At 40.8% G+C, this 72,089-nt stretch overlaps 2 protein-coding genes across 3 annotated transcripts; both read right to left on the bottom strand.

Annotated features, from left to right (window-relative positions):
• Nucleotides 1-45,477: 45,477 nt before the first annotated feature.
• BUB3 (BUB3 mitotic checkpoint protein) lies at nucleotides 45,478-64,674 on the bottom strand. Of its 2 annotated transcripts, XM_030570305.1 has the most exons (8): nucleotides 64,571-64,674; nucleotides 62,765-62,959; nucleotides 57,581-57,650; nucleotides 55,814-55,965; nucleotides 51,916-52,074; nucleotides 49,174-49,351; nucleotides 48,588-48,804; nucleotides 45,478-45,830 (listed from the first exon to the last, which is right to left on the bottom strand). In XM_030570305.1, exons 2-8 carry the CDS (start codon nucleotides 62,957-62,959, stop codon nucleotides 45,821-45,823), a joined length of 981 nt encoding a protein of 326 aa, XP_030426165.1. In that variant the 5' UTR covers nucleotides 64,571-64,674; the 3' UTR covers nucleotides 45,478-45,820. The 2 variants fall into 2 exon arrangements, with proteins under 2 accessions (XP_030426165.1, XP_030426166.1); XM_030570306.1 differs by lacking the exon at nucleotides 45,478-45,830 and having other exon boundaries at nucleotides 48,584-48,804.
• A 4,125-nt stretch (nucleotides 64,675-68,799) lies between these two features.
• On the bottom strand, nucleotides 68,800-70,556 carry HMX2 (H6 family homeobox 2). The gene is made up of 2 exons (XM_030570941.1): nucleotides 70,277-70,556; nucleotides 68,800-69,347 (listed from the first exon to the last, which is right to left on the bottom strand). The coding sequence occupies exons 1-2, from the start codon at nucleotides 70,554-70,556 to the stop codon at nucleotides 68,800-68,802; spliced, it is 828 nt and encodes a 275-aa protein (XP_030426801.1).
• Nucleotides 70,557-72,089: the final 1,533 nt, after the last annotated feature.

Here is a 72,089-nt window from a genome sequence, read left to right as displayed (position 1 = left end):
TAGGAAACCTAATATGAAGATTACGGGAACAAAAATATTTATTGGCCCATGGTATTTGAAGAAGAGTGAGACTGCGAGAATGACACATGAATTCTTTAAATGAACACTAATGTTCACGAAAATATCCATGAGAAAGGTTGCAAAATTAACTGACTCAAAATTCAATTCAGACTTTGCAAAAATGCCTGACGGTCCATTTTCTTACCGTTCACCTAGCACTAATATGTAGTACTTCTTATCTGAAGGTGCTAAATTAAGAAGAGAATCAAGAAAGTCCAACCTGAAATACAAAAGTGATAGATTTGAATATACAATTAAGCAATAGATATTCAAGAATATCTTCTTCATAAGGGAATCTTTCCTCAGGCCCCTCTGCAAACATGTAACATAACCTTCAAAGTAAAAAAGATTTGTTGCATTAGTTCTGCTTAGCTAACCATGAATACTAATTGCAGGAAGAATGAATTGCACCCAGTGCCCTAGGGTATGAGCTCACCAGAACACACAAAAGTTTCATAAGACCAGCACAAACAATGGACTACAGGCCCACTAAAATGAGTGCAAAACAACCTCAGTGAAATTCAATACCCCATGATCTTTACCAAACATCTAAATTTAAAAAAAAAATCAACATCTGTTCTGTACAGCAAGACAGCAGAAGGAAGAAGATTGTCAAGAACCAGGATTTTCATTATATTTTCAAAATAGTTTATCTTGTTCAGTTTGGGCTGCTTTCAGTTGCATCCTGGCCAAACTTGGCCCTGGTCATTCTGAGGATTGAGGTGCACAAAGATGACATAAATCCAGTTTTTGCTCCTCAGCCCCACCAAGGTGTGCTGGGAAGAGCTCCAGTGTGCTTATGCCACAGTTTTACTCTGAGTTTTACTCAGTTTGTTACCATTCTAAACCAGGGATGGATCAGGAGTTACAAAACAGGGTCAGTGTCAAGAATGTCACGAACAGACAAATATCAGAAATGGTTCCAAAACAGACCCTCAGTCAAGTCTCCCCAAACTTTGACTGGACCATCCGTTGCTTAGATTTTCATTTTTTGGTTTGCTATTTTTAACATTTCAGGTCAACTATTTACACTTTGCTACTAGCAGTAAATAGGGTTACCATACACCCAGGTTTTCCCAGACACTGCCTCTTTTTTGAGCCTCCGTTCTCTGTCTGGGTGGATTTTTCAAGTAACAGGACATGTCCTGGATTTTTGCAGAGCAGACAGGCTGCAGCTCAGAAAGACCTCTGATTGGTCCGCTTCCCTGCATCCACAGATGATTGGTCCATTTCCCAGCAACTACAGTTGCCAGGTCCAGCTTACACAGCCCCAGGCTCCCAGTCCTAGGGAGGGGGCGTCCCACAAGGAGGTGCTGACTGATGACTATTGCTGTGTCCTGGGCTTGCGCCAGCCATCCTACCACCGTGACATGGGGAGACACTGCCCCACAACCTCAAGTGATTACCCACACTGCAGGTACCCCATCCAGCACCCACAACTTTTTCCCCCAGCAGCTCTTCTGCCCCATCCCCCCCACAACTCCGCCCCACTTCAGCTGTGTCTTTTTGGGAACCTGACATATGGTAACCCTATGTACATATTCACCTAGTCCAAGTTCCTCTTTGCAGGTAAGCAATACTCTATGAATTTTATTTTTTTCCAGGACTTGCTTTACAATGGCAATATTATCACCAGAACATTTTCACATTTCAATAATTATACTGAAGATTTATACTTCTGAATCAACATTTCTCCTAACAAATGATAAATCTATAAACACTGATTTATATACAGCAAATTAATTCTTGGAATAATTTCACTAAAGTTAGCAGAATTACACCAGGAATGATTTCTGGCATGTTGTGTTTAATCCATTACTTTTGTAACTATTAAATTCTTTTTTTTATTCTCATCAACATTCTCACCTACTCCCTATGGAACAAGGACAAAGCCTTCAACAGAAATCATAAATAAAGGACTTCACTGTTTAATTTTTACCTGTTCAGCTCATTATAAATCCTGTGAAATGGTTATTTTTTAAAAGGTAAATAGTTTAATATTGAGCTCATTAGTATGTTTGACAGAGACCAAGATACACTTGCAAAATTCACATGCTATCAGCTTTTCAGTGGTTGAATATGCTGACTTCATACTTGTGTGAGGTAAATATCAATATCTCCATTTTACAGATGGAGAAGTTGAAGCAAAGAAATTACAGGTCAAATTTTCCAAAACCCATGCAGCTGAGTTCAGGTTGTGCACGCTTCTGTATGCACAGAATGCTGTTTCTTTTCAAATATATATACAGCAGAACCTTAATTTTATGTACACCAATCTTACAGACAATCAGTTATACAAACCATTTTTCTCAACAGGAGAAAAAATAACATAATGAAAGTGAAGTCCATGACAACATCCCTTCACATTCTAATGCCTTCAATGTATTGGAAATCACTTGGCAGTGATTTGAAGTGCACAAATAGAGTCATAGAGTCATGCAGTGCACCATCCTGTAACTTATGCACTATACCTGCTGTAATTTTGAGATTTCAATTTTAGGAACTCAATTTCCAATTAGTTCATAAAGTAGGGGGTTGACTGTATACATGTTATGATCGATGTCACCAGGTGGCACTGTTACACAGTCTTGCAAGGTCTCTCTCTTTTTTTGGCAAGCGAGCTAGGTTTTACTCTTTGGACTATATGATGTGCTTTTGTTAGTTTTGGTTGTGCAAGGTTCTCTGTAGATTGGAAGTAACTTCAGAAAAGAGTGAGTTGTGCAAGAAGCAAGAAGGTTTGCTCTCTCCCCCTTGGGCTCGCAGAGTCAGTTACTGAGGTAGGTTGCTCCCTACCAGACATTGGTGTTGAGCTCAGCTCCCTAAAAGAAGAGATTGCCCTGCATGTTGTTTGCCCATCTTATTTCAGGACTGGAATGTGTGTGTAAATAAAGCAAGTTGCACTTAGAATATACTCAGACTCATGTTATCGATTTCTCCTCTACTAGGAGAGATTAGATTTAGATATAGAATATTTACAAACACACAAACACAGAGTATATCCATAGCTAGACATATTGAAAATTAGGCCAGCATTGTGCACAGTGATACACTAATGTGAATCATGGCTGATCATCAAAGTTACTTGCAGTGCTGCCAGTCCACTGACCCCTATTGGATATATTCAGTAGTGCTGTAGGATCAGTATACTGGATGTACTTGGAATGGTTAATAACACTCAAAGGGTCAAACAATTTTCCTTGCTGAATAAAGGGCCAGACCTTGTGGATCCAGCTGAGCTGTGCTCAATACAAGATCTGCACTGATGGGGGGAAAGGAATTCTATGCTACTTTTCTGCTCCTGTGGCTGAGCAAAGGCTGGACCTGACACTATCACAAATTAGAGCAGTTTGGCCTGTCCAAGAATGCCCTAGAGGAAAACAGCTGCTGTAGAGCTGGCTACACACCACCCAGAAATTCTCCTATGTCTTGGGAATCTCCATTTGCCCTTGGGGGTTGGTTTCCATCCACTTTCAGCTGCTGGAGCAACAACAAGGGGATGGACACAGGGACTAGGATCTAGCCTATGATGCTTAGTTCAACTCATGACTGTGGAAATGTTCTGAGGAAGAGATGGTAGGAAGCTCAGGAGCATCACCAATATAAGAGCTAAGAAGAAATTAAACCATAGCAACAAGAAGCAAGCAGTCTAAGCTCACTGCTGCTATATTCAGCAGAGGTAACAGGACAAGCAGGAAGAAAGCATGAGCCTTCAGACCCCATGAATCACTCTCTCACACTCAGAATAATAAATGGGTAGAATGCTCCAACAGGCAAATGTGCTAATGGTAAAAAAACTCAGGAGTGATTTTCAGATCTGTCCTTCTCTGTGGGATCATTTTACCATGAATTCACCTACCTTTGGTTGCGAGATAAAAATGTGATGACATAATTTGGTTAATGCACTTGCTGTAATGTCAGATTAGGCACTCTCTGTTGGAATTTTTGGGGAGGATGCTCTTTCTACAGCTCTCCTAGGCTGAGTGCACATATTGATGCTCTTACTTAGCCTGACAATCTCATGTAAAAATGTTTTCTCCTACCATTTTAGAGCTTTCCTGGGTTTCCACTGTACTACATCTATTAGCATCTGTGGTAATCACTGGGCAAATCCTGCACAACTCTTTCAGAACTCTACATGCTCCATAATATCTGTTGCACAATGAGGTGCCTGGGGTAGCCCTCACTGAAAATGCCAAGGTCAGGGCAGGCAGCAAAAGGGAGAGCAGATACTCCCAAGACTGGTAGGAAGTTAAACTCCCCAACCAGTCACAAGCTCTGCTTCTGATCCTCCACACTGGTTATCAAGAAGATAAAAAAAGAAATCACAGACCCCCCTTTATTCCATTCCGGTTCTCTGGCTCTCCAATCAGCACCGGGGTCCTGTACAGTGAGAAGTTATTTAAAAAACTCTGCTCGCATATACAGAATGTTCTTCTGACCCCAAAGAGTCAGCCGTGTTACCAGGTCAGTAGAGATTCAGGATGTACCCAAAACACCACGCTGCCAGCCAATCCTTTAGTGGCTAAAACTAAAAGTTTTATAAAGGAAAAAAAGAACAAGAAGAGAGTTGTTAAATGATAAAGCAATCAAATACATACAGGCACTTTAAAGCCCATATATCAGGTTCTTAGCAGTATTAATGAGTTTGCTGGCTTGAAAGTCCCGCTGGAAAACATCCACAGGTTGGATGGGTCATTCAGTCCTTTCTTCAGAGCTTCGTTTGTAGAAAAGTTCCTCCAGAGGTAAGAAGCAGGAATTAAGACAAAATGGAGAAGATGCAGCTGCCTTTTATAGTCATTTGCCATGTGTCTTGTACTTCCTTTGCCCCAAACACAAGCTGCCCAGCACATGGCATGGAAGCCTTAGAGTTCTCTGTTCCCAGGCATATCACATGCCTTGCTGAATCATAAGGTGTATCCCCTGGTTTCTTTCAATGGGTTCATTGTACAGTTGATGACCCTTGATGGGCCATCGCACAGGCTAGGCAGTGCTGATGCCAATCTGTCTGGGGCTGTCACCCAGAAACACAGCACAAGTTTGGAAAGATAGATATACCATACGTATCTATAATTCATAATACAAAGGTGATACAAACATATCAACAAAATTATCACATTGGCAACTTATAACATTTTCACAGATACCTTACATGGCATATCTGGCACAATTCATTGCAATTTTATAATTATGATATTATTGATACCAGTAAATGTCTCCCATATTCCAAACAGCATCACAATATCAATGCAGGGTATGTGTAAAGAACGCTTTGTATGGTCATGTGTACGGTTGTGACTTTGCCTGAGGCATAAATGGTGAATTAAATGCTGGCAAATTTTCAAAAAGACTTCTTAATACACATAGCAAATTTTGTTGGATGTCTCTGGAGCCCTCATTATTCTTTACCAATAGAGCGAAATTTTGACCATGAAGAGTCCATAAGGAAGGAATTTGCATTTATCAGGTCTCAGTGTATTGTGAAATAGCATGATACCTGGAAAGGTGAACTTTTAATAACAGATGAGGCCAAGATTTTCAAAAGTGTCTATTGATTTTTAGAGCCCTGGATTTTGGACGACCAACTTGAGACAACTGACAATTTTCAGTGTGGGTGCTCAGCACTTTCTGAAAATGAGACCCTTTGAAGGCATCCCAGCTTGGGCACCCACAAACTGACACATCCCAACTCACTTTTGAAAATCTTGGCTGAACATGCATTTCCTTTTCTCCATGGTCTAATGAATAATTATGCTAATCCTACAAATGCCAGCTCTGTGATCGTTATCAACCGTTAGAGGAAAGCGGTTGGCAAACTTCTAATACATTATGGGAAAGAGGGAGAGGTTGCACTTCAGAATCAAAGGAAAAGGAACTAAATGTCATGTTACTGTTATCCTCTGTGTGGAAAGGGAAAGACACGAGGATTTATTCTTTAAGCAAATGTTGGTACTCTCTGTCTCGTAATTTTTCCCTGGAAGTACATTGCCTTGCATGGAAATACTATAGTGTTTAGGTAGTTTTTAGAATTTTCTGATGTGGGGACAGGACTTGCAAAAGTCCTCTGTGCTGCCTGGACTCTGCTCCCCATTCAAGTCAATGATAAAACTGGCATTGCTATCTAGGTCAATGCTGTGTTGCTTTTGAAAATTCTGTTCATTTGTTATAACTTTTCTCTCACCTTGACACTCGTACAGTGGGACTCACGGTAACTAAGACAAGTAGGAAAAAAACACCTGCCTACAACGTTTCTAATATAATGTTTCTGTAAAATTGTTGCTTCTACAGAATACATGGTGGTTTGGTGTGGCAAACAGGTTAGATGGTAGCTGTTCCAATTTCAACAGACTCATGGGAGTTTTACCAGGAGGACAGAGTAGGAAAAAAATCGGTCTGTAACCACCGTATAGACAGAGCGGAAGATCAACATTTGCCTTGAGGTTGGAAAGAAATAATTTGTCTTCCAGCTTTGCTAAGGGAACCGACAAGCTAAGAACCAGAAACAGTAGTTACTGCCTGATCTAGAGAGAATGGATGATCCAAATGAAAGAAGAAGAAGAAATATGCCAGGATAGTAAATTGCATTGATAAAAGATAGAACTGCCTTTAGAAATGCATATGCATGTAGGTTAGTAAAATAATATTGGTACCTGACGGTGACCATGCCTGAACAAATTTTTATAGAACTTTGGATTTTTTAAACGTTTTATTAAGAAAAATTGCCGCTGAGTTTTTCCACTTTCCTTGCAGTACTTGGATCAGTACAATTGCAGTGCTTAAAATGACATTTATATGACTGCTTTAATGGCTGATCAATTAATGAGATAGGGTGCAGATAAAAGGTCCCATTAGGCTTTAACTGTTTGCTTAATAGAAAGACCTGTTAGTAAAAAAGGATTGGCCAGTGAGCAGGATAACAGAACTTTTTCAGGTGGCAGATTATAAATATTCTTTAGATTCACACATAAACAAGACTGAAAGGTAATTACATATTCCACAAGGACCAAAATGCTTTTAACCTTTTCAAGGTAAAAATAGATAAATAAATAAAATAAAGATCCTGACACTGATGTTGAAACAGGTCCAAATGGATTTTTTTTTCGCTGAGGTTTTCTTTTTTTCATTTTAATAATGATGTAGTCTGTTTCACAGTCTGTGGCCTCTTCTGGTCTTAAAGATACTGAGACAGCAGATGCTTCCTAAATGGAAAGGAAATTGTAATGATGTAAATCCCCATTCACATTATTTTTCAAATAGGTTTGAGCACTACAAGTTGTAAAGGGCAGGTGGGATAGTGCTGCTGACTGCTTAAAAAGGTAAACTTGAATACAAATAGACAAATCGAGCACACATGTTGATTTGAAAGTTTATCATCGGTTCCTCAACACACTGCAGTTAAAATAAAGCCATTACCATCACTGAGTGTCCTTCTCAGCAGCAGAAAGCTAGAAATTAACTTAATTGCCGAACTGCACCTAAAAACATCTGCTATAAACATTACAATTTGGCTTTTAGTCTCATCAAAATTCCAAATATGTTAAAAAACTAATTTGCAAAAGTGCTTAAATTAACACTTTGAAACCTCAATATTTAACCAGATGTCTAATCTGATGTCAAGTGAAAACAAGCCAAACAACATGGAAATTGTATATAGTACAAAAAATCTGAGCAATTTAAAAGAAAATCTTAATTATAGAGGTGCCATCAGAAATGCTGTCATTCCATTGATGTTTCATTACAGGTCCTAATTTTTTTCCACATACTAAAACTCAGATGAATTAATCTGAATCAAGATGAGATTTAAGTGTTTGGAAATGTTGTTTCATTTTTGTTTGCTTTGGAAAAATATAATGAATTTTACAAATACTCATAGCTTCACGTAAACAGTTGACGTTTGCTTCAAGAGGCTAATTGGTGCAATGTGTTACCATACTGATCTTTCCTCATGTGGAAAGTATTCTTGTATCTTTATCCTGTCTTAGATCAGAAGTGAAAATGTGCTTGATATCTCCATGCCAGTCCTTGCTTGTCATCTGTAGGGCTCATCAACAAACCAGGAAAAATACTTCAGAAGAATGTTTAGGGGTTTGTTTAATTTAAAATTTTCACAAGAAAGTAAAATATCTTGATCATTGAATATTTCAACTAGCTCTATACATGATCAAAAAACCTGAAAAAAATTAAATGAAAAAAAAATGTGGGGACATTGACAATCAATTTTTAGACATAAAATTAATCAAAAACTTACAAATTGTAACATTTTAATCAACTAGCCATTTGTACACATCACATAATCACTTGTCAAGAAAGGCCCAGGACTACTATTACAGGCCTCTCAAACACAAAGCGGACACTCATTTGCATGGGTGCAAATATGCAACTGCCTAGGGACAGAATGCCAGGGCTGCAAACTTTCCTTCACATGTTTTACAAATGGGGACCTGCCTGTGCAAGATTTGTACAAATCTGCACTTCAGAAACACATAGTTAGCATCCAGGTACAGACTATCCCGTTACCTGAGATAGACGTAATCATTTGTCAGGCCTCCTTCTGACTTCAAAACTTACGAGATGAAGTGGGAATTTTCTATAATATTTTTATGAATGATATGCATAGTAGTGACTTACTTGACCGGGGATTCCTACTCCGCGGGTGCAAGGGGTTAAAAGCTGTTCTTAGGGCAGAGCTGGAGACCTGAGGTGTTTGTTTCATGGAACTGTCTCACATGACCTGTATCAATAGAGGACTCCAAAAGACAATGGGAGCCCCAGGCAATGAACAATCGATACTTGTTCATGGGAACCTCCAACAGGCAGAACTCAGCATAGGTCTGCAGGAAGAGAACAATGGACTCAGAGGTAAAAAGAGGCTATGACATGAGCTGGCCTTTGGAGAGGCCCAACGGCTGACTTGGGACTGACAGACTAGGGACAGAGACAGACAGAAGAAACCAAGATGTTTCAGAGAGAGGTCTGGCTTGGCCAGCATGGACTATATTGTCTTAACTCTATGCTAACCTAAGGACTTCCCAGTGCTGTGTTCCAGTTAACTAATAAATCCTACTTTGTTTTGAAATGGCTGCCTGGTGTCACTGGAAGTACTTGTGGAGGTGCGCTGATCAATGAGTAGGGCAAATATTTTATGAACAGGAATATATCTCAGTTGGACTTGCTGGGCAGAACTCAAAGTATGAAGGAGGAATGCTGGAGCCAGAGGCTCAGTCTCATGGCATTATGACCAGTTGGTCTAGCCTTAGGGAAGAATGGGACAACATGGCGGGTCTAGCACCCTGAAAGGGCTCCACCAAAGGACTGTTTAAAAGCAGAGGCATAGCACAGATCCTGTGGATGCATGACAGGACTTTCTCCTAATTATCTTCCCTGAAAGTGCACTGATTTTTTTCCCTAACTGGAAATAAAATTATCTGTTTCTGCCAAAGATCAGGATCCCAAATGTAATTGAAAAGGTTGGAGTTCCTGAGAGTATTTACCAGAATTGCCACATATCACAAATATAAACCATCCATACTAATTACATAACTGATTATTATTTATATACATAAAATAGACACATGGATAAAGAAGAACCAAATTATACCCTTCATTTGGACTCACAGAAAGCCTTTGACAAAGTCACATGAGCCTATTAAGGAAACTAAGGAGTCATGGGGCAAAGTATTATCATGGATTAGAAATTGGCTGAGACTGAAATCAAAAAGGGGAAATAAATGGTCAATTTTTAACATGGCAAAAGGTTATCAGCGGAGTGTTCCAAGGTTCCACACGGAGAGACATGATGCTTAGTGTATTAATTAATGATCCAAAGAAGGGGGTGAACAGAGACGTGGCAAAATTTGCAGATACTACAGAATTATTAAATTAGTCAAGATCGGAATAGATTATTGAGGGACTTCAGAGAGTTAGACAGAGGTAGATAAACTGGCAACATGATGGCAGGTAACAGATAATGTTGACAAATGCAAGGTAATGCACATTGGAAGGAATAATCTGAACTCATGCAACATGCTGGGTTTCAAGTTAATTGTAATCACATATTAAAAAAAGACCTGACGCCACTGTGGCAGCCCAGTTGTTTTTTTTTAATCTACTCTATATATAGTAAGCAGTGGTGGTAAATATGTACAAAAGAGCTAAAAGGAATAGTATAGAAAATACTGGACATATTATAAAGACTTTATACAAATTGATGGCATGACCATACCTGGAGTACTGTATACAGTTCTGGTTACCAAATCTCAAAATAGATATAGCAGAAATAGAGAGGGGTGATGGAAACGATGAGTGGGCAGGAAAGACTGTCATATGAATAGAGATTGAAATGATTGGAAATATTTAGCTTTGAGAGGAGATGAATAAAAGAGGAAATGATTGAAAAAATACAAAATGATGGCATACAGAAGAAGATAAATTGGATGCTCTATTTACCCCTTTCCATAAAATGAGAACAAAGGGGAATTCAATTAAATAACTATATAACAAATTTAAGCTTGAAAAAAAGACTTTTTAGCAAAAGGGAACTTGGTTTACGATGCAAAAGCTGTATCGAAAATCTCCCTAAAATTATCAGCCAGCACCATGCAGAGCTTTGATTTAGCTGAGAAAAGTGTAAAATCAGATATAGCCAGCAAATTCCCTTGTGACACATCTGAGCTGATCAAGCATATAACATATTCCTACAGGTCTCATAACATTTCAGGGCAATTACTACATGTCTATACTGAGATTTGTTTCATGACTAATTGACTAATTATACAGCATAGGATCATTGGGTCTGATACGTCTTCATCTGATGTGTCTCACATAAGGTATGTCTCAAAAGTACTTTTGTAACAATATTTTGTTTTCAAAGGCCTCAGGCCCCTCGTCATTCTGTGCAATTTCAGCTTTGCAAGTGCAACTCAGCTTCATGTATAATTCTTTGTGCTATCACTTGTGCACCCAAATGATGGAATTTATAAAGCTAAAACCAGTTTGTGCTTGATTTGCTCTTTACTTGCACATGAAACTGGATTATTGGTGTGCACAAGTGACAGCATTCAGAAATTTTGCATGGAAAGTTGTGCAAACACACAGGACATGTTGAAAATTCAATCCATCGGATCAGAATGAGGTGTACGTTTCATACAGTGACCATGATTTAATGCAGGGGTCGACAACCTTTCAGAAGTGGTGTACCGAGTCTTCATTCATTCACTCTAATTGAAGGTTTTGTGTGCCAGTAATACATTTTAATGTTTTTAGAAGGTCTCTTTCTATAAGTCTATAATATATAACTAAACTATTGTTGTATGTAATATAAATAAGATTTTTAAAATGTTTAAAAAGCTTCATTTAAAATTAAATTAAAATGCAGAGTCCTCCAGACCACTGTGGCCAGGACCGGGCAGTGAGAGTGCCACTGAAAATCAGCCTGCCTACCCCTGATTTAATGGTTATCTTGTCCATTTACTTTATCATCAATGAGAGAGTCCTTGTTTAACTTGAGATATAACTGGTTTTTAACTTGAGATATAACTTGTTTTTAGCATTTTTTATTTTTATTATGGACAAAAATGGCAGTTATATGTATGGACACGATACTAAAATAAATGTAAGTATTTGACTGAAATTATAGCAACAAAATGCAATCCCGTGTGGCTATGAAGCTCACCAAATTATGTCTGGGTAAAGTAGTCCATATTTTTACGTGAAATCTTATTCTCATTTCTGAGATGCCTGAAACAAAAGAAGCTGGAAGCATAAGAGTAAACTCAGACCTTAATCCTACAAACCCTCATGCATATAAATAACTTTACTCACTTAAGTAAGTCTACTAAGAGCAATGAGGCTAGTTCATTATCACATACATAACTGTTTGCAGAATCAAACTCTTAATAAGCAGCTGAGACTACAAAAAATTCTGTGTCCATAAGTGGATGATCCCTCTGGAACTGAAAATACTCGTGGATTTTTTTACTTTATAATCTTGCCTTGACATGATTGACATGAAATGAACAAGACTTCCTAGTAAAACTTTTCTTGCTTTTATTTGTGTGATTTTATGAGACTCTGATTCTTTACCAAATCAGATTCGTAATTCTGAAAATCAGAAATTATTCTTGTTCACTCCCAAAAATCTTTATAATTTTTCATTCTGAGGCAAATTATTAAGTAGGTACTTATAGCACATAAAATATAGATACAGTATTTGGAAAATGTACTAAACTTTCCCATTTCATGAGTTTTATAGAAATTGTGTTGACAAGATACGTGAATTGTATTCACTCATCTCCTTTCAGAATATTTATTTTAATATGTGCACGTGGGCTAGTTGGGTCTCATGGCATATCTTTTTTTTATAACAAATGATCACAGGTGAAGACATTGTTAACCTATTGTGTAATGGTATTTCAACGTTTGAGAGATGAATTGCCTTCAGTGTAAAATATGGCAGTGGATCTATACTCCTAAGCACTGCTAATTAGTTTCTAAGGTAACTACAATTTTTTTTGAAGAGAGGTTTTTCAATTTCAAATCTCTCTAAAAGCATCCCTTCGGCTGAAATTAAGTTGCAAAGGGTGTCACTGAAGTCTGTGCTGAGGTACTGGGACAAGTTCAGGTTACTCTCCAACCTCACATGACTGGGACTGAAAATTCACTAGCCAAGCCTCCCCCAGCCATGACTATACTATGTGTGCAGCAGCTACTGAGGCAAAGGGTAAAAATACCCTTGATTACAAAACATGACACCAAACTAATGGTTACAAATGTGTTTTCGGGGAGGGGGGGAGCTTTCGAATATTCTGCTGTATGTAAGAGCTTTTGTCTATGCAAGACAGGGTTTTTTTAAACAGCTCTAAAGATTTTCGGGTTCAATGTTGCTATGTTTAGAACTGGTGGTGAAGCTGATAGGGATTTATTTTCTATGCCAAAATTGACAGCAAGACAGTAAGTGATAGCCAATACAGAACAAGGAAAGAAAATGTAAACACTAACAAAGTCAATTTACCACACAGCTGGTTTTACGACAACAGTTCCTAGAGATGGGTTTAGTTTGGTTTTTCCTGTTTCTTTCATTGCTTATTCCTTTGAGGTCCCATTTCAGTTTCTCAGCACTACAGCTCACCTTTTGAATACTCAGCATCGTTTAGTAGTGGTGAGAAGTGACAAGAATGAGCAAAAATTTTCCATAAGCCTGATCAAACAGAAATAGGAGACCAGATAAATATACATGGCCCATTTCTGGCTGAGTTGGTTCAGACATATGTGCTGGATAAACTGTAGTAAAAGCACAGGGCAGAAACAGGATGCCCATATTCTGCTTTCTATCCCAAAGACTGCAGGTTCTCTCAGGTGTAGGGTATTGCAAGGCATGACATTAGATTTAGGAGGAATATTTATGGGTAAATGTATATGTGGCCACTCTGCCCAGGGAATAATGCCTATTAACAGTCCTCTCCTTCCACTCTCCAATTATTCATGCCATCAGCAGAAAGGTAAAAGAATGAGGATGGTCTTTGCAAGGTCTCAGCCAACTAATTAGCACACGTTAACACAGGGTTAGCAGCATATTATCATAGCAGTTAGTACCATTTTAAGAATCTGGCCTGGGACTAATATTTGTAAATCTGTTAGGCTCAAAATCATAGGCCTAGTAGTATGAAAGTAATTGTTCTTATTAATCACCAGCTAATGTCCCAGAATACTGCGCTCAAACTCCATGAGTTTTGGGGGAGTCAGGATCAGATTGCAATAAACGAACTCTGTCATGGTTCTCCTCCTGGCCACCTCTTCCTCTGTTTTTGCACAAGTAGATAAGCTAGCCAAAATTTGGTTTCAAAGTTATAAACACCACCAATATCTTTTTTCTAAATTCCCAGGCACCAGATGATGTAATGTAACTTGCCAATATTCCATTGATAGCTATAGAGGGTCAGATCACTGGCCACGTTAAAGCTGCTTCATGCCATTCCAGTGATGCAATGCTGATTTAAGTGGAAAGAGGAGGATTTGCTCTTCATAAGCAAATGAATACTCATGTGAGGTGGGCCATTGCCTTACGATCAGCCTCTTTCCCCCTTTTGCAAACCCTTAATTCAGTTTAAAAAATAAAAGATTTTTATTAGTATTTAGAAAATCATTACCCAAAACTTTGATGTTTCCTTCTTCATTGATGTTTGATGTGTTATATACAAAAATTGTACCCAACATTTGCAAAAGGGAAGTTAGATCACAAGGGCAGAAGTTATCAACCATGCTTGCTAGGGGTGAAATCTTAGCCACATTGAAGTAATGGGAAAACCCCTATTGACTTCACTTGGTGGTTAATGACCTTCTAAAAGACAAGAAAGCAGAGGGAAAAATTCCAGTGGTGATGATGTAAACTCTCATAGTTCAGATGAAGTCAAAGGAACTATGACCACTGACACCAGCTGATGATCTGACCCCTTGAACTTGAACCTACATGTCACAAGGTTCTCTTGAGTTCATCATATTATTTGGGAGTCACTCCAGTCTTCAGACAGAATGACACAGCACATCTACTAGCTGCTGCTGCTTCTTCTTCTCTGATACAAACATGTGCTTGTGAGGGCTGTCCCAGACCAACTACATCTGGTTTCCCCTAACCATAATATTGAGTTCTTGGGGAAGGATATAGAGGGGCTTTTTGGTGAAGACAGGTTGGCTGCACAATGAAAAGCTAGAAGAATCCAGCACAGGAAGTGCTTTTTCTCTCCCCCACCCACTACCCCAACTAGATCAAATCACCCTAGAGGCAGGAAGCCACTGCCTTGAAAGCAATGTCATGAGCAACTCATTCTTTGGGTAGTAGTGCATTTACAATGAGGTGTAAAGTGACATCCATCTTGATTTAAAGCTGCTCATGAGCCATCAGGATGCTGAGCAGATCTTGGAAACAATCCAAAAGTGATGATTGTGCACTGACAGGCCTTAGAAACATGTCCCAAGATCACAGCTCTCTCCTGTCTGCCAATAAGTAAAATGTGTCCCAGGGGCTTCTTTTGTTATACAGCAATCAGGTTCTCCAAATCCATTTGCTGAATTCAGTGCATCTCATTTTCCTGTTCTTTCTTTCCTAAGGAGCTTACAGATCCCCTCCAATCCCTATAGCTGCATCCCAGCCAAAATTAAACTTTCTGCAGTAACATTAAACTAGAGAAAGGTGAAGGCCTACGAAACATTAAAGACAAGTCCTCTACAATTCCACCCTATCTTTAACATAGCAATTGGATGTTATTTTTGATGCTTGCGCTTACCTCTTTTCACAGGTACTATTGAGAGCTATTTTGTTTAAGCTAACTCATATTTCTGCTCATTATTTTTTCTGTTGAACTTTTAGTCTGGCTTCAAGATCCTTTGTAAATAAGTCATAGAATTTACCCAGGACATGCTAGGCAACCAGCTACTCCGGAAGTGTATGCATTACATCGAAATTGAACTCTGTGTTTATTTATTTTTAAATACATCTCATCATTTTTTTAGTGCGTGCATGTTGCACTTCCATATTATCTCAGTTTAGAACTGCTGGGGAAAATCTTCAGAATGGGCAACACTGGCAATGCAATAAGACAGACAGACTGTCTGCAGTAAAACTATTTAATCTGCGCTGGTTGCCCTTTCTGAAAAATGATGTCGACAGAAGATAAGGAGCCAGGCAGTTTAAAATTGTTCTATCAGAACCAGTTGCCTGTTACGAAGCTTTTTCGAGGCAATTCAAAACTGTTCACTTTTTATAAGGCAATTGTCCATCATGAAGACTGTTTGTAACTAAAGTACAGGCTAAAATGGTTTATATAGCACAAGCAGCTACTGGGGAATTGTATATATTCTGTGCAACTAGATTGTATGTGCATATTCCTCCTATTTTGACTCCTTTTTAGTTTGCTGTTGAACTGTTTGTCCATCTGGGAAATTGTTTAGCACTAAAGAACAGATTTTTGTGTTAATATTATTTTCAAGGACAACTCATACAAATAACTTTAGGAAAGTCCTTGCCTATTCAGTTAGGCTGTGAGATAATGCAGGGCCTAATCCTGCCAGAGCATTAATGAGGTAAACATCCCAATGATATCAGTGAGTTTTATATTCTGAGATAGGAGTGTTGCTTTGGGCACCTCCTCTTCATTTCTAAATTTCAGTTTATTGTTCTATCCTGTTTAACCTGCTTTACGGTAAAAGGTGGTTGCATTTATTTGAGAGATATCTGTACATATGGGACTGATTTTCCAGTATATTATTCGAGTGTTACTCTGGTGTAAGTACACTGAAATAAATGGAATTACACCAGCATAAAACTGGAGACTGATGCATCCAATCCAACTTGTTCTGGAGACTGTATGCCTCAGAGCAGCATTTCTCAAATTGGGGTCCGAGAAGGTACTCCAGGGGGCGCATGGGCCCCGCTGATTAGTCCTCCCCCTCTCTCCCTTAACTCTACCCTTCCCTCCTAGTGCCTCCTGCATGCTGTGAAACAGCTGTTCCCCAGCATGAAAGAGGCTCTGGTAGAGAGGGGTAGGAGCAGGGATGGAGTGTGCTTGGGGCAGAGAGCGGAATCATGTCCAGTGCCACTGGCCCCGCTGATCAACTCCTCCCCCTCCCTCCTTCAACTCCTCCCACTCTCTCCCAGCGCCTCCTGCACACCAGGGAACAGCTGTTCCCCAGCGTGCTTGTGCAGGAGGCACTGGGAGGGAGGGGAGATGGGGGGATGGGACACTCTGGATAGGGGGAGGAAAGAGGTGGGGAAGAGGAGGGGCAGGGGTGGAGCAGAGGCGGGAAGAGGTGGGGTGGGGGTGGGGCCCTGGGGGCAGGGGTGCAGTGGGAGTGGGGCCTGGGGCTGAGCGGAGGGTTGGGGGGTCTGTGGCAAAATTTTAAATCAAAATGGGGGTCCTCAGGTTACTAAAGTTTGAGAACCGCTGGCTCAGAGGATTGACAATGGGCTTTAGCTCTACATCACCAGTTCAAATGTGGTCCCAAGAGGTAGTGACCAGGGATCTGCTACCCAGGGGGCATTCAACAGTTTGAATTTTGGGTTCACAAAATGACAGCAGTTCAAGTCTGCAGACCCTTTTTTCCTGTAATTGAAGATTTTCTAGCCAATAGCAGACAAACAACCTCCCCAAAAGCTAGACCGACACTGACACATTGGGGTTGCCTATATAAGGTATATATGTTCTGGGTTAAATTCTGGGTCTGGCTGAGCTGCAGTCAGATACAGGACCTGGGGAGAGGGATAAAGGTGTCTGAGTCCCCTGCATATATCAGAGCAGCCTAAGGACAGCTCTAAATTACACCAGGTAGCACAGCACCTGAGAAACCCTCTGCCTGAGGATCGCCACAGCAGTGCAAAGCGGAATGGAGCTGGGGACCAGGAACTGGCCTACTGTTTTTAACATTTTTCCCTTGAGTTTCTTCCCTCCCCTATGCTTTTCTCCCAGTCTGTTTATTTTTCATTCTGTCCATTTTTCCTCCCATTTTTTTTCATCCTTTTTTTTCTTTCTACTCCATCTCTGCTTCTTTGTTAGTCTTCTCCTCTGAGGAACATTAACCTGTCACTATTTTCTGTTTGCAGGAAAATCTTTCAAACCCATAGTGTTCAAGTAGGATCCGACTGAGGCAAAACAAATTCACTTGGTCCTAGCACTGGCTGGACATTACTCCCATCTGCAGGCCTTTTGGGGGCCTCCAGGAAACAAGTATGTGGTTTCCATCAGGTTTCTAGTAGACAAGCATTGATGTCAGAAAAATCACTACCACCAGTCTCACTAGAGAGGCAAAGACTGAATGGAGGAAGAACTATTGTCCTACCCCTAGAATATCCTCTTGCCTTCCTGTATCAGGGCCGAGGAGGTGCATTGACAAAGCAGCAGGATAACATTTGCCCAGATTGGTCCATTTGCCTGAGAAAGCAACCTCACCGTCTGGATACATGCAGCACAATGTACCCGACAGAAAGAATATCAGCCTCCAGAACTGTCAGCAGCGTTCCCTTCAACATGAGCACTCATCCAGCCCCCTCCTCTGCTTCTCAAGCAGAGTGCTGCTGGACAGATAGTTTGACTTTCTAAGCACAGTCCTGCACTATTGCTGTCTATGGGAGTTTTCTCACTGACATCAATGAGGGTAGGGTCAAGCCTTGTCAAAAACTGAGAGAGGGATACAAAGATGTCAGTCATTCCTCTGGAAATATCTTCCTGTTTAAAGGCAATTGATATAGTGGAAGGATATTGCAAATCACTCTTATCACCATCAGAGGGGTAGCCGTGTTAGTCTGGATCTGTAAAAGCAGCAAAGAGTCCTGTGGCACCTTATAGACTAACAGATGTTTTGGAGCATGAGCTTTCGTGGGTGAATACTGACGAAAGTGGGTATTCACCCACGGAAGCTCATGCTCCAAAACGTCTGTTAGTCTATAAGGTGCCACAGGATTCTTTGCTGCTCTTATCACCATGAACACAGTCGTTTAGTTGTGATAGGTTGTTCCGATACCCACACCCCAGCCAGAAGGAAAAAACTATAAAATATATTTGTACAGAAAGGAAAGATTTCTGCAGACTACACATTACGCTAATGCCTAGCTAACCCCAAGGGCAGAAGATGCAAATTTAAAAACCAATGTTGGTCCCTTTGAAGTCAATTGTGAAATATCCACTGATTGGTCCTTAAGAATAACAGGAAAGAAGAAAAAAGAAAAAAAATATCAATAAGACTCATGGTTATTGCTGCGAGTCAGCCATGCAAGAGTATATGTTCTATGTGGTAATTGGACCAGTATGATAAAACTCTACATATTGGGTCTTAATTTAAGTATTCACTTATGTTTACAATAAAATAGCTTTGAAAATATCAGTCCACAGAAAAACTGAGTCATAGAATAATGCATGGAATGTTAGCTGGACAATACAGATTCATACCAGTTGCAGACTCAGAACCTGGTTCATTATTAGACGCTAAGGATATCAGTTATGAATTTGGCCCTTGAATAATTGGGTAGCAGTGGTTAGGATAGTTAAGAAATGTTGCACAAACTGTCAACACCACAAAGATTTGGAGACATCACTCTTTTTAGAGATCATTAGGAATTTATTAATCTTATTTCCAGTTCAGTCACGGCACTTGTCCCACATAGACTGAGTCTTAATAAAGAGCAGATGCACCCAAAGAACATTTCATTTAGGCAAGTGACATAAGTTTGAGGTATAATCTAGAAATAAAAGGCCAATTTTCTATCCACCAACATGCTAGCACTTGTGGAGTGGATGTGAATTCTGGTTCCCCTCAGAAGCACATAAGTTCTCTGTCAGGGAAAGATGCTAAACCATGTTTTAAAACATTGATTGATTTGAAGGTCATTTGCACGTTTTCTGCAAACCCTAAAACAATTGCGTTTTTTGGTAAAAGTGCATGTCAGTCTCTTGGAGCCCATTTCCCATCATTATAATTGTCACGTAACAGCTTATTGTAGAGTCAAACCGTCTGCAACTCTTCAGCACTTTATTAAGACATTAAACCTTACCACAGCTGCAATTAACTCTCTGCAATCTGTTTTTGAACAGTGAGGCTAAGTCCATTCCTCTTTTATATTACCACAGCGCCAAACAATCATCCTGTTTGTTGGCAAAACCACAATGTGGGCCAGATACAATCCTGAGTTCAGGCAACTTTGCATTGGTCCACCTGCACATAGGGCCCTGGAGCCATCTGACCCAGCCACAGAAGGATCTGCCCTGCATAGGGAGATTCTCAAGTGCTGTAGAACTGCTATAGCAGCTTCAATGCCACCACCACCGCACCTCCCATACCTGAAATCAGCGAGGGGGACTGGCTGGGGGAAAGGAGGAATGACTGGGGTGTCCATCTGACCATGTGCATTTTCTCCCCATGAAAGAATTTATTCACAATAATCACATCAACTCTCTTCCTTCTTTTTGATAAACTAAACAGATTGAGCTCTTCAAGTCTCTCACTGAAAGGCATTTTCCCCAGCCCTCGAATCATGTTTGTGGCTCTTTTCTGCGCTCTCTCCAAATTCGATGTCCTTTCAAAAATACTTGAAGCCACCTTTGCACTCCCCTGCTCTCCAGCTGCCCTGAGGCTTCAGGGCCCAGATGAACATCTGGCCTTGTATTTTTAGGAACTATTATCGACCAAGTACACGCTGGTAGAATAACTACCTGTGAGGTTGGTTTCTATTTTACATAGATCTGTACTAACACAGGCCTCTGTTTTTCAGTGATTCAGTTCATTAGCTGTGTGGCCTAAACTGATCTCAAATGGGAAACTTAACATGGCCCAAATGTTATACCCATGGCAGGTCTTCTGCACCCCAACACCATCCCAAGTGCAGACCTTTTGGTTTCTCCTGACCCAGACTGACACTGAAGACTGGGCGCTGGGAGTGGGATCCACACACACTGCTTGTCTTCTATCTGCAAGAAGTAAGTTCTCCCTGGAGAGTCTATATTTTAAAGTGAAGACTTGATCCTATCAGGGAAAAAGGCAAGGGAGGGAATGGTGCCTGTTTTTCCTTGCACTGAGTCCCTGGGGCTGATTGGTGCATATACAAGTTCAGTCTGTGCCTTCACTTTATCCCCTTCCTTAAATAGATGAAAGTAAATATCCAAATTCTAGATGAAAAGGCCACATAAGCAGTTTGTTCTGTGTGATGTTGCAAAATTCCAGATTTAGAATAGAATAGAATAGAATAGAATAGAATAGAACTAGGGGTTAGATCCCAGGCCCTGCAAAGGCTCCAGCAGTGCAAAGCAGCCTTACATTTGGTAGATTCTCCTTGGGGGAACCCTCAGGTCCCAGTCCCCATGGGAAAATGAGGCATGGACGAGTCATCTAATATCCCCCAGCAATGCTCAGCTCCCAGAATAGGCCCTAGAAACCCTTGTCACAACAGCTGGTTAAAATTAAACCTTGGGTCCTTCCTTTGCTTATATTTTTCTCTCATTTGGTGGGAGCCACTTTATTTTAACTTGTTCTTATGTGATAACCGGATAGTACATTTAAACTGTTGTTGCTGGTTATTGAAATAAATGCAATATGGCGAAGTATCTGATGTTTAAATCGGCACATAATTTTTAGATATATGTCACCTTTATTACAACTCCTGTTCTGTTTTTTTTTAAATGGGATTGTTTCCTGTTTCATCACAGAAAGGATTTAAAGGCTGGGAGCAGGGGGATGCCTTATAGTGAGAGACTTAAGAAGCTGGATCTGTTTAGCTTATAGAAAAGAAGATCAAGAAGTGACTTGATGATTATGCTATATAAGTACTTTCTCAGGCAAAAAATATGAAGTAATGAAAGACTCTTTAATCTAGCAGAGAAGGGCATAACAAGAACCAGTAACTAGAAGCTGAAGTGAGACAAATTCCAGTTAGGAATAAGTTACACATTTTATAACAGTGTGAGGATGACTAAACATTGGAACAAACTCTCAAGGGAAGTGGAGGATTCTCCAGCTCTTGATGACTGGATGCATTTCAGGAAGTTATGCTTTTGTCAAATACAAACTATTGATCTCAATGTGGGAATATCTGAGTGAAATTCTATGGCCTGTGATATACAGGCCATCAGAAAAGATGATCTAATGGTGCCTTCGGGCCTTATAATCTATGAATAATATCACCATGACAAAGGCTACCAAAAAAGAGATGCAATATTATTGAGACAAGTGATGAAAGTGAAATAGACATAGGGTCTGATTCTGCATTGACTGAATTCAATGAGAGCAGGATTGGTCCTGAGATCTTTCCGGTTCAGATGCCAGCTATTAATTTGGATGGTGGTTATTTGATTCAAAAGAAAGCCAGCAGAATCAAGTTAAATAGACAAAGATATATTCACATCTCCTTAAACCGGGAGACATCACAACTCACTGATAACCTAAATTAGATTGAACTAATACTATCTGTAATTAAGATCTTTCGCATGAACAAGGATGGTGGACAAAGTGAATTAGGAAAGGAAACAGTCCATATGTTCATTCAAAACAATAACCAGAAATGTTAACTATTATGTTGCTATATTATGTAGCAAGCAAAAAATAACATTTCAAAAATACATTTTACCAATGGAAATCTGAAAAATATTTAGAGTTAAAGAGACTCACGAGAAGTGCCACAGATATTTATTAATAAATTAGCTAAATGACCGCATTGTTTTTATACACAATTTTCTTTAATAAATATTTCATGAATTGCACATAATTATTAGTAACATCAACTTTAGTGAATTAATTACTGCCAATTCCTATTAATAAAATTCATCTTGTAATAAATAATGTTAGTTTATTACAAAGTACTGGTCTCAGAGGTATTCACATCTGTCAGTTGCCTTCTACTTCAGGCTAAAAGAAAGGTAATCAAATAACTGTAATTATTGTACTAAATGCATCACCGTTTGTTTAAAATGTCAATGGGAATGGATAAAGGCATTTATAACTATCTGAACTGAATATTCTACTCTGCAGCAGTGTAAGTGCAGATGACAAAGACGGAATGTTAACATCAGGATAATGACTGATGTTCTTCAGGATAACAGACAGAAATGTCAGCAAATGGTTACCTTGATGGCTTGGTAACAGCCTTTCATTTGTAGATCACTGGCCCAAGTTAATAACTAACAGTGATCACAGTATGATGGCTGCTAATTGGCCCATGTGAAATGAGTGGTGATCTCAGACCAATTCATAAAGACAGGTCTCTACAGCATAAGAACTTCCATCCTAACTGTCATTGAATGACATTTTCACTGGCCATCTCCTCAGAGAGATCAATGGACATGTAGACTGTACTACACTCTCCTGCATAGAGGCGGTCTATACAGAGCAAGACAAAAGCACATTGGCCAGGTATTGTGGAAAAGTTAGCATTGGCACTGCCCATCTTGCAGCTGTCCTATGGACTTTGGTCCACATGGCAATAGAATGAATAGAAGCACTACATTCACATTTAAATCTTACTGATTTTAAACACAAATGAAGGAATGTCAGCAAGCCCATTTGGAAAGCACACACTCCTTTATGATGATCATATATGATTTACCATGCTGAGAGGGAGTTTTGCCCAAGGGATAAGGCACTGGACTGGGACTCGGAAGACCTGGGTTGATTTCTTGGTTCTGCCACTGATATGCTGGGAGATCTTGATTAAGTAATTTCCCCTTCCTGTGCCTCTGTTTCACCATCTGTTAAATGGGGATAATGATGCTGACCTTTTGTGTAACACATTTTGGGATCTATCGATTAAAAGTGCTAAGAGCTAGGTACTATTATTATTATTTAGTGGTATACTGGCTAAACTCTAGCTTCTCTTCCATGGATGTGGAGGTTCTTCAGACACAGAATGGTTGTGGTTTTGCAGTGCAATGGGGGCTTGTGAGGAGGACATGCAGGAAGTGTACACATCTTTTGTGGGTGGAGCTGAGCTCTTCATGAGCCTCCTTCAGGACAACGTTCTCCAATGAGAGATAGGACTGAGGCCATGCTAGGAAATCCACCACTGAGCAGTTCCTCCCCTTCTCCACTCTGCATTGTGGCATTCCAGCTGCTGAAAGCATCTGCTCCCATCCACACTTCCACCAAATACTCAATGTAGTGGCTTTGGCTGACCACTGGGCTGAGGATTCAGTAAGACAGACTGAACTCCCACTACTGCTCCATGGAGGACAGCCAGGAACCCAGGCATGGTTAAGATTAATTTAGATTTTCATTTGCAGTCAATGATATGCTGACTTTGCTGCAATGGTTATTATACCCACATACCCCCATTAGCTAGATGGCAGCATGTTAGGCTTACAGAACTTGAAAACTCCCCTGGCGACATCTGTCAAACTTCCAGTCTTTGGAAGAGCTACACGTGGCTCCTGGAGTTTATAAGCTCCATCGGGTATATCTTCAAAGACAGAGCGCTCTGGGCAAGTTTAGCCTCATCCCTGTGGTCGGCATGGCTTTTAAGAGTCCAGGCTTAGGCCACATCTTTTGGCTTTATGCTGCCCTCAAGCTGTTCATAGTTTAAACAGGTTTTTATCAAATTTATAAAAATCCCCTTGTGCTGATACTTCAGAAGACCAGAGGACAATTGCAGCTCTAAAAGGAACAAACAGCTTTTAGCCTTGGCATAGTCCTTCCCTCCACTCTTCTCTGCCAGGTCCCCAAACCAAGAGCAGCTTGGGCTTTGCATGCTTTGATTTCCCCATGCACACCATGCAATGCTGTCCTATTTTCCAGGCTTCTGAAGTTTTATGGACAGTGATTGATATGCTGCTGGGCTGTTATGTAGCCGTCTGTGAGCAGCACTGCAGGCTCTTGTTCTGCTCTGGGGGGAAGGGGAGGGACTTCTCCCTTTGTGCCCAGGCCACTTCCTGCCAGTGGGTATTGTATTACCTTGTCAGCTGCCAGCAGTCATTGGCCAGGTAATGTAATTATGAACTTGTCCTCTGTCTCTGACAAGGGATTTATGTAACCAAGTGCCTGCATGACGCCAGACTCACCTTGTGCATCAACATATTTCAGAGGGATGAACATAGCTTGGTCCAGTTTCTGTAGCAGCTCCACTGCCCACAGGAGACAGTTTATGAGTTCCCAAGCTGTCTATGATAATCTGAGCTAGCTTCCAACTGGAACCAGCTGGTGGTGGGCTCTGGTGATCTTCCCCTGAAATGTGACCCTTTTTTGGAATCCTCTCACTATTTCTATATATATACTGAAGAGTCTATTTGTGTGCAAACAGTTACTCCTGCTCTTGAGTTGCCTGGCAGCTTGATAACACATCTTCAGGCAGAGCAGGGGGAGCATGAAGATTTGAAGTCACGTGGGAACAGATTAGCAAAGTAATGACTATGTTTTTATTGAATTAAACATTAAAACAAATAATATGCTGTACTGATTGCTATTTATCTGTGCCAGGCCCACACGGATACACAAAGGGTGCTCCTTTGCCTCCCTATGCGGGAGCCAGGCACAGCTGCAATCCCTGCATTCGGGGAGCACAAGGGCTGTCCAAAACTAGCTCCCTTGAAAGGGAAGTGCAGCAGCCTTTCCAAAGGGGCAAGTCATGCCAGTGAAGAGATGCTGCATCTTTAGAAAGAACCGTGCAGTAGCTGCATCTCTTGGAGTTCCAGAAGCCACTGGGTCTGTGCCTCCGCCGAGGCAGGGTTGTACCATACTGCCACAGCTGCAGTCAGCAGACGATCCCAGCATTATAAAAGATGGGTGGGGAGGGCAGTGACGGCATTCCTTGTGAGGGCTCTGGAACTTGTTCCCCTACTTGATTTGAAATAACCCAGTTTGGTGGCCTTCTGGACAGGCAAAAAGCCTTCAGTGTGACAGGGGCTTTCGAGAGGGCTGAGGGTAACTCTTGGGGTCCCTTCCACCTCTATATAATGTTTCCTGAAATGATGAAGGGGTAGGAGGAGGTTGGTGTAGGTGGTTGGCGGCTAGCAGAGATCTTGCTTGTATTATTAGTATTTTAATGCCATTATGCCTTTTGCTGGAGTGTCAATGTGTGTTCAGGTGTCTTAAGCTCTGTTTAGGCATCTTTTTTTTGTTTTTTTGTTATTTAAATCAAAATTAGTAAAGGTATGATGGAGTCCTTTGTTCTCAAAAGAGAATTTCATTTTTTTTTCCATCTGAAGAAGAAATTGCAACTCACCACAGAATTGTATGTTAAATTGCCGGAGAACCTGGGTCCAGCTTGCTACAGAATACAAGGGCCCCTGACCATAGGGAATGACCCTTCACTAGCTGCCAGAAGGAGCAGAGGACTCTCAAGTTTAGCTGAATGCTTCCTCTGTGCTATACATTGCTTATCTTTGATGGTGTCAATAGCTGGCTAACAATAGTAATACCACTGTTAATTGGCACATAGCTAGCATCTTAAGAACTTTAAATAAACTTGGCTCTTCCCACCATGGTTTCGAAGAGCAATTACCTGAAATGAAGGAGAAAAGGGCAGAAGTCACCATTAAGTACCACTTTATCTTGTAGATTTAATTTTCCCGAGAAACAATGTGATGGGTGCTTTAGAAAACCAATAGATACAATAGGTAGATTACATAGATAGAATGGGAAAGGTAAGGCTGGGACTCAGGAGATTTAGGTTCAGTTCTTGATTCTGCTACAAACTGTGTGACCTGGGAAAAGTCACTTCATCTCTTTGTACCACCAAGCCCCATCTGTAAAATGGGGATAATATTTCTCTTCCTCTATCTTTTGTCTGTCTTGTCTATTCAACCTTCAGGGCAGCACTGCTCCATGTGTTTGTACAGAGCTAAGCATAATGGAGCCCAGATTTCAGTTGGGGTTTCTAAGCACTACAGTAATATAAGTAATGGTCGATGGCTGAAACTTTAACTATCACACCTAATTTGGGCTATTGAAATGAAGTAATGTTTCTTTTTGAATTTCTGCCTTGTATTCCACCATAAAAGACTCTGTTGCCTATCATTCAACTTAACATAATGGGCAGTTCATTATTGCATTCTCTGGCTTAATGTTAAAGCTTGTGAAAAGTTTTTAAACTTGAGTCATACCTCACATTTAATTATGTGGCTTGTTCTCATTTCTAATCATTTCATGAGTAGGTTTTGGATTTCTGCACATTGATTAACGTCACACAGGTGTTTTAAATTAAACAATATGAATCTGCCATTCCTGAATCTTATATTTCCACTTATACACACATCACTGTTGTATCTAAGGACTTATCCAACTACTCCTTTCACTCATTTTTATTAGTGGATTTGATCTGGTTTCTTTAGAATTATATACTGAATGGCAGCTGTAAAGAGAAGAGGTTTTTAAAGACTTTGCAGGGGGGTCTTTTATTTCGCTGCACTTTTCAGTATAGCACAGCAAAAAATATATATATATGACACAGATTTTTGAAAGTTTGGAGGAAAGAGCTGGAAAGAAATTGGAGAAAATCTAGTTTAACTGCTCTCTCACTTTTGGAAATTGCAATTTGACAGCAATCCGGTGGGCTAGGAAATAAACTTCTATACTTTTGCCTTTCAGGTTATTTGATTGGTGTCAAATTGCTTAGATGAAATAAAGATTGAGATGCAGTCATATTTTTCCAGCTCTATACTATAGAATTGAGGTCACAGTATTTGGGATCAAAAAGTGACTTATAAAGTTTATTCTCCACTGCTGAAAGCACTTAAGCATCTCTAAACTCTTGGTTTTATCATGTAGATGTGCTTTTAGATTCAGATCTTTGCTGTATCTTGTAGTTCTCTCCTATGCAGTCTTTAATATAGTGTTCTATTACTTCTGGGCCATAATCCTATAAGGCACTAAACATCCTGGCCCTGCTTCAGAAAAGCCCTAAATAATGATTTAACTTTCATGCACACAAGTAATTCTGTTGCCTTTAATGTGTATAAAGTACTTTTATCAGTTTGGATATTTACATCCTCAGATGCGGGGGTGTTCTTCCACAGCTAACAAAACAGCACCTAAGCTCACAGCCCCAAAATGGTAGTGTCTTTCCTTAACGACAAGTCCACCTCTATGGTCAGCCATGAAAAACCATTCATTACAGCCCTCAATATCTCATCCTCCTGGTACTGATGGTGAGGTCCTTATATACACCTCTCCCTGACTGACCTTCAAAAATGTCCCATCAGTAGAGGGGAAGCAAGAAAGGGAACATATAAGTATGAAACATTACAGCATCAGAACTCCCCTTTCCTTCCCCTCCCCTTTCCCCCAAAAAAGCCCCAGCTACCCTACAGCAAGATAACGCCCTCCTCCAACACTATGAGTCAGATTTTAAGCCATGTTTGTCTGCCCACTATCACCTGTGTAGACGCACAGAGTTTCTTTCCATCTGGGAGCCACAGTAATTTCTCTTTGTGCAGGGCCGTCTCTCCAGGCACCAGCAGAGGAAGCAGGTGCCTGGGGCAGCACATGCTAAGGGGCGGCATTCCAGGCAGCACAGTCCAGGTGGCTTTTTTTTTTTCTTTTTACTTTGGCAATTTGGGCAGCAGTCCAAGCAGTTTTGTGTTTGTTTTTTTTTCTTTGGGGCAGCAAAAATGGTAGAGCCAGCCCTGTCTTTAGGGTATGGCACTGACTAAGCCAGAGGAGCAGCAACTGTCTGTCACGGAGAGGCCAATGAAAAGAAGAATTCAGGGAATTTCAGTCCACAACCGAGTCCCAATGAAGTGATCAGATAGCAGAGTGGAGTGCAGGATGTTGCTTTTGAGAGCAGGCATAGTAAAATGCAATGGGCCGGGCATACAGCAAGGCTCACTGACAATCAATGGACTGCAGCTGTTGTCAAGTGGTACCCACAGGTACCTCCAGAGAGATGGGAAGATTTTACCGTGAAAAGACATGGAGAAGGAAAGCCAGAATATGAAAAGAATGGAAGATATATTGTGGTTGGCGCAGTCTATATGAGGGCTGAAGGACCGATCAATCAAGGTGTGAAAAGCCTTCCGCATACCTTGGATAAGGTGTCAAGGTGTCCAAGGTATGGGTAAGACTTTTCTAATAATAGTAGTAAATAAATAAATAATAATGTATCTAGCTCTTATATAGCACATTTCATCAGTAGATCTTAAAGCTCTTACAAAGAACATCAGTATTATTACCCTTATTTTACAGAGGAAGAAACTGAAGTACAGAGGTGAAGAGACTTGCTCAAGGTTATCCAGTAGGCCAGTGGCAGAGCCAGGAACAGACTCCAGCTCTTCTGAGTTCAGACAACAAATAACCCCCCTAAATTAATAAATAATAATTAAAACATGTATAATATGCAAAAACTGCTCACACATACATATATTGTATGTGTATGTCACGAAAATATGTTGAGAAAAGTAGCTGTTCAAGACACTAACAGTTATCAGACATATTTGAATATATTTATTTACTCTTTATTTGGATTTAGATTTAAAGTTACCATCTGTTTTTCTGGGTTAAAAACAAATCTTAATGTACCAAAATGCTGAGAATGGCTGATGCAGGGCAATGATTTTCAACCTGCAGTCCGCAAACCCCTATGTCTAAGATTTCCAAAGGAGTCCGCGCCTTCATTTGAAATTTTTTTAGGGGTCCACAAATGAAAAAAGGTTGAAAACCACTGGTACAGGGTAAAGCCCTTAAGTGACTTGTAATAACACTTAGATTTCTATGCATCTGAGATACTTTTGAAAATGGGATTAGGCTCCTATGTCACTTAGAAGCTTTTGAAAATTTTACCCGGATCCTTCATCATAAACAATATGCCCTTCATAATTTGTGCACAACACTTCTATTTGAAAAGAACAAGACAATTAATCAGAAAAATCTTGTCTGTGCAATATTAAAAGAGGGACACCGACAAAAAATAGGGAAAGCAAAGTTAAAGCTGACGTTCTCTTCTATGCTGCTGCTGTGTGGCTTTTTTTTTTTTTCCTTTATTTTATTTGACTGCAGAAAATGTTAAATATAGTGTTAATATTAACTTTGAATTTCCTGGGTTTTATTAGTTCATTCCATCAACTTAAATGTTATTCAGATGTAAGAGGTTTAAAAAAATAATTGTATTGCAACACACACACACAATAAAATTAGCACCTATGATGAGGGGGAAAATACAATTACCAGATATAAAGAGCAGCTAACAAGAACGTTCTACATTGAGCATTATCCAGAAAAACTACACCTATGTTGCAGCTTCAATATCACCGAATACTGGGAATTGTCAGAAAAACATCTATTCTATGAATAATAGTCCAACAGTCCCCCAAAGGACACCAGTACATGAGTAAGGAGGAAAAAAACCCTTTGCCAAAATGGTGCTAATGCTCCACTGAAACTTAATTTTATAATTTACTGGCAGTCAAGATGGCAGGAAATAAAATAATTTGCTGTATTCTGCACAACAACCCTTTCCCCCCCCTGCTTTTCCTGGGAAGGGTAATTATCCCTAAAGAAAAAAAAAAAAGAGAGAAGAAGAAGAAAAAAATACGACATCTCATATTAAGCTAAAGTCTCATCAAGAAGAGAAAGAGTGCCTCATTACATGTAATTACCAGGGAATTAGAAACATCATTTAACTAAATGAGCGAATAATGCTCAGGATATTGAAGAAACTTGCCTGCACTTCTGCAGAGCACTCTAAGTCCCATTACAAAAATTGCACCTCTTTAATGGAATAATTTTAGGCCTTGTCTGCCTTGCTTTAAAAATAAAGAGCCTCAGAGAGGCAGAAAGAGGCTGAAACTACCATAAACAACTGTTGAAAAGAGCTGCAGAGTAGCAGTAGTCTCTACTGGAGACCCTGATTTAAAATGACTCATAATCTAACATAATCATGAAAATTAAACCTGAGGATTTGGGGATGGCACAAGGTGGGGATGGGGAATGAATTATACTTCTTTAATTGTATTTACTTGGGACTGCTATATATTTATAATTATATATTACAGATAACAAATGAAAGATTCTAGGTTAAAGGTAATTCTTATAGACTGTCATACAAAGGTTGGGGTATTGGAAGTTAGTCTAAAAAACAAAACAAATTGTTGCATAGCTGCCAGATTTATGGTTACTTCCCCTATAATGCAATCATTTTCCAACCGTATGAGACTTACCAGGGGATTTCGACACCGGCCATGGTTTAAGCTAATGCATTAATAAGTGTCCACCTTTTTTAGAACTATGGTCTTCAGTCTATCATGTATCTGCTAAATTAATTGGGGTTATGCCATGATGGCAGTATCATGAAAAATGTTAAGAAAAAACATCTGGAAAAAAAAATACTGTTTTTGGCAACACCAATAAGTGGATTGATCTGGTACCATAAAAACGAGGGTTCTCCTTACCACATATGAAACCTGGCTATAGGAGTGCTTGAAATGTCTGATCAAAAGGCCACAGAGAAAGATTCACACTGAGTTCAATGGGCTTTAGTTCAGGTCCTCAGTCTTAGGCCTATGTCATGTATGTGCATGAGGGGAATGGTATGACTCTACAACAAAGTCTACTAAACATAAGAACCTAAGAACCGTACCGGGTCAGACCAAAGGTCCATCTAGCCTAGTACTTGTCTACCAACAGTGGCCAATGCCAGGTGCCCCAGAGGGAGTGAACCTAACAGGCAATAATCAAGTGATCTCTCGCCTGCCATCCATCTCCATCCTCTGACGAACAGAGGCTAGGAACACCATTCTTTATCCATCCTGGCTAATAGCTATTTATGGACTTAACCACCATGAATTTATCCAGTTCTCTTTTAAACACTACTAAAGGGAGTAAAGCTTTCATTTTACTCACACAGCAATCCATTCTGGCTGAATCATGGTCATTGGAGAGATGGACTTGATAGTGAGTGGAATCTGATGTCATTTAATGTTGAAAGAAAGAGTGTGGGTGGAGTTATGAATCGTTAAGGAAACATGGTTTTCAGGAACCTAGAAATATCTGGAAAAAAGAGAATGGCGTCTTGTAACTTGAATGTAATACTGACTAGCTCATCTTATTTTTCAGTCTTCTGTGTTTAGTGTTGAAATCATTAGATAGTTGTTTCTCAATTCTAATTACAGTACATGTAAAAGCTGCTGATCAATACTGTAAATATGTGATTGGTGCTTAGTGATTACAGATCATTGTATTAATTTTTCTTACTCAACATGACTAAAGTTGAAGGTAGTGCTACAAGAAATGATTAAATGGACTGAACAAACATTTGTAAAGTAAAATGGCAAGAGCTAAGTAGCAAGATGAAAAGTGTTGTGTTCATGTAAAAAAAAGCAGAAAATGTCTTTTCAAGATTAAATGTGCCACTGAATGAAACTTCAGCATCACCTTCATTTAGAAACAGTCTTTGTTCATCTTCAACTTCCAAACAATGGAATAGATCAATCAGTGTTCTGAGAATAACGGAAAGGAAAAGCCCTGAACTTGATAAGAAAGTTAAAACTTGATTTGTACAGTGGTGCTTTCAATGTTTTGTTTTGTTTTGTTTTAAGAGGTTTTTAAGGTCAGGCTTGACAAAGCCCTAGCTGAGATGATTTAGTTGGGGATTGGTCCTGCTTTGAGCAGGGGATTGGACTAGATGACCTCCAGAGGTCAATTCCAACCCTGATATTCTATGAGTCTATATAACAGAAAATGAGCAATCAAAAAAATTGGTGCAACTGTCTTAATGTACTCCTCCAGATAGATATAAACTCCTGTGTCTACTCCTGGCTGCTCCTAGTAAAGAAACACAGGTGTGGCTGGAGAGGGGAGAATTGAAGGAAGAACCAATTAAATCAATATTGACAACAACAACAGATTGTTAGTTAACACTAAAAAAGACCTGATAATGGCTACAAGAATTCATATAGGAAAACATATGTTCCTATCATTGCTACTGATTCCACATCTGAAAAGCATGCCCCAGAATATAATGCCCATGTTGTTGAAGATACCATACAAGAATGCAGAGAAAAAGATAAGACAGAAGGTCTTTGTAATTTGCTCAGATAATAAAAACAAAATGACTAAGACAAGTGCACTTCTCAGGTGCCATTGTCCTAAACTTCTGGCAGGTGGCACCATTTAAACCTCACTGGGAAGAAGAAAAGCAATGGCTAACATAGTGCTAAAAGACGCTATGGACATTCAAAACATCTGCAATCCCTGCCATCCCAATGGCTGCCTGCTTGTAAGAAGGCAGCTGATAAGCCGGCTTCGCAATGACATGGGGGAACTTCCAGAAAGGCTGGGTGAAATCCTGACCTCTCTGGAGTCCATAGGACCTCAACCATTGGCTTCAATGAGGCCAGGATTTCACTCTGACTCCCTACATTGACATCCAACTGCCATAAATATGTTAAACTTTATACGGAGCATGAGGATTGATCAAGACATTTGATGCAAAAAGAGATTCTACACAGAGAAGCAGTCTGACAAAGGTAAGTAAAAGGGATTTCAGAGGGCCTTGACTTTAATCAGGTATCTCACTATTTGGTTAAATCCAACCTGTATGTAGATATCCTGGGACTAATGCGAGAGAAGAAAAAAGAAAAAGTGGAATGGAGACTGTGAGGCTATAGAAGGAATTTGCTGCTGGCCTCGATTTGTATCTTACTGCCTCCTTTCTAATCCCCTGAGCTCCTGGCCCCCACCATAAAAGCTTTTTAAAAGTACAAATTTGCCACCCTTTACATCTCACATCTAACCCCCTGACCTAAATAATTAGGTTTTGGGTGTTTAAAATTTAGTCACATCTTTTGGGAGACTGCACATTTCAATCACAATTATGTGCTGAATATTTCATGATATATATCTTTTGTGTATAATTAGGAATAAAAAATTTAATCCTAAAAAGTTGTTTAATAATTTAAACTATTGAGGATTTGATTAAGGGCACTTGGGAAATAGTGGGGGAAGGATTTAATTGTGGCCAAGGGATAAATTTAAGAACTTCAAAGATCATTTTTAAAAAAAAATTTAAACCAAAGTACTGTGATTTTAAAACCCAGGATTTTCCCCAGGTAAATCCCCATAATTTAATTAGTGAAATAGGATATGAGTTTTTGCATAACAAACCATTTGTCTGAGGTTTGATTTCAAAAGTTTATCTAAAATACTTCCCATAACTGTTCCCTCCAAATTCTCCCTAGCAGACACTAATGTTGTCAGATAGAAATAAAGCACATATCTTATTGTACCGCAGAGGCAGCACTCTCCTTCCAATGATCCTATGCTTAGGGGTTGCTAAGTGAAACCTACAAATGGAACCAAACATTCCGCCAACCAGGGAATTCTACCAGCCCTCTTACCTATACACAGTATCTTCTGTTATGGAACCCTGCTTGCTTTGGGGATTCCTGCTGATACTTGTGCTAGGAAAGGCAATATTGTCATGCAAAGAACAATTAACATAAGTAGAATATTATTTTCCCCTAACTTAGGATGTGATTCTTGGTATTTCTCCTTCAGCAGGATTCTCCTACCAGGATTCCACTGACTGCAACATTACAGCCAGAAAAAAAAAAAAAAAGAGTAAAACTTTTTCCTGCTTTTCTCCTCAGATCAGTTAGTGATGGTGGGATTCAACCAACCGTCAAAATACTCTCACACATAAAGCTCTCTGGATACTTATGGAAAGGGAAACGAACTTTTCACCAACCTACACTGAAGTTTCACTCTCAATAGCAAATGGCTCACCCACACTACGAGAACAAACCTGGAAGAGATTCTGCCAACTCTGAGTACCCAAAAGTTTCCCAGCTGCTATTTAATAACACATCTTACAAATAGGAGAAATATTCAGGCTATTTGGGATATTTTATTTTATTTTGTCTGACATCCCTGTCTGATACAGAGGATGAGGACAGGATGGGATAACTCTATAGGCAAGTAAAGCAAATCACTTATATACAGACAGGAGGATTTTTTTTTCCCCTTATCCAAACGACAGGAAATAATGTGTCTCCTCAAAGCTCTGAGAGTAGAGGCCTCCCTGTCTCATACCTGCCAAAGCTGCACATTTCTAAGGGAAATACTCTTATATCTTTTCAGCAACTTCAGAGTCACAGACTTATGGAATAAGCAGCAGCTGCACATGTGGGTGCAAAGCTAAAAAAGGAAGGTGCTTCCAATGACAGCAACTGGCAGCTCTATAGATGGCATATAAAACATTCATATTGTACTAAAGACTTTGAATTACTAGTAAGAGACTCCAGAAAATGAGAACAAATAACGTGATAAGAAACTTCTAAATATTCCCCATCTTTCTGCTTCTTTCTTTTATCTGCTGTTCAGATTATAGCTGTGTAATTTTCTTAAGCTTTACAATGTGGAATGTGCCGCATTGCCATTTAGGCCAAAATGCAGCAGTTAAGATTTTCTTCTTAATAGTGTCTTTCTTGATGCCCCTTGGTTTGTAGAGCCAGAATTATAATTTTTTCCTCCTACATGGTACTGAATATAATTCCACAGAATTAGAAGAGAGAGAACATCTTTCATTTTCAAAAGATACAGACTCTAAATGATGTTACACTTCAGCATCTCCTTGCTCCCTCCCCCAACCATCCTCTACTATTTCCTACAGCAAATAAGAAAGGTAAATCTTAATTTCCTAGTGGTCAAATGTGTCTTTTTTTTTTAAATATACCTCAAAATAGTTACATTGTATGATAATAATTTGCACTTAATATAGCATCTTCCACCCAAGGATCTCAAAGTGCATGACTAATACTAATATTTCAGCCTCACAATCAATCCTGTGAGGTAAATAAGTTTTATTATCCCCATTCTACAGCTAAGGGCAACTGAGGCACAGAGTGAGATTAAGTAACACAAAGTTACACACTAAGTGTGTGACAGAGTCAAGAATGCAACCCATTCTGGGACTTGAGAGAGATGGATTTAATGCCTGGCTTTGCCAGGGACTTACTGTGTGACCTTATCCAAGTCACTTCCTTTCTCTGTGCCTCAGTTCACCACTTGTAAAACGAGGACAATAATATTTCTCCTCTCTCGACATTGGTCGGTTTTGTCTATTTAGACAGCAGATACTTCCGAGTAAGGACTGTCTCACAATGTGTCTGTAACAGTGCCAAGCAATCCAGGGCCCCAATCCTGATTGCGAACTGTAGATATTCCTGGAAGACAAAGAATAAATAAGTAACTAGACAGTTGTCTGCTGTCCCATTCTTCCTCCTCATGGCTGCTTAGTTTATCATCTTACTTGACTCGGACATATCATAAAATAGCAATGAAAAGAAGACATGTATATTAAAAATATGAAAAGAACTGACATGACCAATTGTATCTAGCTTTTGTTTGGAGGTTTTTGGTTCATATTTATATACCTACAGATTCCAAGGGGTTTTGGTGTGATTTAAAAGAAACATGCGAAAGAAAGTGTGAGAAAACAAGTTGCAAGAATACGTCAAAGTATATAGTAAATTCCACCATAATACATGTGCTGTCAAAGCATAAGAAAAAAATTTTAAGACAGGTATGAAAGCAAGAGGACATACCAGATGACTGGCTAAAGGCAACAATAGCACCAATCCTGGAGAAAGGATATTCTGCCAATCCAAATAATTACAGAGCAGGGGTCGGCAACCTCTGGCCGGGCCAGTTTGTTTACCTGCCACGTCCACAGGTTTGGCCGATCCTGGCTCCCACTGGCTGTGGTTTGCCATCTCAGGCCAATGGGGGCTGCGGAAAGCAGTGTGAGCTGAGGGATGCACTGGCTGCAGCTTCCCGCAGCCTCCATTGGCCTGGAGTGCGAACTGTGGCCAGTGGGAGCCGTGATCAGCCGAACCTGCAGACACGGCAGGTAAACAAACTGGCCCGGCCCGCCAGGGTACTTACCCTGGCGAGCCGCGTGCCAGAGGTTGCCGACCGTTGTTATAGAGGTATAAACTTATTAGCCGTACTGGGAAAAATCATGATGAAAGCAATTGTCAGTGGATTACGGACAGTTTTAGAGAAGTAGTAGGCAAGGAATAGCGTAGCTTTAAACCAGGCTGAAGTTCCATTGATCGAATAGTCATGTTCCAACAGCTGATGGGAAAAAAGTGAGAATGGGGATTAAAGATCTTTGCTCCTTTCACAGACTTCATGAAGGCACTTGATTTGGTTTGGAGGGATGCACTGTAGAAAGTATGAAAACATGTGGATCACTTTTCCTCATGTTCTTAAACTGGACATTAAGAACGGTAGGTGAGTCGGAAGGTGCAACACTGGATAGAGTCTCATAGACTCATAGACTTTAAGGCCAGAAGGAACCATCACAATCATCTAGCCTGACCTCCTGAACATCATAGGCCACAAAACCTCACCCACCCACTCCTGCAGTTGACGCATAACCTCTGGCTGAGTTACTTAAGTCCTCAGATCTTGATTTAAAGACTTCATGTCACAGAGAATCCACCATTTACACTAGTTCAAACCAGCAAGTGACCTGTGCCTTACGCTGCAGAGGAAGGCGAAAAAAAACCAGTCTGACCTGGTAGAAAATTCCCTCTCTATCTCAAATATGGCAGCCAGTTAGACCGTGAGTATGGAGCAAGACTCATTAGGCAAACAGCTGGGAATTAATTCTCTGTAGTAACTCGAAGTTCTCCCCATCTAGTATCCCATATTCGGCCATTGGAGATGTTTGCTACGAGCAGTCGTGGATAGGCCATTGTAGACAAACACATCATACCATCCCGTCCATAAACTTATCCAGCTCAGTCTTGAAGTAAGTTGGAGTTTTTGCCCCCACTACTCTTCTTGGAAGGCTGTTCCAGAACTTCACTCCTCTGATGTTAGAAACTTTGTCAAATCAAATCTTGTTGGTGGCCAGTTTATAGCCATTTGTACTTGCGCCAATATTGGCCCATGTCTTAAATAACTTTTTCCTCCCTGCTGTTTATCCCTCGGGTGAATGTATAGAGAACAGTCACATTTCCTCTCAGCCTTTGTCTGGATAGGCTAAACAAGCCAAACTCCTTAAGTCTCTTCTTTTAAAGTAGGTTCTCAATTGGTCTAATCAGCCTAGTAGCCCTTCTCTGCACCTGTTCTAGTTTGAATTCATCTTTCTTAAACAAGAGAAACAGAATTGCACACAGTATTCCAGATGAGGTCTCACCAGTGTCTTGTATAATTATAACATTTCCCTGTCTCTACTGGAAATTCCTCACCTTACTCATCCTAGGGTTGTATTAGCCTTTTTCACAGCCATATCCCATTGGTGACTCACATAGGTCTCTCGCCTCGTTATCTTCTCCAGCTGATATGTCCTCAATTTATAGCAAAACTTCTTGTTGTTAGTCCCTAAATTCATGATCTTGCAATTTGAACTATTAAATTTCATTCCATTTCTATTACTCCAGTTTTCAAAGTCATCCAAATCTTCTTGTATGATATTCCAGTCCTCCTCTGAATTAGCAATACTGCCTAACTTTGTGTCATCTGCAAATTTTATTAGCACGGTTCCACTTTAGAGGAGCTCCACTCATAACCTCCCTCCAGCTTGACAGTTCACCTTTCAGTGTGACCTGCCTTTAACCAGTTCCTTACCCACTTTTCAGGTCCCATCTTAATCCCCATCCTCTCCAATTTAACTAATAATTTCCCATTTGAAATTGTATCAAATGCTTTACTGAAATCCAAGTAGATTAGATCTACTACATTTCCTTTGTCTAGAAAATCAGTTATCTTATGAAAAAAAGAGATCAGGTTGGTCTGGCACAATCTACCTTTTGTAAAACCATATTGTATTTTATACCAGGTACCATTAACCTTTGTGCCCTTAATTGCTTTCTCTCTCAAAATTTGTTCTAAGACTTTGCATACAATTGAGGTCAAACTACTACCAACCTGTAGTTTCCTGGATCACCTTTTTATCCCTTTCTTAAATATAGTACTATATTTGCAATTCTCCTGCCATAGGGTATTACCCCTGAATGTACAGATTCATTTAAAATCTTTGATATTGGACTTACAATTTCATGTGCCAGTTCCTTTAACATTCTTGGCTGGAGATTATCCAGGGATCCTGATTTGGTCCCATCAAGCTGTTTGACTTCTGCTTCAGATGTGGTAATTTCTACTTCCATATACTCATTCCCATCAGCCACCCTGCCACTGTCCCCAAATTCCTCACTACTCTTAGTAAAAACTGAGGCAAAGTATTCATTTAGGTGCTGGGCTATGCCTAGATTATCTTAAATCTCTACCCCATCCTCAGTGCTCAGTGGTCCCACCTCTTCATGTCTTGGTTTCTCTTTCTTCTCTTTTTTAAATTTATATGGATAAAGAATCCTTTACTAAAGTTTTAATTTCCTTTGCAAGATCCAATTCTGCTTGGCTTTTGGTAGTTCTTCCTTTTTTTCTACATTTTCTACTTCCAAGAGGTGGCTCTCCTTGCTGATCCATCCCATCTTCCATTCTTTATAGGCTTTCTGCTTTCTCTTTATAACCTGTTTGAGATGTTTTTTCATCCAGCTTGGTTTGTAACCCTTCCCTATGAATTTTTTCACCTCGTATGGGATACAGGCTTCAGATAGCTTCTGCAACTTTGACTTAAAGTAATTCCAAGCCTCCTCCACATTCAGATCCTTGAGTTCTTCAGTCCAGTCCATTTCTCTAACTAATTCCCTTGAATTTTTAGAAGTTTGCCCTTTTGAAATCAGAGACCCTAATTGGTGACTAGGTTCCATTTAGTTTAAACTGACTTAGCTCATGAGCACTCAAATCAAGGCTGTCCTCTACAACCTGTTCTTCTATGAGGTCCTGGCTACTTACCAGTACTAAACCTAAAATGGCATCTCCTCTTGTTGATTCAATGACTATTTGCTGAAAAAATCTGTCAGTTATCACATCCAGGAATCTCTGAGCCCTACCATTATTAGTAGCACTTGTCCTTCAATATGTATCTGGGAAATTAGCTTGTGTAGATGACATTGTACAAGTGGCAGGCATGTTTCAATTAATAATTATACTCTCCATTACCTTGATAGTCAATTTGGACTTACAATAAATGCCAAGAAGAGAAAGTAGTTGTACCTTGGAAAAGGGAAAATAGATGAAGTTGAAATGCAAAAACAGTGAAGTCATAGAACAATAAAATCTGATGTGTACCAAAGAAGTTTTATCAGTGCCAATGGGTCCATCAAGAACGATGTTAAAAAGAGATGTGCTTTAGCTACAGGTGCTGAATAGAAGTTGATGAAATTATGAACTGATGAAAATATTATGTTTGGTACCAAAGTGAAAATTTAGCAACAGTACTAACAGTCTTACCAGTGGACTGGAAGCAGATGCATTAAATGAAACAGACATCAGAAGGCTGGACACAGCAGAGATGAGCGTTCTTCAGAAATTAGCCGGCGTAAAGAAGAATTATTTTAAAAAAAATGAAGCTAAAAGGAGAGTAGGCTGTGAAATCAGAGTACTGGATTGGCTGCAATAGTAAAGTTTATGATGGTAGACACTGTAAAAGAGAAACATGATAGGGTGCCAAAGAAAATAATGTGTAAACAACCACGGTAAGTCGACCTATGCTACAAAACTTCAGATATGTGAATAATGTAGCTAGAGTCAACATACCTTAGGTCGAGTTACCATGGGATCTACACGGTTTGGCAGGTCTTTACTAGATCCGCTAAATCAACGGTCGGTGGATGATCTCAGAGCATCAATCCTGGCTGTCGTGTAGACCTGCCCTTGTCAGATCTAGAGGCTGCCCATGAATCTGATGGTGGGATATTATTGTACAGAGGGCCATGAATAAGCTGGGCTTCATGGAGGAATTAAGTCATGGCCAGGAGTGCGTGGCAATGTCTGTAAAGATGCTTTTGAACGAGAAGAAAAAGATAATACATGTGTTTCACTGCTAGGAGAAGTGGGTTGAGAATATTTCTTCAAAACCACAAGAGACTCTGAAGACCTCTTACAACTCCAGTGTTGCTCTCCTATGCTATGCACCCTCACATCTTTCATTCCTAGGGGGAAGTCATGTCTAATCTAGTCAAAAAGAAAAATTTCAGTGCATCTACAGTCTCATGAAATACCAGTTACACATTCCACACCAGCCATCTGCACCTACTAGTCATAAGAGCAACTGGGTTGATTGAGTTCTTCAGACATATATATTTTACTTTAATGTTACGCAATAATATATAACTAAATGCCTTTGAACAAAGTATAATTTAAATCTGTCAATGTATTTTGTCCCCATAAAGCCGCTCATGTTTCATAGCAAGTGTCGCATGGCATGAGGGTGAGAAGTTTTTTGTCAGTTGCTCATTGACAGAATAATTACTAGTGCCATGGTTATGATTTCAATATACCAAGCCACGTTAACAGCTGCTTATACTCTAATCATAAGAACAGATGAGTGGTACATAGGGGAAATGGGTTCTACTCCAGCCTGCTACTACTGACTCGCTGTATGATATTGGGCAAGACACTTAGTGGACACTTTTGAAAATTTTGGCCTAATTAGTGGTGCCTTGGGTTTTAGATACCTACCTTGAGGCACTTGGGGACAGAATTTCATATCTGCTGAGCAAACAACTCCTCAATCCTTGTCTCAAGTTAGGCACTCAAAAACTGACGTACTCAACATTACTGAGCACTTGAAAATGTATCCCTGACTTCCCTGTGTCTCAGTGAAGTAAAATGCGAACTGTTGGGAGCAAAAGGATATTGTAGGCCTGATGGAAGCTTACTGTGATTCAGAGTTTTTCTGATAATGTTTAACAGTTTAAACTTAAGTAGAACTGCACATGTGTAAGAAATTGCAGAGTAGTCATGTTTGTCAGGAAAATACAAGATAAAGTAGCCACAAAGCTAAAAGAAAGGGGTTTGAACTAATACTAAAAGTGTACTGACAGGGGAGGAGAATTAACATGGAAATGAGAAACTAATACATAGACATAAGAAAAGATAACAAAAGTTATAAATAAGTCAGCCTAAATAAAGGAAAGCTGAAGCTGTGCACGCCTGGTGCTGGAGGTGACCGTGAGACATCGTCCTGATGAGTTTCCCACTTGTGAGTAGTGATCATTATTTACTAGTCTTTTGCCTTAAAGATTTGTTAGACCCATCTGCAGAGTAGTGAATTTCAGTTCAACAGGAATATATACATACATACACACACATACACACAAACACAAACACACACGCCACTTTGCACAATATTAATACCAAGGCAGTATCAATGGTATTAAATGAACTTAAGCATGCGGTGTTAAGATTTTTCATATTTTAGTTTATAGCAGAGATTTAATTTACCGGAGGGGGAGGGGGTGTAAGGGGAGAAAGTCTATAGGAAGAATAACCATTTTTGTACAGGTGCATTTTGTAATTGCAACAGCAGCAAAACAGAACGATGCATGTCAGAGAAATGGCAGGACTACAGGTCTGAACACAGTAGCCATGCAGTGATTATCAAGCACTGACCAAGAGAAAAAGTACACTTAATAGTGTGCTACTGTAACATTCAGGGCACAGATGCCACTTGGCATCTAATACCCAGGGCATTATAAGGCTCTTGTGGGAGACAACTTTGATATATTTTCCTGCAAGCTGTCAGTGATGATGGATGATTCTATTAGAATGATGGCAATGACTCCATGTTTTCTGTAAGGACCTCAACATGCAGCAAAAGGCAATGACTTAAAGACCTTTTTTAGACCTCAGTTCTTCTGATCAGGAGTCAGTATATCTTCTTTGTTCAGCTGTTTCTCATATAGGTCAGAAAAGCTCATCTCATATGATTTCTTCGGCTTCCAAATCTTTGCCTTTATCTATATTTCTAGAAGAAAACTAATAAAAGGCAGATTAATCTCCTCCTTATAAAATAAATGTCTGTATTCTAACTACATATATTCCTACCTCAGATACTAACACAGCTGTTGCCCTAGCCCAATGTTTCTTTCTACCACTATTATGTCAATTTGTCTGTTTTTCCTTCACATCATCTGCTTCGATTTCAAGCAACTACATAAAACAAGAAAACGTACCTTTTCATAGCGGCCCTACCACGTTGGGACCCAAACACTAAATATAAGTGGGGAATCCTATCAATTGTCATCCCACATATTTGCTTTGGTAACGGTGATAGGCTATGCATGTTAAAATATTATGATTCATTAATACGTAAGGTATAATCATGGAAGGTACCTTTGTATTTATAAATGGTAAAGAATTTTGCTGGCATGGTCATTACACCTTGGATTTTCCTAGGGTCTATTTAATTATCGAAGTCATTTTCTCCCCTGCCCCATTTCCCTCCCCTATTACACCTTCTTCCCTCCCTGCTGCCTCTTCCCACCACCCCACCACCCTTACCCTGCCCTATCGTGGGCACTCACTGTTGTACAGAAACAGGATGGCTTCCAGCACACAGAAAGGGAGCACAACTGGCACTAGGACCCACCATCCAGCTGCAGAGTCAGCAGAACAGAGCAACACCCTCCTTTAGACAGGTAGCTCTGCACTTGCACAAAGGGAGAGCAGTGGCATGTGACTTCATTGTCTTATCCCTGGGGTATGGGTACCCTATGCACATGGGTACCCATATCCCAGTGCAGCTTCCTTTTGCTAGGACTATAACAGCATTTAAAAGAGAACTGGATACATTCATGGTGGTTAAGTCCATAAATGGCTATTAGCCAGGATGGGTAAGGAATGGTGTCCCTAGCCTCTGTTTGTCAGAGGATGGAGATGGATGGCAGGAGAGAGATCACTTGATCATTGCCTGTTAGGTTCACTCCCTCTGGGGCACCTGGCATTGGCCACTAGCGGTAGACAGGATACTGAGCTAGATGGACCTTTGGTCTGACCTGGCATGGCCGTTCTTATGTCCTTATGCTTCCCCATCATTTTCTGCAGGGAAGCAAAGAAATTTTATGAATTCTGTTCCCTCATTGTGGTGCAGAATTCCCTCAGGAGTAAGACAATTGGCGGAATACTGACAATCCAGGTCCAGTTCAGGTCAGAGTACACAGAACCTTGCAAACAACTCTAGAATTTGTTTGCCTCTCCCTCTCCATAACAGCCCAAGCTTGTTAGCTTTCAGGTGAACTGCATAGCCCACTACCCTATCTTTTGATTGGTCTGTTGGTGTGTTGTGGGGTTTTGAATGATTGTAAAGGGCTTCCAGAGCATTAGATGAGAGCTTTTTTTTTTATTGAAGTAGTAACAATTCCATCTCTGGCTTAGAAGCGTTTGTTCACAAAATGATTCCATAAGCTGACACTTGGATAGCCTCATACAAAGATTTTTCTGATATTAGTATGTAAAAATGCTTTGTCAATATGACCCTGCATCCCCTTCTGTGACTCTGATGATCCAGATATGGAAGCCATACGAGTCTGACGTGATTTTTTGAGGACTTACCTGCAATAGGTTTGAGCATTATAGCAGCTCCATGACACTAAACTGCACTAGCACTTATAATTGATGTTATATTTTTAGCTATTTTTCATTAAGCGAAATAGGAAATGTCTCAGCACAAAGTTTCAAACACTATTTAAATGGCCAGTATCAGAACTCATTGCTTTCTATAAGGTAAAAGAAAAAAGAATAATGTTCCATCTTCACCATGCAGAAAGAATTTCCACTCATTAGTTAGCTTTCTAGAGATTTCCTTTGAGAAGTTCCAAGAATCAAAAGCAAAACTTGCATAGAAATTGTTCAGACATATTTCAGTAGAGTCAGCATCTGAACTTCTACTATAGGTAAGATGACTAAGGATGGCATGCAGGTAGGACACAGGGTTTGGAGTTACTCAAAGTACTATGTGGCAGATTAACCAATGTAAATGCCATCAAGCTAAAAAAAGAGGGATACTTTTAATGAAAAAATAATCTGACTGTAAAAAGGGCACTTTAATACTAATTTTCCTGTGTGCGCTACATCTGCTTGCTTCACTGACTAAACTTAGTTTTTAACCACATTTTTACTAATATTAGTACTGCACAGCCAACTGCTGGCCTCTTGCACATTCCTCTGAAGCATCTGGTAATTAGCCAGTGTTAGGAACAGAATGCAGGTCTGGGTGGACTGGTGGTCTGATCAAATATGGCAATTGTTCTGTAACTATATAGACTGAAGAATCCTGTCAGCGATGAAAGACTGAAAGAGGCTAGCTAGACTGCTTGACACCAGGCTGAGTAAGCAAAAGCTGGAAAAAGACATTTCTCTAAGTCAAGATATGATCAGGAAGATAAATATGCAAACATTTTGCTAATTTTATGAAGTCACTTGTGAATTGGAATTGTATTTTAGTAGTACTATTTCCATATGGGAACTCTTGCTTTTTGGTTTATTCCCCCCATCCCCCACAAGCAGCTGAATCAAAAAGTCTGCCTGCAGCCTAAACCACTGAACAGCAAGATGTAACAGCAAAATAAGCATGAAATCAGGAGAAAATGGACATTGCCCTCTCCTGAGCAGAATGGGGGGTCTCTTTGGAAGAGCTGGGTTTCCATTCTTATAAGTTTCCTTTCCCTGCACTTCTTGTGCTGTTCTGTGTCCTCTAGGGTCTGAGGCTGAGCCTGCAACGAAGAGCAAAAAGCCCCAGTCACAGCCAACTTCCCTTTCTCCACTCTCATTTGTTCCAAAGCATAACTGATTTCAGGCTTTTCTCTGACCATGCAGTAACTGAAGCACTGACAGTCTGAATTTCATGCCTTTCACATAGCCTTTGCTTTTCCTTCAAATGGGAAACTTTTCTGCACTAGCCATCAAGTTGCCACTACAGCCTAGCCTTACTTTGCAAGCATTGTAAGAACAGTGACTGAATAATCAACATCCCTGTGAGGTATGTAGCCTATTTTATTTGATGGGGAAAAAAGAAAAACATTAAGTGATTTGCCATAGCCCACATCATCAGAACTCATCCTGGAGGCCACACTGCCACAGAACGTGAAAGTTACTATCCAATGCATTTACAGATCAGGTTTTTTTAAAAGAGATTTATTGAGCAGTTCAGAGATCACTGGAAGTCCCCAGAGTTAAAAAAAATTACAAAATGCAGTAAGTTTACTTACAGGAAAAAACTAATTTACATTTCAGATTGTGGTTAAAGAAACCACTGATTCTCTGATGTTCTAAATAGAAAAGATATGACAGAGTACAGCATGCTGAGGTACATAAATACACAAGTTTTTTGGGGTAAGAACTAAAAGCACTACAAAAAGTTGTTCTTCTCAAAATTATCCTTTAATCACCATTTCAGGTTAGGAGCAGGTAAATAAATCTTTCATAGAGAAAGGAGATGAAGCTTTTTGCAATAACTTTAAGTAGACCTGAAATAAAAAAAGTATGTTTCAACAAGTGACCTTTAGACTTTTTAGAGCATTCATATTTTCACAATTTCTATACAAAATAAAGATATTAATCCAAAATAGCACAGAAAGGACAACTATTTTACTGTACCAAAAATATGTAGTTTGTCAGTAAGTCATAAGCCTCCCAAATATCCTTTATTTAAAAGGCATTATTTTGCCATGTGTTTAAAATGAAATATCCCAAAATGTAAGATAGTTCACATTAACCTGAGAAAGTAGAAAAAGTCATTAAAAAGCACTACTAACTGAAGCTATTAGGAAGAGAGCTAAAGAAAAGTGCTCCATTTTAGGAGCAAACATTGATATGATGCATTCACACTATAGTATTCAGTATTAAAAATCATTCTTAGTCACTAGAAAGCTGGTGTCCTAAGGTTGGCACAAGCAACTTATAAATGTCAGAAAAGCATATAAACCTTGTTAATGTTTTCAGAAATTCATTTAAAGATAGAAACAGGTCCAAATAGATGCCTGTCTAAATGCATTGCAATTACGTTACAATTATTTTCCAAATACACAGATATGCTCTGTCTTTTCTCAGCTCATTACTGACTCAAACAATTTGCCCTTCTGGGATCAATTGTTTGCTAATAAATAATTGTTTACAGTCACAAAATGATATTAAGGAGTATTCTGATTAGTTTTCCTTCTACAGCCTAATAAGATTCAAAACTAGCTGATTCCCAAGAGTCTAACCTTAACCTCACTGTGTTTAACAGCCCAGGAAACGATGAACCATCTGTTTCAGAAAATAACACAGGGCCAAGAGGAAATATTGTTTAATTGTAGATTAACCTCCTCATAAGGAGGAATAAAGCATCTACAGAATTAGCAACTACAACCAACAACAGATAGAAATAGCTGAAAACAGCTCTTACCACTGTATGCCCCGTAACGGTAAGGATTTTTGTTTTATCTTACAGTTACTTATTTTTTAAAATCCCAAGTTTACCAAAAGAGGTGTCATCTTCCAACCAACAAAAGACCTACAGACACCAGACAAACCACTGTGGAACATCAATGGACAAAATACTGTTGATTGCTTCTGCCACAACCATGAAGAGGGGACATGTACAAAGCCTTGTCCCAACACAGTTTGAACGTTAGGGGAAGGGAATAAACATCCTTGACTAGAAGGAACTGTAACACTATACTGCTTCAAATTTGGAGAAGGCATAAGGACAGGATCCCCAAGCGGCTTAGCTTGGGTTAGCCCTCAAGGACACACAGAGCTTGCATATTACAGCATCTTCCATTACTTTTTGGAACCTAAGACTGTAACTTGTGTGTCTGTTTACCTGCTTTAACCTTGTAAATTACTAATTTATTTTTCCTAGTTAATAAATCCTTAAATAGTTTATCATAGAACTGGCTACAAGCACTGTCTTTGGTGACAGATCTAAGGTACAATTGAACTGCGGTACGTGACTGGTTCTTTGGGACTGAGAGTAACCTGAATATTGCTGTGATTTTTGGCATAAGGGACCATCTGTCACACAGGCTGACACTCCATGTTATGGCTCTTCTAGTACTTGAGGAGCTCACAACTGATACTTGGTTGGTGAAATCTAAGTATAGGACACACAACCTGTTTAGAGTGGCTCACAAATGTGAGTGCCAACCTCAGGGCAGACTGTTAAGAAGCAGGGGACAAACCCCAGAAACTGACAGTTATTTTAGTGTTCTACCATCAATGTTACTAAAATAACCATAAAACTGCGATGTTTTAAAACGAGTGTCACTGCATGACAGCCTGTGGAGCAGTGCATTAAAAGAGAAAAAGACCAATGTCACAGTATCTGTTCTAAAGTGAAATGCAATATTGATTGATTTTAATAAATCAAAATCTTGAGGCTCAAAAGGTCCAAAACTCTGGAAAGTGGCTATATCAAATAGGTAGAGTAGTAACTCCCAGAACAAAATGGTTAAATCATAAATACAAAGCAGTCTGAGATTTAGAAAAGCAAAACACTAGTGAGCAGTGACAAACCTTGAGAACCTTTATAATATACCCTAGTGCCAGATCACGTAAACTATAGAGGTTATTCCAGTGTATAATTCTGTATTGTGATGTCACTTTTTCCATTTAGCTTTCCTTCAAATGGGCATTAACAGAAGCCTATTCTGCCTGGCACCATAAACATCATTGTTTTCTCTTTGCCAGAAATGGTGGCATATAGTCTGTTGTTAAAGGGTTAAATACTCAAAATATAAAGAGATTGTTCTCCAAGATACAGAGGATGGGACCCCTTTCCTTGATTTTATGCATTCCCTAGAACCAGTTCAGTGCATTTGCTTTGAAGAGGAAAGGTTAGATTTATTATCAGTATTTAAATAAAAGATTAACAGTTCAAAGTCTTAAAGATACAATACAGCAAAATTTGCTCAAAATTAATTATTCTTGAAATCTTCAACTTAATTTTGAAGAAGTGAGTTAGCAATAAGTCCATAGCTTCAAATAAAAGTGCTTATTCAAAAAGAATGGGAGTTTGACATTCTCCTGTTACAAAACAACTAGACACAATTTTAGCCATCAGACATCTATCAACCTACGGATATTGAAAGCTTGGGAGAACAAGATAAAATCAACTCCAACCCTACTGTCAAGCTGCACTATCTACTAGGCATCAATAATGCTATTCATGACTTTAGGAAAATTAATAAATCCTGGGATGAATGCTAGAAAAGGTTCAAATACAGGTGAAGCAGACTCACTTGGGTTTTGTTTCTGCATCTGTCACTTGGCGAATGAAGATACCATCTTCAGGATGTTCAATGTCATCCATTTCATACATATATGATGATGCTATTGCAAGGGTGGTTCCATCGTTACTGAAGGCAAGCGATGCTATGCTGGTCGGATACCGGTGGAACTGGCACAGTCGCTTCTTATTAAATGGATCCCAAATGTTTACAAATCCATCGGAGCCACCTACAAATGGATTTTGGGAAAAAAGAGCTAAGATATTATAACTGGAAGAAAACCAAACCGTTATAGCATTTAATGCAACCAAACAGTGACAAACGCTATAATGAATTATTTTGTCACTTGTCCAAGGACACTATGAAACAGTTTTGTAACACAGAAGAGTCCACAATTAATGTGTTAAAGAAATAAACCTGTTAAGGTTAGGTCCCACTGCATCAAAAGAAAAATTACAACATTTTGTTAAAAGCATTTAGTGTATTAAATGTTCCAGTAACAGCTGAAACCTCTAAATTGAAGCCTAACAAGAACTAAATGTACTTAAACATCTTTAGTAGCAATAATTTTATACAACCCAATAAGTATCTACCGTACCTGTAGCAAATGTGTTGTGGATGTTATGGAAAGAAATGGCATTAACTGGATAAATCTGTTCGATATTATTCTCCTTTAATCTGTGACATTTGAATGCATACTTCTTCTTCTGTATTTCTGGACTTGGATCCAAATATTCTACTGCAACGCGGCCTTCAATAGAGCTTAAAACATAACCCTTCCAAACAAAAAAACAAAACAAAAAAATGATACACCTATTGACAGATTTATATGCAGAGGTTTTGATAACTATGATTAATCTTATACATTTCTAGAACCAGACACAAGAAACACTTTTCACAAAAAATTATGAATATTTGCTTTCATATTTATGGTTCCGCGGTATACAACTCATGGCCCATCCACACAATTTAATAATTAAAAAGTCACAGGAAAAAAAGCTTCCCTGCAACTTCAACTGCACCTCAAATAAAAGCTTGGTGAGTCTAGAACTGGTCAGCAAGTTACAGAGTTGAACACTCCATATCTGGCCACCTGTCCCAAGCACCCTATTGATCACAACTTTCACAGAAACTCAGAGGGTGACAGGTCATATTTCCAGTATATTATTTCATTAAAGGTAGTTCAGGTTAGCAACTAAACTCACAAATGCATTCAACTAAATGCACAAAATAAATCAGAATAGTAATTTCAAAGCACACCACTTGCACTCCAAAAGAGCATCTGCTTCTCTACCCAACTATAGTACTGGCACATAGCAAATTTAAAGAACTCTTTTTACTGTAACTTTGCCATAGGTTTAATATAAAAGTTTTTCAGAAATAGGAAAATAATGAGGCTTACCTGAAGCAAAATTATCCAAATCCCAGACTACAGTATTGTCTGAAGTGTCAAGTTGTAACTGGACCACCACCACCACAAATATCGGAGATGAAAAGATATAGCTTTCTAAATTCCTGGGAATTCTGCACCACTGCATGTGCACAGAATTAATGTCCCCCACAGATTTCTTTGCTTCCCTGCAGAAAAATGACTCTCTGACAGGGAAGCAAAGGGAAGCTGCAAGAGCAGTAATGTACCACTCCCTAGCTGCGCAGGTACATCATTTCAGACATCTGAAGCAGCCAACAGAGAGGTAAATCACCATAGGGCTGGGGACACTCTAGCCAATGGTTCCTACCCTAACCAGGAAGCTGCTAGTCTCGGCTAGGCAGGAGAGGACTTCCTCTTCCCCTGCAAGGAGTAGTTGGGGCTGTGTCAAACCCACCCCCAGAAATCTCTCCAAGCTGCAGAAAGCTCAGCATCCTCCCCTGCTTCCTGCCTCCATCACTCCTCAACTGCAGGGGAGGGGGTCACTGTATGGGGAGCTACTCCCCCATCCGCCCAATCCCCATGAATCTGGTCCTCCCATACCCAGACACCTCCGCCAAGCCTCACCCCATACACCCAGAATCCCCCTAGCCTTCTATACCCAAATCCCACTCACTGAACCTCAACATCTGAGGCCCTCCTGCACTCTGACCCCTGCCTCTGTACCCAGACCACGCCCCTCACTGAACTCCCTGCACTCAAACCCCACCCTCCTGCACCACCCTGAGCCCCCATATCAGACCCCTCACCTAGCTGCACTCAGACATCCATCCCAAGCCTCACTCCCCCAGCACCCAGACCCCCTGCTAAGATTCCCACACCCAAACCCCACCGCTGAGCCCCAACCACTTTCACCTGGAAGTCCCTGCAGAGTCTCATTGTCCCTACACCTGGAAACACCCCCTCCCAAACGAGCCTCTGGGTATCCAGATCCCCCCCCACACCTAGACCACCCACTGAGCTGCCTCCACCCAGGCTGTCCCACACAGAATACTTTCACCCCACACTGAGCCCCTCCACACTTGGATCCTGCCTGGTTAAGCCTACCTGTCCCACACCTGGTGCACCTAGCATATTTCTACTCACACTAGCTCTAGAATGAATAACTAGGCCTTCCACTACATGTATTATCCAGCTCTCACTACTTGCACCTGAAAAGTCTGTTCCAAATTGTTCTATGCTTTCCACTGCAGGAGCACTGCAGAGGGACCCCATTAAACCCTTGGGAAAGGAATGATGGAAGGAAAGATGATCGAACTCATTCTTATGCAATTCCCTCTGGCAAACAAGGCATGGCCTTCAAAGACTCTAGAGGCAACCCAGTAGAGCAAGGAGTCAAAATAATGATGGAGCAAGTAGTAAATGAGCTTACAACGATTTTTAGTTAAATATGCTGCATAATACTACACTTATCTGTAAGCCCCGGCCACACTACTATTGAGCACCTCTTGAAGAACTGATGGCATATATGTGCCTAAAAGTCATACAGCAACAGTAAGTCTTCTCATCTCTCTCCTCCTCTGCCTCTTTTGCTGTTTTGGAAAGGTTTAGTTGTCAGGATGTTCTGATGCATTAACTAACACCTTTTAAAAAGGATGATTAAGAGGGGAAGATTTAGAGAAAAAGAGTGAGGATAGCAAAGAAAAAAGAGTTGGGGCATTTTTAAGTTAACATTTTAAAATTACATCAGTGTTTGCTAAAGAACATGGGAACAAGTAGCTCAATATCTGTCATTAATTTTAAGAGATTAAACTATGAATTCTTCAAATTAAATAACTTTTTAAATGAGTAAGAAATGTACTGAGCTGAGTAAGGAATCTAGTGAGCTGAGTAAATCAACACAAATCCCTTTTTGCTACAGAAGATTAAGTTACCTGAATCAAGGATAGAGTCTCTGCACAGCATACATACCTGTTTGTTTGGGAATGCTCTGATGCAACGGGTCTGATACTTCAGACTTGACTCTCTTCTTTGCTGGACATAACCCATGTTCCGCAAATCCCACACCAAAACTCGCCGACCTGCAGTCCCCACAATAAGCCTATCTCCAGACACAGAGAGAGTGTACACCTTTTCAAAAGAAGTTTACAAAACTATTATTAGTTTGATTAGCCTGGATAGCCACCTTTTATCATCATGTGATGAATTAAATGGAACATGCAATTAAAACACAGGTGACCTCTGCAATTAAATATAGCTATAGATTTTTTTTTCTTTTTTCAGCCAGTAATTTAAGTGCTGAATGAGTAGTCTGTAGGAACACAGCTGATCTGGCAATACACGACATAAAGATGCAAATTCTACCTTAACTCTGAGCCTTAGTGTATATCTTAAAATGCAGCTTAATATTGTAGCATTGTATATGTAGAATTGAACTTTGTGCTGTATTTTAGCTAATATGTACATATGACATTTCAGACTCTAATCACTTAGTCAATTTTATTCAAAATTATCTTACTCCTTATCTCAGTAAGATCCACACAACAAGCCAAGTTTGATATTTCTGCCTTCAGCTACCAGGTTACCCATGTGCAGAATTTCGGAGTAAAAAGAGAATGTTTCTTTATGTACATAAATGGAAAATTTCAGACCAAAAAAAGAAATTTGCAAAAATTATAAGTAACTGAAAGAGAGAAAAGGTTATTCAAACTGGAACTTGTCTTTACTCATAATGTGCACAAACCTGCAGCCACTATCATATTAACCCTGTAGACCAATCACACAGTACTCTACCAAATATTTTCCTTTTATTTTCTTCCCCCTTATAATCCTATGTTACTTTAAAAAAAAAAAAATTCTCTCTCAGACATGAGCTTTGTTAATCAAATGGGAGTATCTTAAGGGGTACGTGGCCAAGAAAAGAAATATTAAAACCTGTTTTCAGAGATGTTGAGCAAGCACAATTCTAAATTAAGTCAATCAGAGCAGAGCTACTTGGCACATCTGGGGGGAAAAAAATAAATAAATCAGAGCCCATGAAGTGCCATGCTACTCTGATAAATGACATCATAAGGATTCATGTTTATTGTTTCCTCAATAACATTCACAGAATCTTTTAAATTTACAAAAGATTGGGTTTTTAACTACTAGATGTGTACACTCAACCTGGGATCTGAATAAAAAGTAAAATAAATTCAAGCTTGGGATTTTTTTTTGTCTCCCGGTCAGTAAAGATTCTGCAATCAGAATTCTACCATCAGAATTCAATTAAGCATTCTGATGATGCATAGCCAGGACAAAATCCAGCTAACACACAGCTGTGCTGCTGCCACCAGAATGTTAGTAAGAGTGGCAAGTAGTAAAAACAAGCTCTTGCTAAAGCAAGTTAACATAACTAAATATATAACATTCTACTTATGTTGTCAGCATTTCATTAGAACTAAAAAAAGTTAAATAAATATTTCACCACTTATGCTGTTTAATTTTGACATCTATTTGTACAGTAAAACTAGAGAAGTCAACTTCATTTTCTGGTTTCATGTACTACCCATGATGCTGCTGAATTTTGCTAATACCGTAAGGAAATGCCTAAATAAAACTAATTTTTCATTTAATTTAATGAACACATTACCAAATATGTCAGGGTTTGTAAAAGTGCTTTTACAAAACCATCTTTGGTCCTAAACTACCTGACATGATCTTTCTGTGTATTATGCTACCTACGTTCAGGCATACTGTCTTGCTAATTAACTTTGTTTCTAAAAACATGCTTGAATATTTTAAGTTTGTTCTCGTTTTTTAATGGGTTGGCTCTCTAATGTTCAGTCTACCTAAGATTTATCAGAACTTTCTGAAGAAATCTAATGTCCCAATCCCACTTGTCTTTTTTTTATGAAGAGGGCAAGAAAAATAGGAGCACAAAGCCACGTCAAGCATTTGAATAAGATTCAGTTTTAAACATGAATTAAATACTTCCCAATAATTGTATTGGACAGTCAAGAAACTACTCTGCTTCAGATTATATAATGAAAAGAATTTAACAGTCTACATTTATATTGACAATCACAAGGAGTTATGCATTTTAAATAATGATCATTTTTGACTATTACATAAAATTTGACGCAGGTACAAACAGACAGTCACACAAACAATATAAATTCTCACATACATCGGAATAACCACATTAAGAACGTTAAAGATCCTACATCTTCTTTACAAACTGGTGTCACACCTGTATAATAAGCATTCTTTCTACACCTTGCAATCATAAATCAAATGAAACCACTATCATGTAGTTGACTAGATGTATTCATTTATCAAAGACAATATTTAAAAAGTGACATAATGAATCTTGCTGAACCAATAAGCAGCTTGATTCAGTGTGGCTGTCCATTATATGATACTCTGTCAGCAATTTATCATAGTTCTTTATATGCCACATACAACTATAAATAAAAAACTAGAAATAATGCAATTATTTTATTCAGAATAAAGTTCTTACCAGAAGTAGATTCAACTGTGTTGTGGCAAAAAAAAGCTATCTAGATGCAACGTAGAACATACTGATAGCTCTAACTACAACTGGACAACATGTGTAGTCTAAAGAAATGGATGAAATCAATAGTAATGCAAAACTGTAAAGTGTTCTTTAAAATTAGCTACCATCTGGTTATGAAGATAGAATTCTATGATATATATAATTTCCATGTATATCCACTGAGACTGTTGCCTAGAATGAAAAGGTTAGCATTCTATGTGACTAAAGCTGACAATGCCATATTTTATTCTTTTCCTTCTACGCTTGTCAGCAGCAGAGCTGCATATTAATAACAGCAAAGAGATGGCAGCATGTATTCTGTGCTAATGCTGGCTAAAATTCAACTCATCACAAAAATGATTAAATGATTTAGTCCCATCTTTCACACAAAGTAAATTTTTCTTTCATATACTAATTTCTCCCACCATCCAATTTTCTAATCATCATAAGACTACCGAGAATTCAAAGCTACTGGGGGCTTTGGTCTGTAAAATCCCAGGAATTGAACAGCAGAAGTGCAGCAGATCACTTCTGAGGCACAGTGGTAGAATTGTTTGGGGAAGTTTGCACAGCATATCCTTCAATACATCTCACTGAAGCCAGTGATATTAGTCCTACTTTCATGAGCTCTATATTTTCTTCAAATTTGTCTCGATGTACAAGAATTTGATTTGTTTACCAAAGACTACAAAAGATGTACTGAGAATGAAGTCCTACTTTACTAATAAAAGCTGGAATCCTTAAACTAAGGATTACTGTACTAATCTTCACAGACTAGCTAAGGACTTATACTATATACAGAACACTATACACCAAAGCATATGTTTCCACTTAGCCCTGGTCTACACTACAAAATTATTTCAGTATAACTACGTTACTCAGAGGGATGAATAATCCACACCCCCGAGCAATGTAGTTTACAATGCTTAGGTCAGTATGACAGCGCTATGTCGGCGGCACAGTTCTTCCACCAACACAGCTACTACCTCTCGTGGAGGTAGAATTATTAAGCCGATGGGAGAGCTCTCTCCCGTCAGCTTAGAGCATCTTCACCAGAAGCACTACAACAGCGCAGCTGCTGTAAATTTGTAGTGTAGACTTGCCCTCAGTGGTTATTTCTCATATGTCAGCTAACAAATTTCAGATCATATAATAGCCATAGTGTCAAGGAAGGACATTTCCTCAGGGCTCTTGACAGTGTCACAAGACATCCTCTCACCCAGTAGACTAACTAAAAGGAAATGCCTTGCTTGGAGGACATTCATTCTTAATGGATGCATTACATATACAGTTGGTATTAATGTATATAATAGTTATTGTTTAAATACAAACCTTTTCAGGTTGAGAGAAAGTTCCTGCATTGCAAGGAGTTCTGGGATCCCACAATTTGACTGTCTGATCCCAACTTCCAGTCACCATTACATTCACCTCTGGGCAATATTCAACACATCTGATAGGAGCATCATGCGTGCCAACTAGATTTTCTACAAGAGAATAGATTTATATGCAACTTTACTGATTCCATTAAAATCCACAAACTATAATCTGCCATTCACTAATGTGTTGGCATGCTGAGACATCTTTTAAAGAGTGCTTGGTCTTCTGATCTCTGCAATCAATACACTTTTAAAAAGTGTTAAATGTAGAGTGTCTAGATACCAGCTGAGATTTTTAAGGGAGCTTAAGGGCATTAGGCAGCCATGTGGAGATTTTCAGAGGCATAAAGGGGCAGTAGGTGCCCAACTGAGATTGACTCTCAGTGGGAGCTGAGCACCTAAATCTTAGGCTCTTTTGAAAATCTCAGACATTGACTGTGTATTACAAAAGTTTAATCAACGTAAGTGTAGGACAGCCATATTAACTCATGGCTTTGCCACTTGTTAGTAATTAGGCACTCCTAACAAAAGGCGACAATGAAACGGTCATAGCACACCATTATTCATTTCACACCTATCTACCACATAATACAGAAAAACAGTATGAGGTTTTTAAAGTTGTATTGGTACTCTCTATAAAACCTGGCTTCTTTTGTTACCCTAATTCAAACATCTTTGAACAGAAAGGAAAATTGTAACTAGTAAGATTATAGAAACTTCTAGAATTCCCTTAAAGAGCCTTCCATGACATAAGGTTCCATTCTGAAAAACCTTCCATGTGTCCTGCTGGAAAGCTGGGAACCACTCCTTCCAAATGTCACACTGCACCCATTTTGGCCTCACTATGTCATGAGAAGTCAAATCTTAATCACACTCCTGGAGCAGGATTCAATATTGCCCATCTTCCTGCAACTCCAATAAGGGTAGTTTGGAAAACAAAGGGGGGAAAAAAAACATTTTTCTGGCAGGTTTCTTTTAAAAGGAAAATGGCAAGCTGTTTGACAGTGCTCAGAAGTTTGAATGTTCCCTCACAGAAACTGATTAGTAGGCAAAGTGCATGTAGTCTGTAAAGGGGCAGTGAGAAAATTGCATTTATCACAAGTACCACCACCACAGATGGTATGCATGCATATACTCATTAAATGTATAAAACTGAATGTTATTATAGAGTTAAAAATGTAAACATCAGACAGAAGAAAAGATTACGGTTATTTTAGGCAAAGCTGGTACCACAAGTAATCTTAATTTTGGCATTTCCTAACTTTCGTGTGCTTGACTTTGCAACCTTAATAACTTAGGGGTTTTTTTTTTGGTATATATGTAAATATGTCACCGCACTGCACATATTAATGCAGTGATATGAAGCCAGTGGATAAATAACTTTATGCAGCTCTCAAGACCACAGGTTTCATTCTGCCTAGAGTTGTCCATGGCTAATTAAAGGTTTAATTTATCTAATACATGCACAAAGTATATAATAATGTATGAAAGTAAATGGAGCTTCTCCCATTATACCTGCGACTGCTTTCTAAAACATTGCAGTTAAATACGAAGTGTTCATGAATCAAACAGCTATTATTCTTTAAGCCAGTATCCGCCATCTAAAAAACCACAGCCATATATTAATTTGAATTTTAGAATTATAAATTAATTGAAAATAAACAAATTCCACTCATTATTTGTTCACTTAAAAATCATCTATTACAGTATTCAACCAGTTTACCTTGGTCCGTGTTCAAATCATGCATTTTCAACTGCTGATCTAATCCTCCACTCCAAGCATGTGTAGGATCCTGTTAAGTAAGAAATTCTACTTTATTGTATATGTTCAGTTTTCTGGGCTTAAATAAGTTAAGTGTCGAGGTGTCACACTTAACCTCCTGGGCACACTCCAAAGTACCTCCTTTCTTGCTGGAAATTAAGAAAAATGAAGATTCATAGGTAGAGGTGGTGGAGGTTAAGGTCCTGAACCTATAATCAGATCCACACAGGTAGATCATGAACCCATACAGAACTTCTGAAATCAAGAGTCTGAGAATATTTTGGAACGAAAGGGTTTTACAATATTAGGTGGAGTGCTTTAATTTCTGTGAAGAAAATAATAATTAGAAATTTGTTATTAGAAATTGCAATCTGATATATTGTACAAATAAACTTTATTTTTTCCATTTTCTATCTGAATTAGTGACACAAGTAGATTCTTCAAATGACTGTCAATGCAGGTTAATAGTCCTATTAACTGGTGGTGTGTCCATGTACAAGGGGCACCATGACCTCCCAAGCACCCTCTTGTAGCTGAGTGTGGCATTGAGGTGGCCTGCATCAGTTTCCCCCTATCAATGAGATCACTATAACGGCCCGGTCAAGGAGAAACCAAAGTCTACTTGACAACAATACCTCTCCCTTCAATAAAGACTTCTGAAAGGAGCATTTGTATAATGGTATTAAGGTTCTTACTTCAGAGACCAGATAAACAAAGTCCCAAAACAAAAGTCTGTAGGGTCTGGCAACAACTCCTGCTGTATAGTCTCAGGCCATGTCTACATCTAAAATTTTGCAGCGCTGGTTGTTACAGCTGTATTAGTACAGCTGTATAGGGCCAGCGCTGCAGAGTGGCCACACTTACAGCAACCAGCGCTGCAAGTGGTGTTAGATGTGGCCACACTGCAGCGCTGTTGGGCGGCTTCAAGGGGGGTTCCGGGAACGCGAGAGCAAACCGGGGAAGGAGACCAGCTTCGCCGCGGTTTGCTCTCGCGTTCCCGGAGCCACCCTGCAAACCGCAGGGAAGGAGACCTGCTTGCTCGGGGTTCCGGGAACGAGAGAGCAAGCCGGGGAAGGAGACCAGCTTCGCCGCGGCTTGCTCTCGCGTTCCCGGAGCCACCCTGCAAACCGCAGGGAAGGAGACCTGCTTGCTCGGGGTTCCGGGAACGAGAGAGCAAGCCGGGGAAGGAGACCAGCTTCACCGCGGTTTGCTCTCTCGTTCCCGGAACCCCGAGCAAGCAAGTCTCCTTCCCTGCGGTTTGCAGGGTGGCTCCGGGAACGCGAGAGCAAACCGCGGCGAAGCTGGTCTCCTTTCCCGGTTTGCTCTCTCGTTCCCCGAACCGCCGAGCAAGCGGTTCTCCTTCCCTGCGGTTTGCAGGGTGGCTCCGGGAACGAGAGCGCAAACCGGGAAAGGAGACCAGCTTCGCCGCGGTTTGCTCTCGCGTTCCCGAAGCAACCCTGCAAACCGCAGGGAAGGAGACCTGCTTGCTCGGGGTTCCGGGAACGAGAGAGCAAACCGGGAAAGGAGACCAGCTTGATTACCAGAGGCTTCCTCGTTCCACGGAGGTCAAGAAAAGCGCTGGTAAGTGTCTACATTGGATTACCAGCGCTGGATCACCAGCGCTGGATCCTCTACACCCCAGACAAAACGGGAGTACGGCCAGCGCTGCAAACAGGGAGTTGCAGCGCTGGTGATGCCCTGCACATGTGTACACCTTCAAAGTTGCAGCGCTGTAACTCCCTCACCAGCGCTGCAACTTTCTGATGTAGACAAGCCCTCAGGCTTCTCCACTGCCACAAGAGCTTTTGTAGTCTTGTTCAATGCCTCTCCCAGGTCTCCCTACCTGGAGAGCTTTTGCCTAGTTCAGGTTCCCTGGGAGCTCCCCTCCTACAGAGCCTCCTTTCTCCTCGGAAACTTCCCCAACTGAGTTCTCCAAAGCCTCTTATTAGGCCCAGATGCTCCTTAGTTAATTGCCTTCCAGTTATTTGGGCCTTGTCTATACTATGCAGTGTGTTTTGTCGACAAATGCTGCCTTTTGCTGACATAACAGTGGAGATGTAGACACTAAAATGCTCCATCTGCCAACAAAATAAAACTACCCCAACAAGAGGCACAGAGCTTTTTGCAGCAAAGTTAGATTAACAAAGTGTTAGCATAGACGCTGCATTCATCACATCATCATAACTGCCCTCTAAAAAGTATCCCACAATGCCCACCATGACCACTCTGCTCATGGTTTTGAACTCCACTGCCCTGCATCCAGCTACACAGGCAAGTGCCGCTCTCCTTTCAAAGCCCCAGGAAGTTCTGAAACTGCTCAGTGTGGAGAGCTCACATAAGACCGCTGCAGTTGGCAGACAAGCTGCTGCTGTGGGAGGTGGGGAGAGAAGAGAGCAACTGCTCTGCTGTGCGGAACTGGGGAGGCAGGGGCTGATGTTAGGGTGGCCCCCTCTCTCCACCAGTGTAGTAGGGGGAGGAATAGCTCAGTGGTTTAAGCATTGGCCTGCTAAACCCAGGGTTGTGAGCTCAATCCTTGAGGGGGCAACTTAGGGATCTGGGGCAAAATCAGTACTTGGTCCTGTCTAGTGAAGCTATAACTTTCAGGGTCCCTTCCAGCTCTCTGAGATGATGTATATGGAGATATACCTTCTACCTTGATATAACATGAATTCAGATATAACACGGTAAAGCAGTGCTCCGGGGGCACTGCGCACTCCGGTGGATCAAAGCAAGTTAGATATAATGCGGTTTCACCTATAACGCAGTAAGATTTTTTGGCTCCTGAGGACAGCATTATATCGAGGTGGAGGTGTATTATTATTAGTCTCTGCTGAGCTGGAGTCTGAGGATAGGAGGACGCCAGCTGACTGTGCACCAGCTTCTGCCTCAGGAATGGTTGCTTACAGCTGCTGTCTGAACTTAAAGACACACTCACTCTCCCCCAACACACACACACACACACACACTGTCTCTCTCTCTCTCACACATACATACTCTTCCACCCCAGTCTCACACTCTCCCAACACACACACAGTCAGTCTCTCTCTCTCTCTCTCTCTCACACACACACACACCCCTTGTTACACACACTCCCATACACAGACACATCTGGGGGCTTCTTGTGTTAATGTTCAGCAGAGTCAGTCTGGTCATATTACCAAGTGTTACTTTAAAAAGTGATTTTAGAAGTGTTACTTTTCGGGCACACAGCAATTATTATAAGGTTCATGGCACAGTTCAAACAAACAAGGCTAGGCTCAGTATACTACAGCAACACACATTACTGAAGCTCAGTGTTAATATGCTCCTTCAAGGCATCCCTCAGCCAAATAGCCCCCCGTTGGGCTCCTCTTATAGCTTTGCACAGCAAAATACTCAACAGCAGTGCAGGATCCATGCTTTAGAATTACCATAAATTCTCTAGAATGCACTTCTTGTTTTCCCTACAAGATTAATTAAGAAACTTCCTGACCTAAAGATTAGTCAGATGCAAATGATTATTTCAACCTTCTCTTTTGTCAAGAAATAATGATCTTTTTAAGGAACGATATTCTGAACACAAGACACTTGTACTAGCTATAACTATTCATAATACATTAACTTTTCACATATACATACTAGCTGCCTTTGTATTTAACTTTCCAGAACTGGACAATAAACTGAAGAACTGCACTGTTAAATAGTTGATCTGCAGCTATGGTGGATGGGCACACAGCACATCACAAGGTGGAGGGACTAAAAGAGAAGATGCATACAGGCAGCAGGTCAGTCTCTCATTGCAAATCAGGGCCTTCCTATATTAACTGCAGATGGACCCAAAGGGTTGTTACAGCAGTCAGGGATTACCAGAATCCAGGAGCTGCCCCATCTATGTCCCATACCCTGCAGAAAGACAGGGTGACATAGAAACTCTGCATTACTAAACCAGTGCTCTACACCGCTGTAAGATTGTTCATGTAGCTGCTTTATACTGACAGGACAGAGATCTCCCATCAACATAATAAGACCACCTCCATGAATGGCAGTAGCTATGTCAGCGGGAGAAGCTCTCCTGCCGAAATAGTGCTGTGCACACTACCACTTATGCGGGCAAAACTTATGTTGCTCAGGGGTGTGACGGTGTAGACATGGCCCAAGCGACTCCTCAGGGAGGATCCTGTTATGTCTAGATAAGGCATCTTTAAGGCAGCTTTGCACACCAGAGAGTCTGAAGCAGCTGTAGTAGGCTCGAAGGCTAAATATTTAATAACAGATAGTAAGGTTTATTTGCTTTTTAAAGCAATTTTTAATAGTTTAAAAGACATTATTCATATTCTAAAATTGTAACTGAGTTTCAGAATTGTTACAATCCCTCAATATTACAGCAAGATTATTGCCTCCAGTTGGTTCTGGCAGGCCCAAGGCCATCTCCCCTAAACTTTAAAAACAAAAACAAAAAAACAAAACAAAAACAAAAACAAAAAAACACACACATCTATCTGAATGTTACCTAAAAGAAGCAACCAAGATCACTGAGACAAAAACTAGAGCAGGGGTCGGCAACCTTTTGGAAGTGGGGTGCCGACTCTTCATTTATTCACTCTAATTTAAGGTTTTGCGTGCCGGTAATACATTTTAACATTTTTAGAAGGTCTCTTTCTATAAGTCTATAATATATAACAAACCTATTGTTGTATGTAAAGTAAATAAGGTTTTAAAAATGTTTAAGAAGACTCATTTAAAACTAAATTAAAATGCAGAGCCCCCCGGACCAGTGGCCAGGACCCGGGCAGCGTGAGTGTCACTGAAAATCAGCTCGCGTGCCAACTTCAGCACACGTGCCATAGGTTGCCTACCCCTGAACTAGAGCAACATTCTCTATATTTCAGTTTGTTTGCTTTGTATATGATTGCACTTTCTGTATAATCCATTTCACTACAATCAATTACCACTGTTGTATGGATCTTTGACACAGCAATAGAAAGAATACATTTTAAAAGTCAAAAACCAAGAAAATAGTAGAGGTAACTGTAGCTTTTTTACACTTTTAAAAAGCAGACTGCATTTCAAGCAGCCACTGTCCCCTTTAATTTAAGGGATTAAAGTACTCCCTTTGTAGCTTTGGTATATAACTGGAATCTAACACAGACAAGATGACATACTTACATAAAATGCACAGTCTAGCACTGCTCCTGAATGTTGATACTTGAGTCTCATGGTGTTGGCAGGCACATCATAGAGACGGACAGAAGTATCCCAAGATGAAACAAGCAGAAACTGAGATGTATTAGGACTAAACTTTACGGATGAAATACCATCTTCTGGTGGTTGGTTTAATTTAAATTCGTTTGATCCAGTCATCTGAATTAAGATTACAGAAAAGTTAGTTGTCATTACAATAATTAATAGGAGTTAAAAGTGGGAAGTTTGTGGAATAGTCAATACATCTAAAAACTAACAATATACTACAGGAAAACTGTAGAATATAGTTCTGTTTATTATTTTATAACACCTAAATGTGTGCAAGGCACTACACAGAAATCAAAGAAAGGCATAGTCCAGGGATGGCCAAACTGTGGCTGGTGAGCCACTTTTGCCATTGAAGTGCAGCTCAAAGTGCCCCTCACATCCCGACCTCATTCTCCATCTATAGACTAGGGGTGAGGAGCTCAAGACTGTCTTGCAGTGGGTAGTGGCTTCTGCCCAGCAGACAGGAGGCTCTTGGGGCTTCAGCCCCACTGGGCACACGTGCCAGGTCCCCACGCCCCAGCAGTAGTAGGGCTGAAGCCCCGCACTCCATTGAGCACCTTGGGAGGGTTGAAGCCGCGAGCCCCAGCAAGCACTTCCCACGGGGCTGAAGCCCTGAGATCTCCAGAGACTGAAGCTGGGAACCAGAAGGCCCACTCACAATTGAGGGTGTGGGAGCAGAGGCTAGGGACCATGGCGGGAGAGAGGGGAGGCCCTGCCTGGGATGAGAGGCAAAACCTAGAAGAGCGCACACCCAAGACAGGAATCAGGGGCAGTGTGCATAGTCTGGAATGACCTGCACCCAGAATAGGAATCAGGGGGGTCAGGCATCCGGGACAGCACTGAGGGATCATCTGCAGAGGATGGCACAGGGGCACGAGAGAGGCTGTGTGTGGAGCTCATGAACATCACAGGGCAGCTGGAACAGCTCGTGTGGAGACTGGATTGGAGGGGCCACCTGTAGAGGCTGAGGATGAATGGCACCCAGAATGACACAGGTGGCCACGTGCTGCACCTAGGCTTCGGCAGGCACCCAGGACTTGCTTAGGAGAGTACCCGGGTATGGAGAAGGAGGAGGGCACCCATGCCCCGGATGATGGACTCATGTGGAGAGGTTGGGGACAGGGGAGCATGCTTGTACCCACAACAGGACTGGGAGGCGGGGGCATGTGCAGGGCCAGAGAAGGACTAGGGTCCCTGCATGGACGCTTGGGTGGCAGGGGGAACCTCGAGGGAAGTTGGGAGCCAGGACCTGAGGAGAGCCGGGCCCTCGTGTAGGGCGCCTCAGGGGAGGTGCCCCCCCCCCATGCAGGGAGCCTCGGAGGGCTGAAGGCTCCGGCCCCAATGTAGGGAGCATCCGGAGAGGAGCAGGGAGGCGCCGTGAGGGGAGCCTCGGGCAGAGGAGCTGGGACCTGACGGGGCCCGGCCGCGGAAGTTAGGGGAGCGGGGCAGCACGAGGGGCGGAGAGGCTGAGGGAGCCGCGGGCTCGGGGGGCGCAGGGGCTGGTTTGGATACACTCCCAGCTCGGCGGAGCGAATCGTTCCCCTGCGGGGGCGATAGGAGGCTTGAGGCAGCTCCCGCCCTAAGCCGGCGCGGCGCAGCCCGGCCAGCCCGATCTAGGCCCTTTTCCGCTGGCCCCGAAAGCAGCAGGAAACAACTCCCTGCCGCGGGCCCTCCATCTCGCGTCGTTCCCTCCCCCCCCGGCCCGCAGAGAGCCCGGCCTACCTTGCTGGCTGTCCCGTTTACAGCACCTCCGGGCCTGTCACCAACCGCCACTACTCAGCGCGCGCCGCGGCCTCCTGCCCCAGCGCGGGTCCTTCCGATTGGCGGGTTTGAATGACGAACTAGGCATCCCAGCATACCCCGCGTGCAACTACAACTCCCAGCATGCAACGCGCTAACAGGCTGCAGTGGCGTCTCTGTGGGAAGACTACATGTCCCGGTGTGCCATAGAACGAGCGTAAGCCAAAGGGGACATGGCATGCTGGGACTTGCAGTGTGCGCGTCTCGACCACCTTCTGGCGCAGGCGGAGTTACTGTTTGGCCAAGAGACTCTTTGCCTAGGTGCTTTATGGGACATAACGAAGGTGGGTTGTGCTGGTCTGGCTGCTGCTCTCCTGGGGGAGAGGAGCTGGTGAACAGTAGTGAAAAGTCAAGGACAAGTAACCAAAGTGGGGATCACTTGCCGGGGGGGGGTCCCCTCTCCCCACAGAGTGTTCTCTGGTACGGAACTCCACCCGCGCACTAACTCCTTGCACCGACTAGCTCCGGCTTCATCCATGCTCCATTGTTAACAAAGAATCAGTTTTATTCATGCACTCATCCACCCATGAGGAAGACATAGATATAGGTGCTTAGGTAGACCCTCTCACTCCTTCTTTGCATCATTTATCCATAAACCAGTTCCACTCATGCACCATTTGTCCGTGCATGCATCTTAGTGGCTGAGGGGTGAAAATGTTATCTAAAGTTAACTCCCTCCGTGTACTAGCTGTGTCCACGGCCCCCTCCATCCGCACACTCACTATGGCATTCATGCCTGCACACACAACGCTGTACTAGCAGGCAGGAGATGTACCCCTAAATTCCCCTTGAGCATACTTCTTAAAGGTGCAGTTTCCTTTCTGGGTCCAATAAGAAATGGAGAGGCATGCAATTAGTGTTCTCCCTTCTCATTCTATTTGATTTTTCTATTTACTTGTGTTTATATATTTTAATTCGGAGTCTTAGCAAAACCGGTTGCATTAGAACTGGCCTTGTAGGATTCTCTCTTTTTCCTCCTCCTCTTCTCTTTTCTTTTTAAACAAGTATCTCGGCTCAAAACGTATCCTTCATTTAGCTCTTCCTTACTTAACGCTATAAATAAATGTTATTCAACCCTTTAAAGCTGTGTGGGACACACTTTATATGATATTCGCTCCTCTAAATGGAATAGTATTTATTCCACTTGTTCTCTTCATGCGTCTGTGACATAGCTGTGGCATTCCCCTTGCAGTTTTAAGCGATTTCGTTTCTCGACCACTCTCTTTAGTACTTGGACATCAAAAGCTCTTCTTGACTTATTTGCATAATCTTATATCGCACTGGTTTTTATTAATGAGAAATGCAAGGGACAATTAGCCTTTGAGAGGAGTCAAATTTGTTTTAATTGGAAATTAATTATAAACGCCTGCTCCTAAAAGTAAGATAGGCAGTTATATAAAATAGTGCCAGGGAACTGAAGCTTACCCACTGATTTATTGTATCTTAATACCACAGAGTATCAAAAAGTTTCAAGACTGAAAGAGATGGGGGGAGAGACTCTGATTGTAAAGGTTCCTTCAATCCAATCTGGAATTAGTGCTGGCTGCCTTCCGGATCATCCCTTGGAGTAAACTTCTGCATTTACTAATGTAAAGAGAGTGGACAGCAGCCAATTCCACACCGACAGAGTCTTGCTGTTGCAAAGATGCTGTATATATAATAGGACTCAAGATGTCTGCTTCTCACCAAGCTAACAAGGGTGATTACTAATGCACAATAGAAAAGGCGTGCTTTCATTTCTCTAGCTTGGAGGAGTATGTAAAATGATTATTTTAAAATGTAGGAGGTTACAAAGGACTCTGAAATATTTTTATTAACAGTGAACCTCGAGTGAGAATATTTGAATTTATTTTTATTTTCCTTAATATAATGTAATAAAGAAGACTGTTTTTGTATGTGTGTATGTATAGAGAAGAGCATGGTATAATTGTGATCATAAAAAGCTTTTGAAATGCAATAATATTGTAGTGAAACTTCACATTAATCTCAGCCTCTTATTTCTAGTGTCTTTTAGAAAGATCTGATATTTAGCTGTTAATAATATTAACAGATAAAATAAATCGGAATTATGGAAGAATCGAGAGTGAAAATGCAAAACATTTCAGTGAATTCTGATTTTTTAAAGCTAACCCTGGGCAAAAATTAAGGATTATAATGTAATTAAATGATCCTGAATCATAGCAAACCATGAGTTTTATTTTCATCTGACCCTTTAAAAATATTCACTCGAAGCCCTTCACTATAGTTTATTTAATTTGATACTTTAAAATGTTTGGTTTTACATGAAAGGAAACACTCAATGAGTTTCACTTCATTTCATTTATCAGGATGATACCGTTATAATCCTCAGGCTCTATTGTTTTTATCGTAAATGTAATGTTAGTGGAAATGTATTTAGTTATTGCTTCTGAAAATATCTTCCTGTGTTTAAATCCTTAACCAAGGAACAGGTGGCTCTGCTAAAAATGCAACGGTGCCTGCAATTTAAATAACACTTGATTAAGTATTTACTTTTTATTTAAACGATTCACTTCATCCTCTGTACAGAGGAGGCTGCAGGTGTTTTTAGCACTTGCAAGAGAAGCTGCTGAGAGCTAAAATCAATCATGGCTCAGAATGTCACATTTCTATTAAAAGGAGCTGGCAAGCACTTTACCTGTGATCGTGTCATTTAGCAGAATACGATGCAAACTACATAAAAACACCCCTCATTTCCCGAAACACTTCTCTGCTCCGATCGCTTAATAAAGAAGGTTCATCTTATTTCCAGATAAAGACACCAGGGCTGCTGTGATCCAGATGTATTTGACATTTGCAAGGTGTGGGGATTACAATCTGTAGGCTACGTTTCCCATTCATGATGCTTATAATGCTGGAGGTGAGGAAGAAAAGTACTTCTTCACATGCATAGCCTCAGGATGGTTTTCTGGCGAGAAGTGGGGTGCAAATATAAAGTAGAAAAATATCAAACAACACTGTGCACCTGTATAGGCAATGCTGATTAGAACCATAGACTAATAGAATAGCAGGGCTGGATTAGGGGTAGACAGTGGTGCGTGTAACTACATCCAGATATTCTATTTAAAAATTAATTACTAGTTAATTACAGCATTTTTAATATTTAGAGTCTTTACACAAACTAAAGGTCACTCGTGTTGAGAACTCCGGTGCATTTTGCATGGCAGGTCTATATATCCTATATAGGATCGAAGAGACTAATATATTATTACAGTAATTGCAGGTCTTACAGTGAGTTGCCTAGGCTAAGATTTTATTTTCCCACTAGCCTTTTTTTTTTTTTTAACTCTTCCTACATCGCAGCTGCCGGATTACTTCACTTTGAGTTACTCCATATTTCCAGCCCTGTTTTGATCAGTGCACGTTGACTTCGCTGCAAATGCCTCCAAAAGTAGGTGGAATCCCGCCGGTGGAAGTCAAAGGCTCTTGTAACTCTAAAGAGAGAATTACAACATTTCCTGACTTCAGTCGGGAAAAGCTATTGAAAGTTTCTCGTTCGAACAGAGGCGGCACAACGCAAGAGGCGTCTGTCCCTCTTCCGTTAATTGTACCCTCCTTCGCGGCTAATACCGTAGTTCAACAACACTGCACTTCGCGTTTTGAACTGAAACGTGCAATCAACTTGGCAAAAGTTGCAAACGATGTTTAAAATGTTTTATTTTCTTTAAAAATATTTACAGATTTGAAATATGTTTTTTAAATTTCATTTTCAAGTGATAGAATAATATTCAGGAAAAGAGTGCGGGGGGGGGAGCGGGGGAGAGGTTGAAATTGGCCTATACAATTGCAGAGACAAATAACCAAGAGCCCTGGGCCTTTTCCTACCTGCACATGTAGACAGAGAGACGATTGCAATTTGTTTTGAAAGTCCCGTGAAGCTCAGAAAGTCAGTTATGTCTGGTGAGATAATGCATGGCGATCGTACAGAAAAACGCTATGCCAGCCTAGAACATAAACAAACAAACCGAGAGGGTCCAATAAATAAAAATAATGAATACACGTGGTGTATTTCTTAACACTGCAAGAAGCACATTTGTTTTCCTGTGGATACAGACGGGTGAAATCTATGACAGGGCATTGCGGCTAGCGGAGAACTATACAGAGAAAGGAGACAGTGCCATCGGCTTTCAGAGTCAGTAGTCGATCTTGTTGTAGAGATTATAGAGAGGTAAGGCTGACAAGTTGCTGCCTGGGTAGTATAAAGGGGCTGGGAAGGCGATAGACCTGGGCACTGGCACTCTCAGAAGGGAATTGTCTCTGAAAACCAGGGGCATCCCCACTAGTGTCTGAGCTGAGGCATGAGCCATATTGGCCGCCTCCAGTTCTGCCGAGAGTTGCCTTTTCCATTTGTTCCTGCGGTTCTGGAACCAGGTTTTCACCTGGGTCTCCGTCAGCTGCAAACTAGAGGCCAAACAGGCCCTCTCCGAGCTGCTCAGGTACCGCTTCATGTCAAAGGTAGATTCCAACTGGTACACTTGGCTCCGGGAGAAAACAGTGCGGGTCTTCTTCTTGGCTGAATTACCCTGTCTGTCCCCTCCGTCCCTTTGTCTGTCCCCAGAAGACGGGGAGTTTGGAGGGAAGTGTTTCTCTTTTTCTTCCTTCAAGTCCTGTTGGGATTGGGAGAGGAACTGCGTCCTGTCTGTATTTACCGTCATTGCGCCTCCATTTCCCTTTGGATTGCCTTGAAGAGAACAAACAAGAAAACAGACATATTCCGCATCAGACACTCTACAGCGTATTCAAAAAGCTCTAAACATAGAAAATGCTCATTTTTGCCAGCTCCCCGGTGCCCACAGACTAGCTAAAGAAAATCAGTCAATTTCACAGCCGCAATGTGCAGCTCCAAAGTTCCAGTTCATTCGATTTCCAAACTCAAGTGCTGAAGAAAATCAGCCTCCAGATTGGAGGTTCTTTACTTTCAAAATACATCCCTTCTATCCTCAGTGAAGATAGATGAATAACTAGGAGTTTGGGGAGGTGGGAGGGTGTTAAAGATGTTTCTTTCCTATAGCAGAAGAACTGGTAGATCTTACTTTATAGCATAACATTTCACAGCCCGTTTATTCCCAAACAATGCTAAGAACTAACATCTCTCTTCCCCTTACTGGGGAGCTGTAAGGAAGAACAATCTAAGAAAACCACAGTTATCAATCATGTTAAACGGATAATCGTTCACAAGGGAAGGAGGAAAATATGCAGGGAAAGGACTAGAAGCTAAGGTATCTCTAAACCCATTGTACCAAATCCGGTAAGTAACCCGCAGTTTGGCCAGAAATCAGAGCAAACGTTCAGTGAAACACCAGCCACAACAAAAAAGAAATAAAAGGACATGGTGTGTACATGTTACCGTCTGACAACAGATGATTTCAAAGGACTTGTACAACCAAACGCCCGAGACACTGATTTTCCCTGCGTTTTAGACATACTTCTATGAACTGGTCACAACAGACCGTATATTCCACGCTCAGATGTAAATGAAAATGTTTCACCCGCTAAAAGCCCGAGCGAGAAGAGCGAATGCACGGTGGAGCGCTGTCATTCTACATATTAACGTCTAGCTATGTGGAGATCTACATACTTCCTAAGGAGGTAAATTTGTCCAGTACTTACTGAGACACATGAAACTGATGGGCTGGTGTTTGTGGCAGGTTTCTTTGGGGCCCTGCGACTCAGGACAGAAGCAGCCGTGATGTTTCCAGCTCTCCTCCGGCTCCTCTTCCTCTGAGGACACAGACAGACTTCGCTTCCTGCCCGGCCAGGCGGCCGCAGCCTTGGAACTGGGCTCCCTGCCCCCTTCCGAGGTACCGCTGCCCAGGATGGACTGGATGGTAAAACTGGAGATCGGAGCGGCTGCAGGGCAACACTTGCTCGGGTCTTCTTTGTTGCTCATCCTGGGTTCATAAGAAATAAGAGGAAGAAAGCGCTCCCTTTAGAGCCACTCTGGGGGAAGGTGTGCGTGAATGCGTGTGCCTGAGGGTCGGGGGCGGCTGGGGGGAGCTTGTCTGGACTTGTTTTGGTTGTGTTTTGGGGGGTGTTTTTGGCGTGTCTTTGCAGGTTTTCCCCGAGCTTGCCCAGCCTGAATGCATGCTCCTTTCTCTCAGATCTCTACTGATCTCCAGGCGGCGGGGTGGCGTGGCTTCATTTGCATGGAGGTTACATCTGCCAGGGCCAATCACAGACTGCTGGCAGCCCCGGAAAGTTTCAAAATTCTAGCCCCCCGCAAGCAAGCCCGCTGGTTTTCGGGGGGCTGCTGGCTGAAGCCAGCAGAACTGGATCGCAGCCGCTCATTAAGCTTACAAGTGAAGGGCTCAGTTTAAAGCCGGCCGCTAATAGGGATAAAATAGATGCCAAACAAGCGTCTACGTGTCTCTTCCTTCTCCACCACCTCGTCGGTAACCTTTCAGGTGGAACGGGGGGGTGAAGTGGTGTGGGCTGAATCTCTTCTTTAAAACAGTGGGACGTTGTTTAAATAAACACGTTGTGCGTTTCCGTGGGTTTTCACCCTTTTGCTCATTAACCTGATTTGCTAGAATCTGCTGCCTAACAAGCAACATTTGAGCATAAAGGTTTAAAGACAGGAGTGTGATGCTGCATATAAAATGGCAAAGGAGGTCGAGTAAATGACTCCCGTTCCATTTTATCTTCCCCGGTGTAAAGGGGAAATGCTTTTGTATATTTCCAAATGAACTTTTCCGGAGCCAGGGAGCATTCCCACACCAGAGAGAACCCAGCCCCAACGAAAACAAGCAAACCTGGGAGCAGAAAAAAAAGCCTCCAATTTATTACCATTATTTCATATAAAAAAGCAAGCAAATTAGACCTAGAAAATTCCAGGTGCTAGAGGAGAATTTGGTTTGATTAAGGCACCGGCTTCCATTTTGTAACTAATATCCTCTCTATCCGACCTAACGAAGGAGTAATTTAAACAAGAAGCGTCTGCTGACTAACTCCCCCTCAACGTCCTGATTAATTATTGGCTGTTTTCAGTAGGCCCCCGAATAATGTCTAACAACAAAGATCGAAACGGCCTCGGTGCCGGAATGAACCCCCGTCCCAAGTTTAACTGCTTGTCTTTAAAACACTGAGCCAGTCAAACGGCTCACGAGTTGTATCAGGCTCACAAAGATCTGACTCCTTTCCGGGAGAGCCAGGTTTGCAGCTTGTACCCGGCTGGGAGATTGCGGGGGAGATGAAAAGACTCAATGGATTTGAGTTGCCTGGCGCCAAGAAGCCTACGCAAGGAATATTCAGTAAAGGTATCAATGGCAGGATGCAATCCAACCTGCGAAACTCATTTCCTATCCCAAAACGATGCTGTGGGGTGTAATAAGTCTTTGAGGTGCAGCCGGATACCTGTATCTACATTTAAATCCTGTTCAGATGGGATTTCTATTGGGATTTACAAAATTCATTGCGATCATTG

Source organism: Gopherus evgoodei, chromosome 7 (genome assembly GCF_007399415.2).
Source record: "Gopherus evgoodei ecotype Sinaloan lineage chromosome 7, rGopEvg1_v1.p, whole genome shotgun sequence".
NCBI classification, from domain to species: Eukaryota; Metazoa; Chordata; order Testudines; family Testudinidae; genus Gopherus; species Gopherus evgoodei.
The sequence above is the reverse complement of the archived record's forward strand: the minus strand, read 5'-3'. Positions and strand labels throughout refer to the sequence as shown.

Coding starts and splice junctions, on each gene's coding strand:
- BUB3 (XM_030570305.1), bottom strand. CDS start 62,959: ATGACTGGATCAAACGAATTTAAATTAAACCAACCACCAGAAGATGGT. Junction 57,651..62,764: donor TGCTAGACTGTGCATTTTAT/GTAAGTATGTCA, acceptor CTTACTTAACAG/GATCCTACACATGCTTGGAG. Junction 55,966..57,580: donor TGATTTGAACACGGACCAAG/GTAAACTGGTTG, acceptor ATTCTCTTGTAG/AAAATCTAGTTGGCACGCAT.
- HMX2 (XM_030570941.1), bottom strand. CDS start 70,556: ATGAGCAACAAAGAAGACCCGAGCAAGTGTTGCCCTGCAGCCGCTCCG. Junction 69,348..70,276: donor CATCAGTTTCATGTGTCTCA/GTAAGTACTGGA, acceptor GTTCTCTTCAAG/GCAATCCAAAGGGAAATGGA.